The sequence below is a fragment of the Platalea leucorodia genome (genome assembly GCF_965183815.1).
Source record: "Platalea leucorodia genome assembly, chromosome: Z".
In the NCBI taxonomy this organism is placed as follows: domain Eukaryota; kingdom Metazoa; phylum Chordata; class Aves; order Pelecaniformes; family Threskiornithidae; genus Platalea; species Platalea leucorodia.
The window spans coordinates 85,606,887-85,678,975 of NC_138858.1; positions in this window are offsets into that span (position 1 = coordinate 85,606,887).

The window sequence follows — 72,089 nt, forward strand, 5'->3', positions numbered from 1 at the left end:
TGCCCACTTTTCAGTTACATCCTTCCGCTCAGGGATGACCACACTCCAGAGCAGCCCTCATGCCTAGTGGGGCAAGACCTAGACACTTGGTCCTATTTGCAGTTGTTATGGACCCTGACAGACCCATGGAGCTGAGAATAAAATCAATGTCTCTCTAGTACAGATGGTCAACAGGTTTAAGTGAGCTAATGCTTTGAGCACAGGCCAGATCTATTTTAATTACTAAAAACCCTGTCATTCCAGGGTCTCTCTGTCATAAGCTGTCGCTCTGCTCAGGTAGTTCTTTTTAGTACATAAACCATGCAGTTAAATATCTGCCAACTTAAAATGCATTATTTAAATAACCTTAAAATCTTCTCTGCTTCAGCTTTTTCAACCTTTCTCATGAAAACCTGTGCATCATTTGTATGGATTTATGGAGATGTAAAAGCCTAAAGTAATGTTTCAGCACTAACAAATATGGGTAGATGTGACTTAAAAACAAGCTGATCACGCACTGGAACAACAAAGACTGAAGGATTAAGGCAGTCAGCAAAGATGAAAGTGTAGGCAAATCTGGAGAAAAAAAAATAAACTTGCAAGGGGATCCTAAACAAGCTGAACATGCAGGAAATGTCTAAAGATTGGTCTTCATGGGTGTTTTCTTTTAAATAACCAACAGGTAGATAATGGTGTTACTAACGTATGAGTTGTCTCAGCTTTAGGTATGCCTGGCCTTACCTGATTTCCTTAAAGGAAAATAGTTTTCTGACCCCTGTTGTCTTAAGGCATCATTTAATGCTGGCATGTTTAGAAAAGTTTTTAATGAGTTCAGTTGGGAAGATTTCACAGAGCAATATACTCTAAGGGAAAAATCCATGTGGAACTACAGCTTCCTCGGCTGTTTGCAGCCAGTCTGAGCACAGCCCCTCACAAAGTGCTCCTGCGATATTTCCTCGTTAAGCGCACATGCTTTTTTCCTATTTGAACAATGCCAAAAAGTGATAACTCAGACTCTGAGAATTGTGCTGACAGTCAGCTGTCACTCATTGTCCTTTATTCTGACAACCTCAGGCATTCAGCCATGGATTCATGAGTTTTCCCCTTTCTCTTTACTTTTAAAGGAGGTGGGGGATGGGTGAGTATATCAGAGGATTCAGCCCTGAATAGACTTTTGTTTTGCTCTTTCTTTTGCCTCCTGACTGTGTCAAATGCAGTGTGTCTCTCATGCAGTTTCACTCTTTAGAGAGCCTTGACTGGGCTGGCTAGTTAGTATTCAGAAACAAGCCAAAGAGGATAAAATTCTTCTCTCTGGCTTGCTGAGACTGCAAATAAGCAATTAGACTAAAAGCTCAGTATTGGAAAAAAGAAGACTTTTGCAGCCTTTTTTGTTGACTGGAACCTGCCAATATACTTTATAACTTTGAGAACTGCATAAGAGAGAAAAAAATCTAGACACCCTTAGGGATATGTGCTGGTTAATACACTTGTACTGTATTTTCTTAAAGACAGCTCAGCATTTTACCCTAATGTGTGAACTGTAGGATCTGCCATTTAACATTGTTTACTTACTGTAATGAGAAAGAAGTGGAAAAGCTTAGCAGAGGAAACGGAAAATTCATCTTTTTCTTATAAGTAATTGAGATGTTTCAAAGACAGACATATATGGTAGAATATAGATTCCTATCCCCATTTCAGTCTGTGCTCCACACAGTTTCCTTCACCACTGAACTCCATGTCCAGCCCTCTTGTCAACACTGACATGTCTCTGCCTCTTTTTTGCCTATCTAGTGTCACCTCTGAGTGTTTCATCCTCTACTCTTCTAGTCAATGTCTTTATGCTATACCCACCCCTTCATATACAGTGCCCTCCCCGATCTGATAGGATTGCAAAACCATCCTCCTCCAAATTCCTTTTTGAGCCCCATGCTTTCTATAGTACCTCTGAAAACTGGTGATTTACGGGGAGACTGTATGAGTGCTTGAGGGGTGTAAGTGATGATTCTACACATTTAATAATATAATGTGTAAAATTATTCTGTCACTAATATACCAGAAAAGAGGGCATATCCAAATATATCACCTCAACTCCACGTATTATTAATGTGTATATATATGTATGAACAACGAGAAATAGAGCCTATTGCTAGCTTAAGTTCAGTGCTCCATTTTTCACATCCTTGGTTAAAAAAAAAAAAAAAAAAAAAACACAACAATTCTTCATTACAAAAAGCATCCAAAAAGACGTTGCAACTCCAGCCTGCATCCCAGCCGTGCAAACATAGATGGATTTCTCCTGCCTCTTCCCTCCTTCAAGCTGCACTCTTGCCTCCAGCTTCTGTCCTTGTTTGAGTCTTCTTTTGGAATTATTAAAAAGTTTTTGCTGACTTTCAAGGGTCAATATTTTTTCAGCACAGTGGGCCCTAGGGACGTGACTTTTACTTCTATCTCGCTGTGGTCTGTTAGGTCTCATTGCCCTTCGTGGCTTCTGGAGTTCAAACCAGTCCCCTTGCTTCTTATTTTTTCAGGTTCCTTTCCAGCAGTAGGCTGCATGTTTAGCTCTTGACTGCATGTTTTTACTATTTGTATGGCCTGTAGCAGGCTGCCAAGAAGGCGAAACAGTTGTCTTCATGCTCTGTCATTCTGCTTGGTCTCAGTGTTCTTCTTTCTAGGTGATGGCTCCTACAGTCAGTGTTTGGTGGCTGGTCCCACATGACACCAAGATACACCTGGGTCTGTGCTGTACCCACAGATGTGTGTTACCCAGCAGCACTTACAAAATAGGGATGCTTCTGTGGATAGCTCCTCTGGCTGAGTACACTGGGGCTCATTCCTGACACCACCAGTAGTACTATAATACTTTGAGATAAGTTGTCAGCCTAGCTTGTGTCTGTACTGCAAGCAGAATCATTCATGCAGTGAAGCTTGAAGGTCAATATGCCGCATATCTACAAGACCCTCACCAGCAGTACCATCCAGAGGTAGGCTTTCTGTCAGGAAAGCCAGTCCTGAGTGGGGGACACACTGGTGCACACAAGGGTTCAGGCACCTGTCCCATCTGCTGGACTGCTCCATCCATCTTCTCGTCTTGTCACATCCCATGACCAACACTAGGCAAAGAAGACCAAGGTCTTCTCGGAAAAGGTCTTGATGTTGATCGCTTTGAGAGAGGCTACACAGTCATCCTGAACTGCACCATGTCTGAATTATTAAATGACATAGCTGACAGTATAGTTGTTCCCATACACCTGACACTTAAACCGTACTCAGATACTTAATCTCTAGAGATCTGTAATGCCTGATGTAACTCCTGATTTAAAGCCTGATTGACATGCTAGAGCCTAATTTAAACAGGCAGATGGACCTGAAGTTGACGGGAATATGAGTTGGCCTTTAGGGATCAGCATTTGTGCTAAACCCTGGCGTGCTCCCAATGCCCACTTTTCCTAAGAGAAGACAAGGCTTGTAGGTAAGGAATATGATGTAGTAGACTAATCAGTAAAGCTGGAAAAATTAAACAAGTTTGGGGGCTCTCCAGCCCTTATTTAGATCTACAGAAGATGCAGCTCTCAAAGCTGAATACCACCTGAGAGTGATTGCTCAGACACCAGATAAATATACATCAGTTAGACTACCTTTGTACGAAAAGAGGGTTGATATTTGGGGTGTAGAGATGACGTCGGGGAAGTATGAGGAGAAAGTCCTCTCTTGGATGAAAGAAAGAAACAGAAAGCCTTGAAAACACGGAGGGAGGTTGTAACCTGTCATAAAACCAGTAACCATTGAATCCGTGTTTTCTTGGTCTCCAATAGAATTATGATTTTTTGTTCCTTGGTTTATCTTTATAAAGCACAAAGTTGTAGGCAGGGAAATATTTTTCCCTACATCAGGTGACTTCCTGTAGATTTCCTACAAAATGGCTACTGCTTTGTGTGACAAAAGGCATTGTCATCACCTATGAGTCTGTCCTATGCATGTTCTTAGACCCTCACAACCATAGCAAAGTGCTACAGCAGTCTACCTAAAGTTGTGTAAACTCCTATTTCTAGGAAAAGCCCTGATTTTCAGTTTCCTCAACCATGCTCCACACTACAGGAACAGAATGATTGTTATTAAAGATCTTGGAATCATAAATAAATAGGATTGGAAGCGTAAAGAAGTACATGCCTTAATCTCATTTGCTATTGATTCTGTATGGGAACTCGAATCAACTTAAGTTAGCAAAAAACTTACTAATCATCATAGTTGCACTGAAAATAACTTGTCTGCAGATAGTAAGCTGATAAACATCACCCAAATGCTAAAATGAAATACTCCTTTGCTGTGATAGTTACTTATGACTCTACACTATATATTACATTTTTATATATGCAGTATTACTTTTTACTATAAAGAATCATTGCAACTTTGGTGGCAGCTGAGGCACTCTGAACTGTCTCCAAGGAGCAAGAAGACATTGCAGTATAACAACTTTAAAAAAAAATTGCATTGCAAATCAGAATTTAAGATTGTCAGAAATGGTTGATCCAGGCAAGTCATCTTTCAAGACTATTTTAAGCCAGACAGGACTTTTTTAAAAAAAACTCTCTTGAAGCACAGACATATGTTACTCTATTCAGGTGAATACATTTAGTGTTTCTTTCCCTAGTACTAATAAAAATCCACATTTCTTAGGAATCCATCAATAAAATGAAAGGATAAATTTTCAAGAAGATGTAATGTTTAAATGTTATCATTATTATATTTAATTGCTTACTGTCATATGGAATTAAATACATGCATCTGTATTTATATCTTTCTTTTTGTCTCTCCTGTATACATACATGCTTTTCCCAGCATTTAGGATTATTCATCTGTTTACAAGATAGAGAAATAATCTACAAAATCTATAAAAATATATTCATATTCATATTGTTTCAATTTGTATAAGAATATCTGATTGAGAAAATTGTTCCAGTATCTTGCCTAGTTTTACAGTGTGATTGGCACAGATAAGGTTCTTCACATATGTGAAACCCAATTGACTTCAATGATATTTTGCAGAGGCCCAGCAGATTTATTTACGCAGTAAGATCTAGGCCTTAATGATCAATTAAAATAAACAATGTAGGCACATAAGCTTATGAAAATCAAAACAGAAAGCAGCAGTTGTTGCTCCAATAATTTTATATTACTTTTAAGTGCTATATCTTAAAATGTAGTTAAAAAATAGAAACAATGGGATGTTTTGGAGACACAGAAATATAAAGCTACAAGTGGAGGTCTAGCCATTGTAGTTTCTGTAATTTGTGGACTCTCATACTTAATCGTTATTTCTTAAAAAAGGAGAAATCATAATAAATCCAGTCTCATTAATCAAAAGGGGAAAAGATATGATTTACTTGTCAGAATGAAATCCAAAGCATGTATAAGCACCGAAGGTCTGTGCTAGTCATACCAGCTGTTTAAACAGGGTACGTGGATATCATTTCTACAGGTGCGAACCTCAGAAGTAATGTCAATAAGGCAAATCGATGAACCCTTATCTGTAGTTCACTTTACAACCCAACTTTATTAGTTTGTTTTTATCAGAGGATTTGCAGAATCTTCATACTGTACTAAAAGCCATATATATGGATTGGATTTCTCTTTTTATCTTATTAGATATTGTCTGTGTAACTTTTGAATTATATAAATGTTTTCTAACATATTGTTGTTATTTCTTTAAATAGAATCTACATTTTTCTTGGTCCTGAGTGGTAGTACAAAATCCATGCAATCAAACTGTGAAAGTAAATGTCTTTTTTTTTTTTGGTCTTCATGAGGACATTCTACAGTAGGCAGTGAAGTATTTCAGCCATTCCAGAGTCACGTAAACTATCCTAAAAATGCACTGGGAAGAAGAAGAAGTGGCTGTAATTCATTATTTTTTGCAATGAACTGACATGAAAGACTATATTTTAAAGGATCCAGTGACTTCATTTTCTTTGCTCACTTAATATCAGTGGTTCCATACCAAGGATGTTTTGCCTTGATAATGTAGAATGAATTCTTTGATAAATAATGGGTTGATTTTTGGTCAAAAAGAAAACTGGTTTTTGGGAAAGTTTTTTTTCTGGTCTGTCTTTTTCTGATAGTAAACTGTAGTGTGTTTCAGCTGTTCTGTTTTAAAATCTTTGGGGTTTTATGAATAGTTCTTAAAGTCTCAGTAGAGTTCACTGTTGTAATTCCTCAAGAGAGGAGCACTAAAGTAGTTAGGAAAAATATCTTACTCACAAGACACTTTAGTGCTCACAAAGTCATAACGTGTCACCTCTCCTCACATGGATTAATATGTAAAAGCCTGCTTTGGCAAGGCGTACATGCAAGTACATGATGCTAAGCCCACGCAGTAGTTCCATTGACTTTGATGGGTTTACACATGTGCTTAAAGTTATGCCTGTACTTTGGTGCCTTGTTACTTGGGGTCATAAAGTGGTACTTCAGGTAAAGCAAAGTGGCATCACCTGTTCCATTGATACACAGACATCACTCCACAATTTCAAACATTAATCTAACCTTATTTCAAAACCAGATTCTAGAGCTGCAAAGGAATCGGGAACTAACTAGAGGGATGGGTGCGAATAGTGTCAGCAATACTGCTCCTGCTGTCGACTTCCACTTGGTATAAGACCATGGCAAATATAATACCTTGCAGTTGCCAGGTAATCTATCAACATGTAATTTTTTTCTTTTCTTTTCAAAGCAGTGTTGCTTATCATAGCAGGGTACAAGATTCTTTCTTTTTTGCATGGTGTATCCGTGACGTTTTTGCCATTCAGAAGCGGTGCTGACACACGCAGGAAATGACAGATAGCATTAGTGTAATAAAAGAGTTAAATCAAAACCAAAGCACAGATGTATTTCTAGTTGTTTTGAAAGCACTGACCTAAGCACCTCTGCAGGATTTTATTAGTAAAGTCTAAAAATATTTGGAGGTGAGCAGTTCTCTCCTGTAATAGCTTAAAAGAGCTGACTTGTCATCAAGTGTGTTTGAGATGCCTTTATCTGGAGCTAGTTTCATGCCTGTTTGTGAAAGAGGAATTTTCTTACGCCTTTGTCCATGACTGCTGAGAGGTTATTGAATGTCAGGTGTCAGGGCTCAGACCAGCCCACCATAGGTGCAAAACAGTGCTGGTGGAAGGGGAGAAAAAGAAAAGAGGAAAGAAGGAAAAGAAAAATAAACAGATAGATAGAGAGTCAAAAAGCAAAAGGTGTACATGGAAAATCTTTTAAGCAGCCCTTCTACCCTAAACCTGAAGGTCAGCACAGAACCGGATTAATACAGGCTGTGTGGTCACTGACTGCAAGTCCTTCTGTATTAAATTAAAATGAAAAAGGAAAAGAGTCATTTGTAGAATTATATTCAGACATGAGCATGGGTTTTGATCCTGGGTTTGATTCTAGCATGAATTTTCTTCTGCTGATTAAACAGCTTTCATGTTCCTCATTTAGTTATACGGATCAAAACGTACCCCATGGATGCAAGATACCTCATTGAGCGAACAGCCTCTGACCCACAGATCTTGCAATGAAATCTTCATGTCTGTGATCTCTAATTCCTGAAGTTTGTCCTTGTACTCCCATCACAAGGGGCAGAGCTGAGGAAGCAGTATATATACTAGCCAAAATCACAAAAAATAAAGAGGTTTTGCACTTCTTTTCTTGCTCCTCAGAATGGAAAAGGAATTTTTCAGCTTTGTTGTTGCTGAAGAGAAGCTGGTATGTTGCTTTTTTTCTTAACATCTACTTCTACATGCTCTGCCACCTCTCACCTCAGGGTGAAGTGGATGTTTTTCACATCAAGCAACAAAAAACCCCAACCGAATATCTGTATATCATGCTACATTACCATCATTTTCAGCCCACATACAATTAGGCAGAGAACTGTTCAGTTAGGTGCTGCAGTTACTGTTAATGAGGACTGTTATGGGATAACTGAAAACATATGTTGTCCATGCACCACCACCATGACTGCAGCAGTAGAAAGGGAGATGTCCTTTTGCTGTTGATTAGGACTGATCCTCCCAGAACTGAGTAGCAGTAGGGCTCAGAGGGGTCTTGATTTCTGTCCCTCTTAATTGCTCTTGAAAGTCTGCACTGTGATCTACTTTGGACATTATTATACGTTTTTCCAATATGTTTGGCTGTACCTAATTAATAATTGTCCTACAGTACATTGCCCTCTTCCACCAGCTACAGCCTGAATTCATTGATATCATCACCTTAAAAGTTTGAAACCCCCCAGTGACAGGAATATTAATGTGCCAACACTGTCATATCTATTTCGGCTCATACATATGCAATGTCTTTGTTTTCAAAGATTTATGTCAGACTTTGCTGAAGTGAGGTATTCTACCATTTTAGATAATAGCATGCCAAAGTGATGTTATCAGGCACATTCAGCACTCACTCAAGCAAACGGGAAGGAGCATCCATTCCTTCATAGCTTAAACACAGAGAAACTGTTATTTATCCTTATTTGATGAAGAAATCTTTCAGGGGGAAATGGTGTATTTTTAGAAGAAGATTATGGTCATCTTGTGGATTATCTTTTAATTAAGAATGGATGATTTGTGCCCACTCTGCTGTAGCAAATGTCTTGCTGCTAATGAAGTTTAAACAGACTTACTTTATTTAATTACAGCTAATCACTAGGGTAAAATGTGGAATTGCCTTTGATCCGCATGTAGAGTGGTAATCCTTGTGGCAGATAGCATCTCTTATTCCCTCAGACTCTTTTCAGTTTCTCCAGGAGGTCCCAGCTTAACTAAGGGTTAATTGAGATAGCTGGACTGGTGTGATTGATGTATTTTTGCTCAGAGATGCCATCCTGCTTTTCCAAGGACTTTCTCTCTCTCGCTCTCCCTCTCCCTGTGCAGTCACCTTCAGGCCGCGTAATGTAGTAGATGCCTGCTTGTTTGACATGAGGGACCTGAGGGGGCCAAGGTCCTGCTGGATCAGTGAGTGAAAGAACAGAAACTGCTGGAGGGAGAGTAGAGGTTAGAAGAGGGCAGCAGAGACCAGTGTAAAGCAGAAGAGGGCACTAGTAAACTGACCTATTTCAACCACAACTCACACTTCGAGCTGGTTATAGAACAAAACGATTAAATATTGAAGGCAATCATACCGTTTGGCAAGGGAATACCACCAAAGGTATTTTATTTCATTTCATTTCATTGTTTTGTTTTATTATTTTGTTTTATTTTAATATCTTATTTTAATTTATTTTTTCATTATTATTATTTTATTCATTAAAGAAGTGATCCTCACATCCAGGAATGTCACTAAAGCCTTTGACTTCCAGCTGTGGAAGTGAAAAGTCGGTAAAAAAAATGGGAATTCATATTTGCTATACAGAACTTGTGGTCTCGCAATTTTGCCTTGTGCTCGCAACCCTTCTGTAACAATTTGCCTTGCTTCCCCAGACTCAGAAGTTTCTGAGGCTGGTGAAAACTGTAGAAAGAGCCATTCAGAGAAATTATGCTCAGCAGATAAAATGCCTCACAAGGGCTAAAGTTTATACAACTGGTTTCTTACTGTGTTTTGTATTTCACAACAAATGTTGATTTAAAATTACTGGACTTAACTTTTATCTTTTAAACTCATTTTGTCACTTTGTCTTTCTATTTTGTTTTTCTTCCTGATCTACATTGTAAAAATATGCCTCCATTGTCTGAACATACTCTGGTTTCTTGCTACTTCTCTGTCAAAACAGAATAACATTGTTTGTTTCATTCTTTGAATGCAGGATGTCTGGGCTTTTCTTTTTGTTTGTTTGTTTGTTTGTTTCAAAGAGTAATTTGAAATGGAAACATTTATCTATCAGCCTGCTCAGAAATATTAACAGCTTTAATTAGCTCGGTGAAAGAGTTGTTTGCTTTTATTTACAGGAACTGTTAACTTGCACTCTGGCAATAAAGGCAGAAGACACAGAATATCTCTATTGTGTAAAATTTAAATAATTAAAATAGAATAGTTTGCAGTTAACTTCCACGATAATGCGTTAAACATCTGCAGTTTTGTCTCTCCATCGGGATGCATAGCTGTGCTGAAGTCACATCCTGATAACATCTGCACTTTAGTGATAGCTTGCGCTTTAGTCTTTATGGTCTGCTGATGAGAGATTCTTCAACAGCCCCTCAGTCATCAGAACCACTGTTGAAAATTTTGCTTGTGACATCCTGAAGGTGGCTTGATTTACATTTGCCTAATGTCATAATGCATTAAGATACTCTCAGTTAAACTGTTTAACATCCTGGCCCTTTTTCACTTTGCTGCTTTGGAGTTACTTTCTTTTTCCCCCTTTCACATGAAACTCGTTTTCACTTTTTCCAACGATTGTGAATCGAAACTAAATTTTCAGTGGTGAGATTTATTTTGTTCCAAGTTACTTCAACACGATGGATGAAGAAAAAGCCACTAAAAAAGTTTTCGAGGAGGAACAGCACCTTCATTCCTGCTTGCATGGCAACAACAGCTGCATTCACATGAAAAGGCCAGCTTGTTAAACATCATGTAACACTGAATGTACTGAATATTTTAAAGGTCAGGTATTGACAGGCACTGAGCTGCTTATGTTTCCCTAATGACCCCAATTACATCCAAGCTGAGTAAGTAGTCAATAAACAATGGCATTAACATATGTAGAAAAAGTGTTTATTTTACATTTCCAAGACAATTGGCAATCTCCTGCTTGTCATCCAAATGCAGAAGCTAGATCATGGGCTCTTTGATGAATGAGGAGAACAAGGGAGAGGTTGTGGGTCTTAAAGACCTCTGGCCTATCTGAGAAATTTCAGGTAGGCTGTCTCACACACAGGCACAAAGTGGATTTCTCTCTGTAGTTTCGCATAAGTAAAGAATCTTAAGGAGAAAAGATAAATACTTTTGCTTATAATGCCTCTCATGCAATGTAACATGCAGTCTGTCATATATGTAGCAGGAACATATTCAAAGGATCTTGAAGGATTCAATTAAGCCTTAAATAAAAGTAAAATACTGATGACTTGTATTGCTTGCATACTCTTGGTGCTGCTGTGGAAATTAATCATCCTTACTTGTGAGCACTTTTTTTCACTCTGTGAACAAAATTTCTAACCGTGTTTGGAAAAGTATAGCAACTTCACAATCCATTGTTTGAAGCATGCATAGACCTGTCAAATAATAAATGAGGCATTGGGAGCCCCCAAGCAACACAGCATAAAGGGGAAAAGAGATTTATCGAAAGAAATTGTAAAATATTAACAAATAAGACAAAAGATTGCAGATTCATTCAATTTCCTTCCCAAGCTGCAGGCCAAAGCTTTAGTGTAGGTACATTAGCCTGCCAGCTGCCTCGCACTGCAGCAATTACCACTGGCTGCTGAAGGAGCAGCTTGACTCCTCTCCCAGCTAGCAGCTAGAAACGGTGCAACAGCAGCCAGGCAGAAGGGGCATTTAAACCACAAGGATGGAAGCAAGGAGAAGCTGGTAAATGCCCCCTTCCCCCCTCCTCATGAAGGCTCCATGCAAATGATATTTTCATAGTGGTATGTTGCTTCCAGAGGATGAGAAGAAGCTAATTCATTGACTATCATTGCTTTGCAGCATAGTGATTTTTACAGGCTGCAGCTGACATCAGTCGGTCTCGGTGTTGCACAGATCAGAAGAAGATACAGTTTTTGCACCAGAAGGTTTTCTGTAAAAATAAGCTATGGCAGAATGTAAGTATTCCCATTTTACAGCTAGAGAAATGAGCTCAGACACAGTAAATCTCCCATTCAGCAACGACTTAAGTCTATGCTTAACTTTCATGGGACTACTCCAGGGTTTTAAATTAAACACCAATTTAAGTGCATTGCTGGATCACAACCAAAATCACAAAATAAGTCTATAGCAGATCCAGGGCTTGAAATGTGAGTCTCTGAGTCCCAGTCCAATGCTTTAACTCACAGGAACATCCTCCTTCAATTTAGGTCTTAATCTGATGACTTTTCAATAAGGAAGAAACTTTCAAAAGGTTTAGAAATTCACAGAGATCAATGACATATTTGAAGCTTTTCTGAACCTGTAAGAAGTGCATGGTTTTTAGAATTGAGGGGCAAAGCAAGCTAGTATTTTACATTGCATCTCTCTCTCTCTCTGCAGGGAGAAAAAGAAAAGAGAAGGACTGCAGATTAATTCTCATCCACTTTCAATGTCTGGAAAATCTTGTCATAGGTCTGAATATTTTCTCATTTTGTTCAATTTTTTTTCCAACAAGTGGATAAGCAGGATAACATGACTTAGTGATGCTTTGTCAACATCAATTTATTTGAAAACAATCATAAAGTGTTTCAATATAAGAAAGCAGTGTTTCAGCCTGGTTCGCTGAGCAGAATAAAGACCAACACCCTCCCTTGTACCACCAACACAGTGTAGTATTCACTGACGGGTGGTTTCTGATCAAGAATCTCTTCAGTCTGTTAGAAACCTGGACAGAGCAGTGAACTGCTGGGTAAGTTTGAGTTGTCTGTCCCATACTCAAGAAACAGGTTGAAATTATCATGGCTTTTTTTTTTCCATGTCTTCTGCAAATCTATAGCCATAGTTTGTGTTTGTAGTGTTGGCTAGGAGTACTATCATTCTGCTCTGTTAAATGACTTTATTTCACTTTTATGACATTTGCCTGGTCAGCGCATCCTGAGAGATTCAGATGCTTCAGTATCAAGGCAGTTATAGGCAGGCTGACTTCTTTCAGGCACAAGTGGAGATAACTGTGGGGCAGACATGAGTGGTTAGAATGGTAAAGGAGAAAGAAAACGAGTAAACACAAAAGGAATTGGTTACCTCTAGTTACTGGCCAGTTTTGAATGAATGGCAAATTGATTCAAGAAAGAAAGGAGTGGGCACAATAGAGAGCTGAATGTTGCAGCAGGGTCAAAGCAGGAAATCCAGACTCTTGGGGTGCTTCTGCATAATATGCCATTTCAAGTGCTACTTCTAACAGCAAGCATGAAGCTAGCCTGAAACAGCTAATGTCCAATGAATCAGTCACCTTTTATTTAGTTTTATTGTAAACCAAGTAATTGTCCCAGTTTGGGGATTGATGCCACTAAGAATAATGAAGCTGGTCATTTTGAAAGTTCACAATTTTCATTACCATAATTGCCTTTCAATTTTGCTGCCAGTGATACATATCCCCACATTATTGTATGAGTGTGCTCTTCCATTGTTTTTTCTAGTGTTCTGGGAACAGATGGCCTTTTACAGCAGATACATTATGAACACCAGAAGAAGAAATGACTCTCCTAAAGAACATTTAGTCTAATACTAAAATAATTACAGGACCAATATAGGGAAGAAGTTTTAGATGGATATTATTCTATATAGACTTTAGGGTATTATCCAAGAGGTAAAGCTTGGAAAGTGGTCAAAAAAACAAAGGATTGATGTATAACAGATACAGCTTGATATCTTGCATTAAGCAAAAGTGGCAGCATGACACAGCAAACAAAATGAGGAGGAATTCTCAATTTGGAAGAGATGTATTGCCAGAAGCATGGCAGGAAACAAACTCAGGAAGAAGAGAGTGGTGATATGACAGTTGAGACAAGGAAGGATAAGAAGTCTTACATTTGTGCAGAAGAACAGGGAAACGAGAGTTTAAGTAGCAAGAAGCGTAATTTGAACAACAGGAAAAAAGGAGATTGTTCCACTTATTTTCAGTGGAGTCTGCCTTCTCCTGTCCTGCTCATGGGCTTTTCTTTTGATTTCTAATCTGATGCAGTACACTTCTACTTACTTTTGTGTTCAGACAGCCTGAAGATATTCCATTAACTTTAGGCCCTGCACACAAGACAGTGCTCAAGATATTGCTGAAAATCAGCTACCTAATCTTTTTGTTGTTACCCCCTTCCATCTGCAAGTGTTTCTTGTTTTGCAGTTAGAATTGGGTGCATCTGAGTACATTAGATGTAGAAACTAGGAGGTATAAACAAACTCCTGGTGGACCCAGGAGTGGTGTTTCTGGTAAACCCTTAGCCTCATCAAACCCATTTCCACAAAAAGCCTAGTTCAAACTTGCATTGCTCTTTTAGAGTTGGGTTGGGGCTTTTTTTCTATAGCATTCTTGCTGCCTTTCTTTGCAATAACCGTTATAATTTCTAGTATCACTTCAAGTGTTTCTAACACTTTGTTTTCTCTGAAACTTTACCCAGTCAGAATCATTTTGGAAAGAGGTGTCGCACAGGCCTCAGGGTAATAGCTCTGGTTCATGTTTCTGAGCATGATGGTGCAAGGCCATGTGTGCAGCTGCAATTTGTGAAAGTATATAAGTGGTGGCAAATTTAGCCATCACACTGCCCATATGGCTGCCACAGGAGCACCAGGGTATGAAGGTCATGAGCAAAGTCACGCTCTGCTGTGCCTTTGTTTATAAAACTCCCTGGGCTTACAATACATGACCATGCAAGTGCTGAGGTGTTGCAGCCCGGGGTGTCAGGGAAATACCAGTTTCATTAAGACTCTTGAACCCTATCATGTTACACTTCAGAAGTAGTGACCAGCTTATTTAAAACAAAGAAGCTTTGACCTTTCTCCCCTTTTGAAACCAAAAACATATGAAGCTAAAGTGACTCATTTCCGGCTTTAAACAAGCTCTAAGAAACACTTTTTTCCCAAGTACAGTTTGTGCACTTTCTCTTCTTCCTCTCATTGCCTTCTCTCCCCCATCCCTGCCTTTTGCATAAATATCTCATTCCCTTCTTGTCAAGGTCAACATATTTATTACTTATATTCACTGTGTAGTTCTTTTTTACTTCTAGCTTTCTTTCTTTTTTCCTTCATTTCTTTCTTTTTATCTGTGTTGTTTATAACCATGACCCTTGATCCTCCAAGTCTTAAAACAGCTTGGCTTTCAGCAGCTAAATCTGACAAGGTCAGCATTTTTCTGTTTATTCTGAGAATACTATTTACCCTCTGGGGTTTTTAAAAGCAATTCTATAAAACATCACTTGGAAAAAGTTTGTAGCATTCAAAGACTTCCACAAACCTAGTGCCCAGCAAAGAGCAATTTTAATTCTGATTGCAGAACACAGAACAATTAAGTTTGATTTACCTCCTCCCTGCAAAAGATGCTTATGCAAATGCATTTTCCAATAATATTGTCAAGTATTTCACTCTAAACACACTAGCAACCTACTACTAGTTAGCATAATGCTTTTCAGCAGTGTCAGATATAATGAAATCAGACATACTGTATGATCAATTAGTTCCTAGAATAACCTTATTGTTACATAGTTATAATGGAGCTATATTTATTTCTTTTTCATTGGAAATAAATGTATGTTGTGTTATCTTTCTGTCAAAATAGCAAACAATCCTGTAATCTTTAGAAAGACAGAAAATGACAGAACCAATCATACAAAATCAAGGTGTCCTTGGGCTAATACCTAGACTCCTTGTAAGTGATGTTAAATTTATACCCATTTAAAACAAGCCAATTTAAACAACCTGACTGTCTCAGAAGATTTTCAAGAAGGTGATTGCTCAAACGCAAGTGTCCCCAAGGCCATGAAAAAAATGACACTGCTGTTAGTGCCTGTTGGGAATTGCAGAAAATTACAGATTTTCCCTCTGCAATTTCCTTGCCTTTTTCCTTTCCTTTCCCCTTTCCTTTCCCTTCCTTTCCTTGTTCCTCCAGCTTTCCATTCATTGAAAACCAATGGGAATGGAGCTCTGCAGTATAAGCAGAAAGTGGGGATAAAAAGAATGGCAGAAAAACATCTGCAGCAAAACTGGAGGATTTCTGTGAGTGAGTGAAAAATGTTGATGTTTGAGAGCTTGCTTTATGGGCTTCCTGCATGCTGCTTATGAGGACACAGCAGCCAGGTCTCCAGGAAGCAAAAAATGTCTTCTCAAAGTAGGCTGCTAGAAATAGAGGTGAATGGACAGACAGACAGAGAGACAGGCACACAAGTTCAGAAAGTATCTTCCCAAAAATCTCTGGGTATAGATAAAGTGCAAACTTCAAAATCTATGACCTCTGGAGGAAATAGTTGCAGAAATATTTTTACAGTGAACTTGAGAGTTTTACCCAACTCAGTACTGCTCAGTTCCTCCAGTGTGAACGTTTCTTGAGAGACTGAGATCTCCTCCACTGTGATAGCACAGTGCTCGCTTATCTTTCATTTGCCCCTCTGTGCTTTCTACAGGGAGGTGAGATCAGCAAGAGTAAACATTTGAAGAACTGCCCTGAATTTTCCATCCTTGTTCTCAGCCTGAAGGTAAATTCTTCTGGAAATTTTGGTAAGATTCCATTTAGCTGATTTTGAATTAGCCATGCACATAATAAAATATTTTCCATATTTTAAGATGTTTTTCAGGATGCTTTATTTTTTGGCTTACATAATATCAAAACTGGCTTATTTTATAAGAGATTGCTTTCTGGAAGGAATATATGCTTTGTTCAGTTTGAAAAAGAGGTGGAGGAGAGAGAAAGGAAGCTGAAACCAAGTAAAAGTTGCATAGAAAATATTAAGAACATATCATTTTCCTTGCTGAGGGACTGAATTTCAGCTTGCACAGAACTTGCATGTGACTGAGTATTTAAAACATGCTGAAAGGAAGGAGGAGATCAGGGTTATGTTTCAGAAATATCCTTCCACAAGTGACTTGCTATGAGTTCTTGATAAATCACTACCATTCTCTGGCTCATATTCCATGTCTGCAAAATGGTATTAGGGTGCTCACCTCCTTTACCACAGTGCTGTGAGAAACCATTAGGTGTCTATACAAGACACTTTCAAAGTCCATTTTGTTACCACCATCATGATTCATGGTCAAAAGAAAGTAGTTATATGTTTAGCTGCCAACTAATACGAAATCAAATTATTGCACAAGCAAAGAAATTCCCCTCAATAATAAGGATTAACCCAAAGCCAGTTTGGGTTAACCAGCACAGTTTGAGGATTTTTGAGTGAATGGCTTAGTCTGACATACTGCACACCAGCAAAGTCTAGTGTCACCATAATGAGGCCACATGAATGTGCCTGCTCAGAACCTTTACTCTGGTAGGGAAAAAGTTACAGCAATACACAAAAACATGTTGCATGCAAGGTAGAGGACTAAATTATAATTGCTGTAAAAGCCATTAATTTGACTTTAAGCGATACCAAATTTTCTGCATGAAAATTTTATATCTGGAATGTTGCAATAACAAGGTTTTAATGATTATTTCTTTATGGTCTTTCTTGAAATGAACACATTCCACTGTTTTAACATTTTATACAAAAACATGGTCTAGACATGTACATGTACCAGCGGAATGAAATCATCAATAATCACTATCTAAAATGAATTACATTCCAAAAGCACAGACTAATGATTTATCTTTTTTTCATGGGACCGATCTCTATCAGATTGATTTATGTAGCAGCCAATCATGTTTCAGTAAACTCCAGCATGCACATGCATCTTTAAGTGATGATAAGCTGTGACTGTCAATTTATTTGTTCACCAGAAGCCAAAAAAAAAAGAACCATCCTGCAATAGCAGTAGTATGCTTCCCCAACAGAAAAGCTTGCAGAAAAGCTAACTTCTGTTCTTGTTCCTTACCTTACATGTCAGATACATGGACAAATTAATGTAATGAAATACAAAAAAGACATATTGTGAGGGGGGAGGGCTGAAAAATGTATACTTTCCTATGACAGGTGATAAACAAGATCATTTTTTACTTCCATGTTTGCATTATTTGCTTTGATAGAATGTATTTTTTTTTGTACATTTACATTATTTGCTTTGATAGTAGATGCTTTTGTTGGTAGTTGGAGTGATTGGCAGCTTCAAGCTGTTCTGTTTAATTGCCTTTCTGTTATGCAAAATTCTATGTTTAGAAGACATTGTTTCACAAATAAATCAAGTGTGTAGATGTGTGTGTGTGTGTGTGCGCGCGCGCAAGAGAGAGAACTAGGGAAGGAGAGAGAATTTCTTCAACTGGATTCACTAGCCTTTCTGTTTCATATTTATCTGCTTTTCCTTTGACCATGTGTTAGTTTGTTTCTATCTGTTTCTCAGTCCCTCTCCAAAGGAACAGTATGGTGTTGGTTTGGATTAGGACTGTCTGTAGTACCTTGTTCATTTCACAGGAAGCAGGGGATATGATGGAGTCTCTAAAACAAAGAACACGCTAGAGTACATCCAAAGTTCATAATTTGTTTTTGCATAATTTGTTTTTGCATAAAAAGAAAACAAAAGATACACACAGCAGAAAAAAAAATGTTGTCTCCATCGTATTCTTTGTTTTCCTGTGCTTTATCCTTTGGACAAGTTCTTAGAAGATATTTTTCAGATTTTATTTTTAGTCCTAATTAAATTAATTGCTTTATCTCCCTCTTATTTCAGACCAGAAGATATGGAGCCTTTGGAGAGTTTATTTTTGGTTTGTGTTTTACTGGCAAAAGCAAGTTTTACTTTATTGATTTACAAGAGTTTGGAAGCAAGAGAGAATGTCTATAGCACTTGAGCGACTGCTGCCCAAGTCTGAAAAGAGTTGCTGCAAACAAGCAACATGAAAACCTAATGTCTGGTGACATCTTCACATTACAAATTAGCCAAGACAGCACTGAATTTACTATTCATTTTATTTTCTGGAATTATAATGGGATGTTGAAAAGGTGTGTATTTCAATAGTGACATTATTTTTCTTTGATGAACATGAACTGTTTTTGGGGTTTCATGAACAGTTTTAGGAGTTTCATGAATCAATAAGCATATGCTTTAAATGGAAACATTTCTAAAAATGCTGTATAAAAAAGTATTTTTCCTTATACACAGAAGTTCTGTGAAATGAGGTATAATGGTGAGATGGAAGCTATGCTATGTTATTCTGTGTTATGAAATGTAATAAAAAGCATTGAATAGTAGAGGTACAAGACCTCAAGCAATCAAGGATTTCAGAAAATGTTGTTTCCCCATCTCAAGTTAAATTGTACAGGATATTAATCATTCAGGCTAGTAGTCAGTAGCTCCTTTTCTTTTTAACATCTTAATAAAAGCTGCCACAATTTTGTCAAGTAAAGTCTTTCCCTTTATTTTTTTTGCAGAAAAAAGGAGTAAAACAAAATAAGGAAAGTCACAAGAATATCATTCAGTAAAGTGCATGAATAAGATCCAGAAAAGACTGAGTATTTTCATTTAAAGTCTTGTCTTGATTTGGGAAAATACACATGGTACAGCGCGGGTGCTGACAATGCCACCATGGATAGGATTGTGTTCTCTTTCGTTACAGAGGGCTGTGTACTGTATTCCTACTGTACTTGTTTTATCGCACAATGAAAGTACATTAATAAAGCGTAGAGAGGATAGACGAAATATGAAATAAATGTGCAAACAAAAATCAGAAATAGAAAAAATAGATCAGAATAGATACAGTATTTTTTTTCCTGAGAATGTTAGTGTCTGTCTTTAATAAATGTTGGTTAATAACATATTATTGATACTATACCTGGAAAAATAATAAAACAGAGGCTGATCAATGCAATTGTGCACATTTAAAGAATCTAACATGCCAGTTCAGAAATTTACCTTGGAAAAACAATGCACAGCAATGAATACTCATTTTTTCAAAACACTTCAATATGTCTAAGTAATTCTGACAGATTTAGGGTATTTCCCTTCTCATCACCCCTCAACCACCTTCCAGACTCAATAGACAAATGAGGTGAGGTGAAAGCCAATGACATAACAGAACATAGATAGCATGCATAATATATTGTATTAGTGTCCTCTGCATGACATTAGAAGGCTGTAGATGTCTATTGGACAGAGAAATAAACAACAAACATGTTTTTTTCACCACAGTGAAACAGCAGAATAAAAACACACTGTTCACACAAACATTATCACCACAGCCATTTCTTGCCATCCAGCTAGATAGCTGAAAATATTTTGATCTATATGACTCCTGTGGCCTTGATCCAGAGCCTATTGAAGCCAATTAAGAATCTCCATCACCTTTAGTGAAATTGGACCTAGCCCATTAAGAGATTTTGCCCTAGGGGAGTAAAAGGAGGATTTTTAAGGGCCACCCCCGCATGTCACTTCAATTTATCACAAAGGAAAAATACTTCTCTTCATTAACACTGTCTAAGTTAGCTTCCCTTTCCAGTAACTCTGCTGTGTCTGTCAAACTCTTTCCCTTATCTCTCCGCTGATCCCTTATACCAAAGATGACTGCAGATATAATGTAATATTACTTCTCATAACAGTCCTTAGGAAGTCAGTGTTTCCAGAAGTCATTCATGTAATTTTTCCCTGCCGCAATACTCATGTGGGTAATTTATGAATGACGACAGCTAAATTAAAAGCTCTCCTATCTGAATGGGCTAAAAGACTGGCAAAACTCGGGAAACTATAAGCTAAACAGAAGTGACAGTTATATTCCCCTTTCACATAAAAAAATTGTAAACTATTTCCTGTTGTGTCCCATTTCTCAGCTGGAATGTACTGCAAGGAGCAGGAGCGGATTAGGGAGCTAAAACATTTCTTCATTTGTTTCATGGATGTACAAACATAATGTTGAGCATGGAATTTTACCAATGGTTAATTTAGCCTAATAACTTCTGGCTTCTTAATTAAGTATAGTTACCTAAGCAGTAAAACTCAACATAAATATGCATTCCAAAGACAATATCTTTAGACATTATTTTAAAAAAAATCTCTATATGCAGTTCTGCAAATATATCCTTATGAGTGTGTTTCCCATGTTTTATCTGACTGCAAGCAAAAGAGCTGTTCCAGATAAGCTTGCTACTGGTGTGAGTTAGGAACAAAAGCAGGCATTGCCCTCTCACCCACAACAAACCAGTCTTTGGTTCTTGCAATGTTCTGCATTGCCACTGTAGCTGATGATGTCTGTTCTGACCTGGATGGTAATGACCAGGAGCCTACACGAATCTCTGATCCATATGATGGACCGGCTGCAGGCTCCAGAGGGTGCAGATAAGTCCCTGGGAAGATTTACAGATTTATCTCAATGCACCTATGCCCTTCCAGAAAGACACTTTTAAAAACAAGTTTTCAAGAACATTTTTGAAATCCTGGTAGGCACCCTTCTTAAAAAACAGCCCTGAAAATCTTTCCCCAAAAGGTGCATGGTGGAATAGGAAACCAAGTATTAATCCATATTAATCCCACCCTGCCCTTCAGTCCACTGGAGGTGTCGCACTCCCACCCAGAGGACCTGCAGAAAGAAGAGCTGTGCAAGGACATTCCAGCCTCACCCTGTGCCTCTCAGATGGCACAGTGGACATTGTCTCTCTGCACAGCACACAGCTATAAGTTTCAGTAGAACCATGCAGGAAGAGAGACACCCCTTTTTCAACAAAGTGTAAAACTTTTCCAAAAAATCATCTCCTAGGCAGTATATTTTTGAAGCTTTGGTTTGTTTGAAAAAAAGGCCTAGCACTGTATTTTTATAACATTTCAGGAAAACATATTTTAGTCACATGTCTTGCTTTTTGGGAAGTTACTGCAGTCGGTGGAATGCAGCAGATAAATAAATTTAGAAAACAATTAAATACAATTATGACTCTCTTTTAAGAATAAACATGTCAAGTGTCAAAAAACATTCTAGGTCTGCTGTGCTTCAGTTTGAGTCAAAATACCATTTGTTCCTCTTCAATGAATATTTGAGGAAATAAAATGACACACCTGTTAAATTAAGACATTTAATGTGCACCAAAGCTGTTCATTTGTACAGTAAATAAGTTAAAAACTTGATTCTCATATAATCCACTATTCAACCTGACTGACTGTTGAACCTCCCTAATCAAATACATCTATATGATATTGTAAGCTACATTACAGTACATTATTAGCTTGTAAAATGAAATTGCTGCAACATTATGTACTGTATACTTGAAGCAGTAACAAATTTACCAGTGATAGATGTGCTAATGGATACGTTGTATTGCAATAAATATAAATTCAGAATAGCAATTGGAAAACATTAACATTTTTATATATGAGTTTAGGCATTTATGAAGCTGATCCAGCTAGCAGTAAAAACTGAAGAGGTGTTCTTGCTAGCTGCCATTTCTTTTTTGGACTGTTGTGAGTAAAAGATAAGTGGTCTTTCTCTGCAGCCGGGCTTTTATACCCAACATAAGACTTACAACTGACAGAGTTTTGGTAAGCAGCTATCATTCCTTTCTCTAAGAAAAAGTGCTCTATAGACCTAGTGCGCAGGCCAAACCCAGACACCACTTACCAGTAATTTTCTGTGGCCCTGCTATCAGTGTTTCTTCTTCTGCCCAACACCACCCCCAGCTTTTCTCTCCTATTTTCCTCTTGAGCTGTTAATGCCACCATTAACTAGCCAACAATTGTCGTTTTGAAAGAAACAAAGCCATTTCAGGAGAAGAGTCAAACACAAAGTGAAAACAGTGGAAAACAGCAGCCAAGAGAAAATGCTGTGAGGAGGGTTGGGAATGCCATATCCCTCTCCTGGCATCCAGGCATCTTTCATAGAAATTTCTGAGAGAATAGGTCCCCTGTGATCCTGCGGCTGGTACCCCTGCACAGGATTTGGGCGTTCTGCAGGAAATCCCCCATGCCAAGGCAAACCGCCAGGACAACTGTATCCCTACTGAAATGCAGGACAACGGCTGCATCAGCAGCCAGATTTCAGGTATCGCCCATGGGAGCAGCCAGAGGAAAGATGGGGGTGAGGATGTGTGGTGCAGGAGGAAAAGAAGGGGCAAGACAGTGATTTGACTTTGGGCAAAGGTCTGTGGGATGAGGAGGAGGTTGTAAATTGTGATAGGGAGACGTGAAGTTGGTTAAGAATCATCAGCATATTCATGTGTTCAGACCTCGTCTTGCAGGCTGGTTGTTTGCATGGCATTTTGCAGATGTATCCTTTTTTATTGCGCAGTGATGCTTTACTCGGCGATATTTACTTGGTGTTTACAGCCACTATTTTCTCCATACACTATCCTTTTGTTTCCAGCTTAGCAAAATGAGGGGTGTGTTTCAGACTCAGATGCCACAATGCATTTGTGATATCAGCAGAAGCATGTCAGAATGCGGATGCAATTACAGAGTTACTGGAACTGGCAGAAATACAATAAAGTGTTTGGGTATTATAATTCAGCTTAATGTGAAGTGCTGTTAGTTTGCTTGTCACTGAATGTCCTTTTAATTAAGGAGTCTTGATACCAAAACATGGTGCATTTGGGTAGAGACCAAAGATATATGCCACCATTATTCTAACTTTGTAATGATGATTATAGTAGACAGCCACCTACATTGTTAGAAAAAGTAAAGCACAGAGGCTGGTGAATTAATCAAAATCTGTAATCTTACTCACTAAAAGAGCTGTAATATACTGTTTCCAAGCAAATAGACAGATGTTCCTTCCAATGTGGGAGTGGAAGGAGCATAGAGGGATCTGTGAGGAAAGATCTACCTTGAATTTGTCCTAGTCTACTTATCTCATCATGTGGATTACTTCACTTCAGTGGACTGGGTATGAAGTGGATATCCAATTATTTGTAGGTAATATAGCCTATTCCACAGTCAAACAAATCAGTAAAAATCACTGCCGCCTAAGACTTTTTCCAGTCTGCACTGCTAAAAATTATTCTTGTACAAGGAAGAGTAGAACAATTTAAAGAAGTCAAAAAATATTTGACACTTCCTTTGATGAGCAGCTTATAAATCTGCCTTTTGTCTATTTTTAAGACCTATTACTGCAACATATGTGAGCCTTAAAAGTGCTTGTGAATGTATCCTAGCACACTGGCAAAGTAGGAAAATATCATGACTCTGAGACTTGAGACACATGAGATAAGTCCACACGGGGGGAGCCATGAGTGCCTCCAGGTGTAGTAGCACATGGCCAGGTGTCAGCTCACAGGATGACAGGATTCAGGTGTGCACCCTCTTCCTCACAGCCCCCATATACATACACATTCAGGTTTCTGTATGAACTTGGATGCGCAAAACAGAAGGGAGGTGTGGTGTACTGATTTGGGCTGGAAAACCAGACCAAGCTGCAGAAGGCAACCACCTGGCAACTCAGGCACAGCCAGACCTTTTGAGCCATAGACCTGAAGTCATCTTCTGTGTTGCAAACTTGGGAGATCATTAGTATAAGCACACACACACACAAAAAAAAAAAAAAAAAAAAAAAAAAAAGAGTAGAAGAATTTGCTGGGTGATATTTCGTTGCATATGGAGGGGTAAGCTAAACAAATGTAGGCGTTAAAATTATTTTTTTTTAGCATCCCAATGACAACCCTTCCAAAGACAGTGGTTCAGGGCTTAATGTTGCTCTGATCTGGTTTCACATTGATTAAAATATATGTGCTGTATCCTTCTGTTCTTCCTGCATCCTTCTGCCAAGGGAAAGAAGGATAACTCTCTCTCTCTCTTAGGAGCAGAGTCTTGCTCCTCAGCTTCCAGTGACGAAAACTATTGAAGTGTCTGAGCTTTTATCTTTTGTCCTAATGTTAGGACACCTGTTTTGGCATATCATCAGGTCCCACTGGCAAACTCCCAAGAATGATACCTCTTTAGTAAGTCTCCTGATAGACGGTTTCCTGGCAAGAACTGTAAGCTGTACAGTGCCTTTTATTTTTCAGCACTTTCTTGTTAGAGTAATTTTTATTCTTCTACAATTGTCTGTTTCTTTATTCTAAGGTGCAGTGATTGGAGCCTCTTGTAGCTTCCTATGCTTCATTTTCCTCCTGTGTTCTGAAACCATCCAAAGTTGCAAGACTACTTACACAAAATATTTATTTAATTAAAAAAAAAAACAACTTCTCCTAATAATGCAGGTCTTCACAGACACAGGAAACAGCAAGTCTTTTGCAGGAAAAGAATATACTGTCACCAGGTCCAATTATGGGTGAAATAAAAATTCAGTCTGATTTTTTCATTCGTTTCTCTCCTAACATATTTTGAAGAGAGTTATTGGAAGAGTAGAGCTTAAATTTATCTTGAAATGCTGAACTGACCACACAAATATACTGTATTTGTAGCAAGTGTCCTCACAATACTCTGCCAAAATTTGGTTTGAAAAGCAAACTTCTAAAGATTATCTGACTTTTTTTTTTGTTCTTGAAATCTACCATCAAATCTTACAAGAGCAGACTATAAAGTTTTTCCTCCGTGAAAAATCCCAGTTCTGACCACATTGTAAATAAAACACATTCTTTGGCTTTTTAAAACCTAATTTTATACTCACTCATCATGTCCACATAAGCAATGAGGTGCAGAAGCACACAGAAATGTACAGATAAAATGCCTCACTTTATTTAGTTCAAATTTAATTCATCTTACATGGGATTTTAGGCAAAGGTTCAAGTTAGTTCATTTTTTTAAACTAATTTTCTTCTCACAATTAGTACATTTCACAGTCTTGACTTGGGATATATTATTTTTTCAAGACATCTCTTTGCTGGCTGTGAAGAATTAATTCTTCAAACTATTTAGAAGACAAATAGTCTGTGGCTCAGACTAGTCAACTCATTTTCATCTGTGGATTTGAATTTGCAGGCCAGATTCATCAATGCTATAACAAGACATTTTCTGTATTTCAATTTTTAACAATTTTCATATCCATATTCATTAAACTTTAAAAGATGATAAATAATGGATGGTTCTAGTGATGTCTGTTAAATAAATTCCATAGGAAGAGAAAACAAGGACTTCATAAATGTTGAATTGCACTATTGTTTACATTTATAATGGGTTTCCTTAAATGGATAAATTAGATCATTATTACCAAAACTATTAATTATTTATTAGTATTTGCATCTTAAAGAATAGAAATATTCATGTTTTGTTGAGAAATTGAAAGATTTGTAGTAGTTATGGCTTGTGATCAGCCCAGTTCTGTCTCTCTACAGACAAAATGCAAATACAATAAATTTCATCTTCTGTTCTTGATTGAAAATATCCTGCATATTTTTATGTGACCGGAAAATTCAGTGTTATGTTTCATTTATTGTTTCATGACACTGACATGGCTCTGCATGTTAGGGAAAACTACATAGTCCTACCTCTTCCTACTTCTTGGATTTTACACACAAATTACTTAAAGTTTAAGTTCTTTAGATAGTGTATTTCCCCATACTCTGTATTTGCATGCTGTCTACCCCATCTATAACCATGGGATGCTGCTATACACAGGAAATTAAATATTCAGCAGAAGTAAGTTACACGAGCAAGTAGACAAGGACAGCACTGCTCAGCAGTCATACATTTCAGTTTGCATGTCAGAAACTCATATTCAGCTTTTTTCCCTCTCTATGTTTATATAGTTGATCCAATCTTAACCAGCTAACGCCTCTGCAGCATGTTACCCTCAGTAGAAGTGTGCCTAATAAATAAGTGACACCAACGAGCACTGGAGTATGAGTTGCAACAACTTTGGATGATGGAAAGGTTTTTTCCTGCCTTTTCAGAAGCTGCTTCACTTCTATCTGCATTGCCAAGAGCATATATATAGGCAATGTAGCACACTAACCATATAAGAGTAAAGGCAATGCACACCAGCAGTTATGGCATTGCACAGGAAGCCCTGAAAGCCAAAACAGTGAGAGATCTGCAAGATCTCTGAAGAAACCTGTGTGGCCTGAGGCTCAAGTGTCTCTGTCCATCATTAGGCATCTATGTGATGAACATGCTGCTAATAGTGCCATACATCATAGCTGTCATAAGAAGGGTCAGCACCTGTATGTGTGCTGCTCAACAAGTAAGTCTCTGGTAGCTGAACTACTTGTTAACACAAACTCAGAGTGAGAAAGCACATGGACTGTAAATGCTGTGTTCTGAGAAACCTCTGCCACCTTGGATTTGACACAGGGACGAATGCCACAACTGTTTTTAGGACTATGCACAGGTCTGTCCTGGCTCATCTGAAGCTCTCCTCCTTTCCCCTCTTTCCTTGAAAAAGTCCTTGCAGACCATCAAAGGCAGAAAGAGCTGGATCCTCTGCATAGCACAAACACATTTAAATAGAAAAAGACTTTGAAGCCTGATGTTAATCTGTAAGGCAAGTGAAGAAATAAATCAGTTGCAAGCCTTGGATGAGATCAAATTAATTTAGTTCAAGTATTCCTAAGACTGTTCAACAGACTAAGAAAACAGAAGAAATCCTATTTAATTAGGCTCAAGAAAGGTGCTCAGACCTTTGTATTCACTGTGCCTTAAACTTCCTCTAATGAAAGATGCCAAAAGAAGTTTCACAGAGGAGGAGTTACTGATTCAGGTGATAAGTCTGTCACTGGAGCATCCCCAGCTGGTGAGATAAAGCCTCCTGGATCCATTTCCATTTGTATCAAACTGCTGGAGCTCCACGTGTCTGTGAAATGAGTATTTCTCCATTCCAAGGATCAAGCAGACACAGAGCAAGGTGATGAAGTAATGACTAGTTGTGTTTTGGGAGGCACCACATGTTCGGGTAGCATGTACTCAGCCATGTTCATTACTCCATTTGAGAAACACATATTCAAAAGCTTCCTCTTTGAGATATCTTAACTATTTCAGAGAAGATCACCCAGATATCGGTGGGCCTGGAACAGTTAGTCCTTCACAAGAGGGTGGTGAAATAGTCCATGACTATTAACAGTGTGCAGTCAAGACCCATGCCAATAGTCTGCTCAAAGCTTTACAAATATTTGAAGAGGTAAGATCCAGTTTGAATGTGAGAAAACATGTGTTAGAAAAGATGGCATTGTTTTTCAACCCGGTTGCTTTGACTTGTTGTTCATCTTAAAGGAAGGAGATTGTTCTGTGCTTGATGTAGGGCAGAAAACGTAACGTGCAGCATGGATCTTGATCATGGTCTCCAGCACAGAGGTACTCACAAATACAAAATCCTGGTCTGACTGGAGTATTTTGATATTTTCACTATTTCATCAGAGGACTCACTTTTGAAACTAATCATAACCTATTTTCCCACTGAAACATATCAACTCTTCTAAGCACGTGTGCAATAAATGGCTTATGTCTTGAGACACTCCTTCACCATCTTCCATATCCTGGGGAGATCTTCCTTGAAACAAGTGCCCTGTCAATGCATCCCATTTAAAGAAGACTGATGACACATGTGAGAGATTATTGGCATACAGCACTGCAGCGCCTGCAAAGAATTTCAGCCTGGTTCAGCTACTCAAGAGCAGCCATCCCTGCTCCAGTGTCTGTGAGTCTGCTCTGTCGTAAGCCACACACCTCTGCCCTCTTCAAGAAAAATAAGTTAAAAATATGGAAAAGGGGAAAAAAAAGTCAGTGACCCCAAGGAGCATAAGGTATCCTGGCCAGGGGAAGGTCAGTCGGTCTGGATACCTAGAGCCAAGCTACACCAAGGCAGCATATCTCTCTCCAACATTATACACTGTTAATTCACTGCATAGGCTGCTCCAGAGAAGCCATATGTTCTCATGCTCTCCCACGAGCAGTGAGAAGACAGTACAGAACATCGCACACGATTTCAGTGGTAAGCTGACATCAGCTGCCTATCACACTCTTGACCTAGCTGCTCCCCAGCCTTTGCAGAAACAATACCAGCTCCTGCATATTTTATTGTGAGATGAACCGTGAGCAATCATTTTGGTAAGAGCTCACCCGAGCCTGGATCCTAATGCCACATTCCATTTTCTTTGCAAGGGATTTAATTTGGCTTTTCAAAAAGATGAGATGAGCATCAAGTGCATGTTTGCTCCCTCCAGAAAGCAGCAGAACATCGCTTTTGGATCACTTGCCACTGAGAGAGCCTTAACATCATGCGTTTCACTTCACTGGTCTGGCTCGCTAACTGCAAAGTAAACACAGGCGATGCAGAAAGCAGAATGATGCAGGAAATTACCATCTAAATAAATCATTAAAATAAACCATTAGAAATGAATGCTCTGAGTCAGGTATATTATTTTTTGTAATCCTGTTTATTTACAAAATGTCCAAATGTCTTCTTTCCACACTTGTAATCAGCACCAAAAGGCGTTTTCCCAGCCCAGAGCTCCCACATATGACACCACAGTCAGCTCTCTGCCCAAGAAGATGCATCTTTTAGCTTTCTCTCAGGGTCCTGCTCTTAACTATCTTTCCAGATTGCCTGACAGCCTTTTTGCTCTAACATCTTTTAGGTTCAAAAACAGTGTCCTAGGCTTAGGTTTTCAGTTACTTTTCTTAATTCTGTTCTACTCAGCACCTTCACCTTCCATTTGCTTTTGGTTTTGGCATATGCAGGGTCCTAATTTCTCTAGAGACTGAAAAAGTCTTAGGAGGATCCACTGGCTTAACTAAAAAAACATTATTTGGGGATTCAAAACTCTCTTGTGGACAGCCATTAATAGTACCACTGAAACAGTGCTGTTGCACATCATGGTTTTCAACACATTTCTGGCCCATCATGGAATACAAAATTTTTATTAAGTTTGCTGCAGGTGAAGAACTGCTTTAAAGACATATACCATGTTAAGATTTCAGTCTAAGACAGAGGTGTGTAAAGTTTGTCTTCCTAGATAACCAAAGACCAGGAACATTTTCCATTCATATGTCCTTTCATAATAAAGTGCAGGGGGTAAGTAAGGTCAACACACTTGTTTGAGACTCTACAATACCTATTTAGAAACAGAACTGCTTTCATCACAAAGTTCATGCATTGCTTTGCCTCCCTTTTAATTCATAAAGCCAGTCATACCACCAACAGTCTTCACTTTTGCAAATGTCTGGGCCTGGAAAACAAAAGGCTGGCTTTGTTCTGCTACCGAAGCACTTCCATCGCCAAAACCTTCAGTGCAGGAGCAGCCGTTTGGCAAAGCCTCCTCACTCTTTCAAACCACATTTCAGTTCAGTTCCTTTCATGCTGGCCCAGGAGCTCATTGCACTAGGTTGGGTTATTGCCAATGATTCCTGTGAGCTCGAAAAGATGCTCTTGGTGAATGGAGCTAGAGACGGTCAAAATGGACTGTGGGATGATAAACATAGATATGACCACTGATGTCATTTCTGCATAATTAACTCCTCTGTATACTGTTCCCTTTTGTATGAGAAAGCTAGTGAATATGTGAGCATTGATTACGGAGTCAGAATGAATCAATGGAATTTTCCATAATATTCAAGTATATTAAAAATGCATCGACAAATCCTGGATTCTTTAACCAGATTTATGCAGCTCATTTTAGGCTGAACTCTTACTGAACTCTATTCCAGTTTTGCCGGAGTAAGAATGGAGCAAGAATGTGAGAACATCTCTAGGTACACATTTATGAGTTTTAAATGTCAACTATTTTGACCCTAGAATTTAATGGAAAAAAGAGACAGACTGATCTATTTTCTGTTAGTAAAATCTACAAGACACTGAATGTTTGACCTGATAATTTTAGTTTTATGTTAGGAACTCAAGAAATAAATGGGGACTATAGGTAAAACAGAGATTTACATATGAAGTTCCCATTACTGCTAGTGGAAATCACAATCCCAAAAACTCTTCGTGCATTCACAGGAAAGCAAAAGCTCTGCCTTGTTTTGCTAGCAAATGTAGCATATACTGTCACTATTTAACATAGAGATATATGGGTTTTCATAAGTTAAAGAGGAGTTAAAACAATATGTGAACCTTGAGAGTAAAAAAAAAAAAGTGAAAAAGCAACAGAGAAAAGGAGGAATCTGACAGTTTAACTGAGTCAACTGCATAGATTAGATAGGGAGAGGAAACTAGAACTAGCACAAAATGCTAACAAGCACAGAACAAATAAATGGATAACAGGAAGGGAACTGAACCAATATAAACAGCTGTAAAGGGTATTGTTGGCAGGATTTCAGGCCTAACAGTTTGAAGAGGACAGAAACATTTCATTGTTGAGCAGTATTTTTTAAAAGATGTTTTACCTCAACATAATTATATTTGAAAAATATTTTCAAAATCGCAAGCTTCCTGTAACCATGGGGCTGCTGAATTAGCCTGGGCTTTCTTTAGGTCTTCCTCTTCTTTTCCCTCCACTGGGGAAGGAAAGAGGAGCTGTGTTTGTCTTGTCCTCAAACATCAGACTGCAAGGAGACCTTAATGGTACCTGTGTGAGATGCCATGCTTTCCCCTGACTCTTGGACACCTCTCTCCCTAGTTTATGGTGTCTCCACGCTTTGTGGCTTTCTCAGTCTGCCCAGTCCTGAAGACCTTTGAGTCTATCATAGAGGGCAGGTCCATCAATTAGATACCACAGCTGGAAGATTTATTAGCATTTTTTTTTTTTAAAGTCTTCTCTGTACTGGGTGAGAATGATTTGTTTCCCACTCACTACAATGTTGGATGAGACTTTTGGTTCCCTTTGCAGGTCACTAGCTATTGATGGTTTTTCACAACATGGATCTGCAGAACAGCAACCTTTACAGAGAAGGCAGACAGCACAAAGGGCAGTTTCCAAACAACAGAAACAGAAGTCCTGATAAGCTGCCTCCTCTGGTCTCAGCCTGATGTGAGGCTACAGTCCTCCAGCCAAGCAAAGGGCACTGGCTCCTCTTGGATGAAGACTAAGAGATTGCTGAAGTAATCCAGTACAACTGATTCTAGTTAATGACTGTCACCAACAAGTCATTGTTGATGTCTATTCTGCTGTACCAGAATATTCTGTTAACATTTTGTTAACATGCTGTACAAGATTTCTGCTGAAGCAAGGAAAGCATGCTTAAAGCTAATACTATCACAGACTTTGGGGTAGACCTGATGCACACTTGCAATACACTAGTGGAGCAGCAGTCTTCTAGACCTTAAATTCACAAATTACTTTTTTTAAGATATCTAATTAGTAGCTAGACATGTAAACAAGCCATATGCTTAACACATTTATTCAAAGCTTTTACATTTGTTCCTTTCTCAATTACTTTTTATCCCCTCCCCACAACTTTTTTTCACAGCGTGAGTGATTTCTGGGAAGGCAGCCGTTTCCAGATGCTTCAGTCTGGTTATTGGAACTGGTAATCATTTCTGGACTATAATCTTACTTTAATACATATATTAGCTTTATTAATCAATAATCTTATTAAAATGCTTTTGATTTCTACTACTGAGTCTTTTTCTTCACTGTGCGTCCTCCTATTAATACCACTCCCTCAAATAAATTTTAGAGGTGAACTTCTCCCAGTTTTGATTTTAGAGGTTTGATCTTCTCCCAGAAGAGATAGTGTTTTAACTTCTTACTGAATGTATTCAGATTTTGTCATATATTTCTTTCTGTATTTTATTTTTTTTCAATCCAGGTAAGACTGTAAATGATATCCGTAAAGGTTCTAAGAGTATAGAAGCCCTCAGTGGACTATTTCTTAAAAAAATCAGGCAACAATTTGCTTTTAAAGGGCCTCTGGCTGCTGTCCTCTTCTTCAGGTGATTAACATAGCTTAAAAAACCTGGACACACTCCCTTCTGCACAAAGTCTAACAACAGTGAAATGTAAAGGAGAATGGTAAGCATGCAGTGTTAGAAGAGCTTCACAAAGACTACATGTATGATGCTCAAAATTTCAAAATTATTCTGCTTTGATTTGTCTTGTAGGTCAGAGGATACATAAGGAAACTTCCTCCATAGCTCTTAAATTATTATCTTCTTTTTTTTTTTTTTTTTCATATTCACCAGGGAATTCTCCTTCAGGTTTTCTTTCTTTAAGTGTATATGCTGGAAAACTCCATGATTTAAGGTAGGGCTCTTGGGTTCTACCACAAAACAAACAAGCAAACAAAAACTTTAGAATTTGAGGAAACATAGTAGAACTGACTTTCTTTTTTCTGTTGAATCTATAGGAATGATCTCTCATGGTGTTGTAAAACACTAAGCAGTCACCTCAACTTACAAGAATAATGAAAATCAAGCAACGTGGCATGCATATTAGGAAGTCTGAGATGCTTTGAAATCTGAACATGACAAGACTCCCTCTGCAATTCCATATTGTAATGAAATGAGCATAGGAATGAGAATCCAGAATAACTGAATTCTAGTTCAATTTCTACTCCCCATATGTTTGAAATGTACCTCATGCTTATGCAGCACAACATTTACATGCTTAATTTTTAAAAACCACAGCATTCTAGCAAAGCTTTATTCCTGTGTGTTGCTCGTATGTAAATGTAAAACTTGTTTCTCCTTTAACAGAGATCGTTACAATCACAGCACTTGACACAACAGTGAAAGATGTTCTGTGTACACAGATCCACATGGTGCTGTTAGAAAATACTCTTACTACAGGGCAATGCTGGTGTTTTATTTTCATCTAATTGTTATGCTACAAGGGTGATACTGGAAAAACAACTGAATAAACACCTGTGGAAAAGAACGTCGCTTACTCCTGCAGGTTTGTGTGTTCACTGGTATATTTTTAGCCATATTTTGTCTTCATTGTAGCCAAAACTAGTTCATGACAGTTCAACCACTTCTTTAGGAAAAGATTACTTTAACAGAGAGTTATCATTCTCTGCCTGTCTGCAGTGCAAAATAGACATTACTGCAGCATTTGAAAACTCCTTTTTAAAGAAATGATTGAGCCCTACCTAAATAGTTAATGCTAAATACACAGGCCAAAGCTTGGGATTGAAAACTCATTGGTTTTTATGAAGGACGATGAAGGTCTAGTGGAGAGGCATTGACTTCCTGATTCACCCACAGACCTTCTGCACAGCTCTTTCTTGCATTTAGCTGGGGCTGTTTCTAGCTGAAAAGGGAACCTAAAGGGCATTAGCATGTCTGAAAAATTGCAATCAGTTCAGAGTTACCATGATGGTACAACACCGACCTCCACAAATGCAGTTAGAAAGAGTTCGAACTGTGGCAGCATTTTCACGGAGACACTGTCCTCCAGCTGGTTCATTTGACGGGCTCAGTAACAGAATCTGGTACAAAAGGAATATTTAGGAAAAAAAACTCTTTGGTAACTCTGGGCTTTGTTTCAGCCTGTAACTAACTCCAGTTACAGGAAGTATACAGCGAAAGATCAAAGTAAGAGACACTAAGTGAGCCTGTTGAAATGAAGTGTTACAGGCATATGTTCCTCATCTCACAGCTCCGTCGACTGGGTGCTGTAACAGCTGGGATATAAGAAAAATGTTTCAGGCAGATTCAGCAGAAGAGCCTGTACTTCATTTGGCCAACTCAGAGCTTGCATCTCACCGAAGGACTGCAGCAGCTCGATGGAGGGATGCTTTTTTGCAGCACGTGGGCTATAAGGAGTTTATTACTGCTAATTGCTTTTAAATACACCAGCACAAACCTCACTGGGTGGCAAGTAGCCAGTGTGACAAAGAAGTCACTGGCCTCAGGATGCGTGTACTGCTCCCTGCTCCCAGCATCAAAAGTGGCACAACCAGAGGGCTGCAGGATACAGGTCCTACATTGCCAGTCTCCCAAAGCAGGAATGAGGTCTGTCCTTGGCTCCTGCACAGAGGCCACCTCGTCTTTGCAATACTAACCCCTGCTCCTCCACTTTTGCTCAAGAGCCAGTGACAGTCTGAGCATATGATAATGCACATGATGCGCCCCAGAGCATGCAGTCAGCACCGCTGCTGGTGAAGTCACAGCAAATTAGGGTCATCTGTGCACAGGCTGAATTTGCCAATTAATTCCCTTTGCCATCAAGAGCAGCACGGTTAAGTGGATAAACCTGGGACTTGGGAGAAGGGGGTCTCCTGCTAGTTCAGCTGCTGACATGCCGTGTGCCCTAAGGTGAAGGGAGCTTCTCCCTCTGCCTTTCCCACTTCGGGTCTTCCCCATGTGCAGAGGGCAAGCATCTTGCACAGGGACCATCACCAGCCAAGGCTTGCCTATGCACAGCATTTGTGCTGGTTTCACCCATTTTTAGGAGCTGAATTAAATTGCTACATGTTTCTCCAGAGGGAACTTTGTAGCTGCATAAACATCTGTTTTGTAAGGATACTCTATACTGGATATTAAAGATATTCGTACCACACCTGGTGTAAATATGTCTGAAAAACCATCGGTCATCACACTACTCCAATATAGCTAATTGTTATTAACATTGCTGTTGTTGTTATTCCTCTTATTAATAGACTCTAGTATGTAGTAATATTTGGATTTAAAACATCAGGAATGCACATGTATATGTCTATATCTCCATGCTCTAATATCTACATGTTTGCATTGGAGTTTCTGTCTGGACTTTCCTACCTTGGAAATGCATTGCAGAGGCAGAAAGGATTTTAAAGTGCAAATGCGTGTACTTGAGGTGGTTAATTTCTGTACAGTATGAAATCCTCAGTGTTAGAAGCCATACTACTGACTGAGGCTTTAATATAAACTTACAGGTGAACATAAAGAAGGTTAGATAAGACAGAAATTGTAGAAGCAAATACAGTCCAGGTATTTAGAAGATCAGAGAGTAGCTCATGCTGTGTTGTAATATCTTTCCGACTTTTTGCAGATCCTCCAGACTATTATATGACAGCTTAGCTTCTCACCAAGTAATATTAATCACTTCTTAATCAAGGTATATTGGTTTTCAGCTTAAGACTGAAGAGAACTATTTAACAATATAGCTTTTTAAAAAACGGTTGAATAATTCTCTGGCAGGGGTGGGAAGGGTGAATCTTTATTTACGTAAAGAATTAATGTATTTTCTACAAGCAAGAAGTATTTTTTGCCCCCAAATCCAACCCTGCCTGGCTGCCTGAAATTAAAATCTAATCACAGAGACTCAGCACACTAAGTACTTTCATTCCAGGCAGAGTGCTTTGTAACATGTAAATTTGAGGCGAGTTTTATTTAAATGAGGTCCAAATCCCGGTTTAAAAACAATTCTGTTACCATAGCTAATTGCTGCATGTGACTAGCACTGTTAGTTCTTCTTTATGCCTCTTGGTTAAGCCTCATGCTGTACAGTAAGTGATTTGGCAGTACTGTACCTGCAGCGCTGCCAAGAAATCAGCAACATTTACTTCTTGATTTCTGAAGTGAATCTGTATTTAGTGAATTTTTTGGAAGAAATATGATCATTTTTCATGTGCTTAAAAACGATATTGGCAACAGGGGTTGTATGAAAACCTTTTGTACCTACAAAACTACACAAGCTCCCAAATTAGAGAAGGGCTGATGGTTTCATTTGTACATGGTTATAAAGTAGATTTTATATGTTTGCTTATAGGCATTTGCAATATTAGCATACAAGGTGTTAGCCTTGGCCCTCAACTATTGTAGTCACCACACAAAACAGAGGGTTTTTTGGCTTGCATGCAGATGCAAAAATGGAGGTCGCAGTTACCGGGCTGTCAAGAGACTGTCTAAGTTTCCCAATATAAACGTACCAATTATTTCAACCTTTGAGGGAGCTCTGCTTCTTAAAATCAATGGTATTTTACATTCCTTGATGTGACTTATTTTTAAATCTCTTAAGCAGGGGCTCACAGCTTTTGCCAAAGTGTAATTAATTGCTTACCAGTGATTTCCTGTTTTCTCAACTGATATGAAAAACATAGGGTAAGTTTAATACAATGCAAAAATAGTATTTTTGCAGCCTGCTTTTTAAAAGTCAACTTACAAAGAGTACATTTTCTATGTAAATACTATTTTAAAGTTTCTAGGTTTCATTAACTGTAAATTCTTTTTACATTTTATTATTATTATCCTAAGAAGTGTCAAGCAGTTTCCAAAGCATAATACCTGCAAATGAATTTAGTTTTATACCAATACAACATGTTGATTTTATCTCAAAAACAAAGTGTTAATCAAAACAACATATATCAATAATACAGACATAAGAAGGAGTGAGTTTTCCCTCATGGTAAGGACAAGGTATATTTCAAGTCACCTGTGTCCTGAGAGGATGTTTATAGGTGTAGACAACACACACTGTTAACTTAATCTCTGTTTACAAACTGCTAGGTGAAAGGGCAGAAACTGTTTATTCTGTTTCATGTCTCATGACAACTTGAAGCTTTCTGTTCATGGTATCTATCAGTGATGAGTACAGGAGGGAAAGTCATGAAAAGCTCTTGGCAAAGTAGGGCAAAAAACTCCAGTTGAAAGCCTGAAAAGTTTTCATCCAGGTGCATGACTTTTAGACTTTGGAGCAGCTGAGAAGATTGCCCTTGACAAAAAAATAGTTATAAATTTTAAAATGAGCCCAAAGCATGCTGGCGCAGCAGTTTGGGAGCTTATTCAAGACCACATAGATACATATGCAGTGGAGGCATCCAATAAAGCTATTAGCTATGTACCTTGATATCAATTCTCAACACTTTGATTCAAGGAGAAGCCAGTAATGAGGGACAGAGAACAACTTTCCAGGTTGATTAGTTTGGTTTCTTTGACTTTATGGGAAAGACCTATTGAGCTTTCTGTTCCAGGACACTGCTTCTTGACAAAGGTAACGGTAAAACATCAATAAACATCCTAAATGATAGTGGCAGGCATAATCATGAAGGCAATTTATAGACAAAATGCACTGAAGTAATGCACCAACAAGCTCGAAACAAATGCTTTACCCCCATTCTTGCAGATACTGACCTTTATTTTTTGTGTAACTTCTAAAATCCCCCTAAAAGTGTCTCCTTTCATTCAGTCAGATCTGGGCGTTTTAACACGATACTTAGAAGCTCAAACTGCAGTAAATAAGGTGTTTGATACAACACTTTCAGAAAATGGTCTGCTTTAAATGCACATAGATATTCTGATTAGTTTGCTATCCCTCCTTTTCCTCAAAATATCACTAATGAATCAGGATACTATTTCTCAAGGTACATAATCTGTGACCACATTACAGCTGAAACAACATTGGTTTTAGGCCTCCTTAAGCCTGACTTCAGGAAGCGGTTAATTAGATATTTTAAGCTTAAAAAAAACCAAAACAAACAAACAAAAAAAAAAAAACTGAATTAATCAAATTTTTTTAATTGCTGTTTTTCATTAAAAAACAATCCCACCCACAATCCTATGGGCACTGACAGTTCTGGATGCAGCCAACCCTTGCAGAACAGAATGCAGCTGCTGGGAAGCTGTTATGGAGAGCCCATCTCCAGTGTGGGGGCGCAGCCCAGGGTGGGTTTGGGCATGAGCCACAGGAAGCTGGGGACCAGAAGAGAGATCCAGGACCATTGAGGGATGCCAGCTTGCCCCCTGATTGCCATGTGGAAATTGTTCTGTTTAGCTCGAGCTGATGTGCACTCTGAATACTAGTGATGGTTATTTAAGTAGAAACAACATTACCTGTTTCACTGGGATCATTTTAGCAGCAATTCAGGTTGTGAAGTGGGGAGCTAGCTGCTGTCTCAGTTTTCTGGAGCAGAGACAGAGATAGTCAAACTCCCTCCCATTAACTACGTTCAAAGTTACCCTCGGTTCTTGTCTGTGGGTGGGAAAAGGCATGTACAGCTCTTTCCCATCAACTCCTTGTGCTTTGTGGACACTGAGAAACAGAACAGGTTTAACATGCTTTCCTTGGTCACAAAACCAGCAAGTCCACTCTGCCCAATCAATTACATGAGCACAGCCCTAATACCTTGGGTTTAATTCTAGGATTTAAAAACAAAGAATAAACCAGCCATTTTTCATTATTATTATTATTATATTAATTACTAATTATTGTAAGAATAATTTCAGAATAAAAAATTACCTTCTGTAGATTGCAGCTGCTGAACAGAATAAAGGGGAGAGCAGAGTTGTGGGAAAGCTTCTGTGGCATAAACAAATTTTGTATGCCACATAGGATGTGAGATCTTACCTATATTTGAAGATATTATATGTTGAAGGCTATATGACACACAGTTGATATGTCATCTAACTCATACAAGAAACTAAAAGAAACCCATCCTGTGAGTTTTTGTGTGTTTCTAAAAGAAAGCCATCCTGTGAGTAGCCATTAGATTTCTCTCTCTAGTGTGTGAGGCTCTGGTGCCATTGCATGCTTTAAAATTACCAGCGACTGTTGCAGTTGAACATATGTAGATCTGTATGCCACCTAGGGAATTAGAGATCGCTGTCACAGGATTATTTAAAGCAGGCCAATTCCAAACTTTAAAACAACTCTTTATTGGATTGATATTCATTAACATTACACATCGCTGCATTGACCTTGGGGGTCTTCAGTGGCTAAGGGTAAGGCAGCCAGTCATGATATCACTTTAGTGGAGGAAGCCAGAACAAAAATGGGCTGCTTGCTTTCTTCCCCATCCTTCCCCTTTCATTGTTGATGGGGGTTTTTGTGCTTATCTTCCCCCTGCCCCCCAAAATGAAAGGAAAGTTCATCTCATTTGCCCTTGACACCCTATTTTCAGGGTGAGGACTTTTTCCAGCTTCACTTATTCTGCCAAACTATTCTGCAGAATTACCTTTCCTGCCTCTTTTGCGGGATTATTTTGGTTTTACCAGACACCTTATCTGCCTGCTCATCCCCCTCTTGCAGATTTTCATTTTGCACATTTTCTATTTCCCATTTGGGCAACTATACCACAAGTTTCACTCTGCTCCTTTGAAATTGTTGTTATTGCTTGTATACACAAGGCAAGCTGTGTTACAAAATGTTGTTAGTGGTGTTAACAATGTTACAAAATGCCTGTACAGGCAGCAGTTATGTTATTTTACTGTGCTTATTTCTGGTTTCCAAGGCAAGAAATATTATTATTATTATTATTATTATTATTATTATTATTATTATTATTATTATTATTATTATTATTATTATTATTATTATTATTATTATTATTATTATTAGGCTGCTTCTACTTTATGGGTGCAACAGTGTTCTGCTTGGTCTATAGTGATAGACACAGCCCTGATCGAAACAAGATAAGGAGGTATTACCCCAACTGCAACATGTAACACAGAAGGAGCTACCAAACCAGTCAGTGCTAACGGAGTCCGTTATGCCATTTCAGATGCCATTTCATATCCTTGGTGTACCAACTCCTAGCTGCATCCTTGTTTTCATTAGCTCGCAATACCATTCAGCTACTTGAACCAAGATCAGAGCCCTGTTCTGCTGAGTCCCAATAGGCACATAAGAAACCGCCTCTGCCTCAAGAAATCAAAATCTAACTAGAAGAGATGATCCCATAGCCCAGCAACATCACAAAGGTGACATTTGATTTTCCCAGCATCAGCCAAGAATGTTCCTGTAGTGCCGGAAATGAACCTGGTCCTTCCAGGTCTGATGAACTGTAACTTTCTCTGTACAGATATATATAAAGATTTTGTATTATTTTATATTATATATTCTACCTTTTGAGAGCAAGTCTGAGCATATATTTTGATTTAAAAAAGGAGTCTTGCATCCACATTGTACAGGTGGCACTGCCTTCAGGTTTTGTTAGGGAACACTGGGATAAACCTCCAATTTTCTCCACTCCTTAGTATGGACCTCTGCACAGCTACCTGCGCTGTGAGCGGACACATACTCTTGTGTAGCTGCTGCCATGAATCCCTCTGCACATAGAGTGATGCTACCCAGCACCATGGAATTAGGAGCAGATGTGATCTATAGGCAGCCAGAGGCTGCACCTGACCACAGAGCAAGCAGAGGTCCTCAGTTCAACTACAGGCACCTCCGCAGGCACCACAAATGCCCAAACCTGCCCTCTAAAGTCAGACTTTCAGGACTGTGTAACTGTAGGCCAGAGGACCAAATTATTCTGGAATGTGATTGAGTTTTAGTTTAATTGTTATTTATATATTTACATCTTGTCCTCAGAGATATATCAACTACAAAGTACAGTTCATATCCTTTTCTGTTGGGATACCATAATTACATTATGCAATGTTAGGTGAAATAAATTCACACTGCCAAGTGATATAATTAAGACTGTGTTGGCCAGCCCATTTTTAAAAACCTCTCTTCAGTCATGAGTTTCTGAAAAATTTATCTTGTCTAGCAAACTGTATGACATATATCCATGTCAGCGGTTGGGAATAATTACTCCGAGTATAATTAATGTAATCTGAAGGGCTTCAATAGTCATGGAGTTATTATGTAACTGCACAATAATTAAATGATCAAGTAACTACTCAGTAATTTCATGGTGATTTGTGCTATATATGATATTTGCCTTGCACAAACAAACAATGCTGTCATACAATTCAGAAAGGATGTGAATATCTGTGTGTCGATACTAAAATACGTGCCAGATTTTTATGATGGCTTGCTCCCAAAACAGTCACTGCTTCTGAGCATATTTTCTGTAAGCATGAAGATCAAGACACCTGTTTATTTTTAATGAAAGTGTATATCCGTATAAACATAAGCACTTCCATAGGCAAAGATGGAACTAAGTCATATTTAACACTTGAAAATATTTAAGACATAAAACATAATGATATGCACCTGGGCCCTAAAGTCAGGACCCTGGCCCCGGAGGAGGTTCTTCATAAGGCTGATATGTACGTGGGGTGGAGTACACAGACTGACTTGCATTTTAGTGTTCATGGTTGCAAATCCCATACTGAGAGCTCACTATGAGCCACAAAGTGCACAAATGTTTGGGAGCAAATCCTGGAAGTTCAGTCGTGCACACTGTTGAAAGTCAGACAGTGATATTAAAAGATCTAACAGATTAAAAGATCTAACAGACGAGGTTTTTAAGGTGCCATATTTTTAAAGTGCCAGTGATATTAAAAGATCTAACAGATTAAAAGATCTAACAGACGAGGTTTTTAAAGTGCCATAACTGGATTTTATCTTTGGAAGACCAAATTGGGGCACTCTATTCTGAATTTGTGGTGTGTTTTTTGGTGTAGGGGAGCAGTTCTCGCTTGGTTTTTCTTTTACATGCATATTAGTTCTTATTATCAAGGGAAACAACAATACAGTACTAGCAAATACAGTTTGTAATTGAAAAGCTTATCTTTTTTGGTTCAATGAAATCACTACTCTAGTGACACAGATATTATTGCCTCGCTTTCTGTATTAGCTTAATAAAGTGTCTGCCTCTCCCTGTACCTGAGCATGTACCTTCAGTAAACAGAAAACATCCTGGGCCATACTCAAAATACTTATACAAATCCAAACCAGAATTAATTGATTCTAGCTAAATAATTGCAAGTATTTTTAGTATTTTTTTATACCTATATACAATAACATCTGTGGAAGCCTTCTGGCTTCCTCTACATCTGATACTGGGCGCATATCCGTGCCCCACAAAACTCTTCTTGTTTGCAAGTAATCACCCAACAGCCTCAGGAGATTGGTTTTAACGTTTCTGGCTCTGGTGTTGCCTTGTCGAAACACTCCATAGAGGAGCTGAACCAACCATTTCCAGGACTCTGACAGACCATTTTCTGGTTTCATTTTTTTTTTTTTTTAATTGCCTGCCATAGAAGTACTACAAATGGGCACGGCATGGGGATGTGGATGGCATGTTTGCAGATGGATCAGGTGAGAAAAGCACATGTTGCCCAAAACTGTAATAGGCAACAAAGTTATGCCAGCAGACCATGAATAATTCACATACCATGTAAGCTGAGATAAAAATGTGTGAAAGGTATCAAAGGAAGGAGGTCCTGTCTATTCAAGTAGGCTGTAGATAAGAAATGTTTTCGGAAGCTAATCTTGGCAATGCTTTATGTCATTTCCACTCTTACTTTTGCAACTATTTTTTATGAGGTTGTACTTAGTCCATGCTGGCTGCAGGGATCAGCACAGAACTTGGTGATCTGAGACTGCTACCAAACTTCATTCTTAGGCTTTGTGCCATGGGCTGTTAGGAGGAAAAGGAAAAGGAAAAGGAAAAGGAAAAGGAAAAGGAAAAGGAAAAGGAAAAGGAAAAGGAAAAGGAAAAGGAAAAGGAAAAGGAAAAGGAAAAGGAAAAGGAAAAGGAAAAGGAAAAGGAAAAGGAAAAGGAAAAGGAAAAGGAAAAGGAAAAGGAAAAGGAAAAGGAAAAGGAAAAGGAAAAGGAAGAGAAGAGAAGAGAAGAGAAGAGAAGAGAAGAGAAGAGAAGAGAAGAGAAGAGAAGAGAAAAGAAAAGAAAAGAAAAGAAAAGAAAAGAAAAGAAAAGAAAAGAAAAGAAAAGAAAAGAAAAGAAAAGAAAAGAAAAGAAAAGAAAAGAAAAGAAAAGAAAAGAAAAGAGAAGAGAAGAGAAGAGAAGAGAAGAGAAGAAAAGAAAAGAAAAGAAAAGAAAAGAAAAGAAAAGAAAAGAAAAGAAAAGAAAAGAGAAGAAAAGAAAAGAGAAAAAAGAGAAAAGAGAAAAAAGAGAAAAGAAAAGAAAAGAAAAGAAAAGAAAAGAAAAGAAAAGAAAAGAAAAGAAAAGAAAAGAAAAGAAAAGAAAAGAAAAGAAAAGAAAAGAAAAGAAAAGAAAAGAAAAGAAAAGAAAAGAAAAGAAAAGAAAAGAAAAGAGAAGAGAAGAGAAGAGAAGAGAAGAGAAGAAAAGAAAAGAAAAGAAAAGAAAAGAAAAGAAAAGAAAAGAAAAGAAAAGAAAAGAAAAGAAAAGAAAAGAAAAGAAAAGAAAAGAAAAGAAAAGAAAAGAAAAGAAGAGAAAAGAAAAGAAGAGAAAAGAAGAGAAAAGAAGAGAAAAGAAGAGAAAAGAAGAGAAAAGAAAAGAAAAGAAAAGAAAAGAAAAGAAAAGAAAAGAAAAGAAAAGAAAAGAAAAGAAAAGAAAAGAAAAGAAAAGAAAAGAAAAGAAAAGAAAAGAAAAGAAAAGAAAAGAAAAGAAAAGAAAAGAAAAGAAAAGAAAAGAAAAGAAAAGAAGAGAAAAGAAGAGAAAAGAAAAGAAGAGAAAAGAAGAGAAAAGAAGAGAAAAGAAGAGAAAAGAAAAGAAAAGAAAAGAAAAGAAAAGAAAAGAAAAGAAAAGAAAAGAAAAGAAAAGAAAAGAAAAGAAAAGAAAAGAAAAGAAAAGAAAAGAAAAGAAAAGAAAAGAAAAGAAAAGAAAAGAGAAAAGAAAAGAAAAGAAAAGAAAAGAAAAGAAAAGAAAAGAAAAGAAAAGAAAAGAAAAGAAAAGAAAAGAAAAGAAAAGAAAAGAAAAGAAAAGAAAAGAAAAGAGAAAAGAGAAAAAAGAGAAAAGAAAAGAAAGAGAAAAGAGAAAAGAAAAGAAAGAGAAAAGTAAAGTAAAGTAAAGAAAAAAGAGAAGAGGAGAGAGAAGGAGGAAGAAAAAGAGTAAGAGAAAAAAATAGATCACAAGAGGGAGAAGAGACAAGATCATGGGACAAAGAAGCTGGCCCAAAGCAAGCAAACAACCCAGAAGCACACCAACTACTGCTTCTTCCCAACCTGTCTCTAAGGGAAGGAATGATGAATCAAAGGTAAAAAACAACAAATGGAAGAAATGGGAGTGTTGAAAGGGGGGAAGGAAGAAACGATGTGGTGTGAAAGTTTCATCAAATTAATATTTCATTGATTTTTGTTGATAGTTATTATTTACCCTTTCTAAATGAAGACAGTGTATGTAGCATCTATTTTTTCCTTCAATGTAGGGGCAAAGGTCACCTGTTATTTAGCTGTTCCTTTTTTACACCAGTGGTGGTTTAATTTCATTTTCATATTACATTCTTAAATATATTTCACAAAATCCTTTATATACAGAACATGTGGAAAAAAAAGCTAAAAATGTGAATAACCTGTAGTTATTGTTCAGGGAATAAAACAGTAGGTAGGGGGTTTGGTGGTTTTTTGGTGAATTCAGTTTATTCCAGTGTAACATATCCCAATGCATTGGAGATATGTTCGTCCCCCTATGGACCAGTGGACTTGAGTACTGTTAATGACATCATTAGTGACATTTATCAAATATTTTCTGTCATAAGAAATACTCTTGGATTGCATTTTCTTCCATACTAACATAAAGTACTGGCAATGAAATGTAGTGCTATTTCAAAGAGGCATTGCTATCTTACTAAATATCTTAATCTTAATTACATGTTAGCTTCCACATTTCACTCCCCCACCTTGCAAATATCTTAACTTTTGCTCAAAGTGGTGATGCAGATGATAAGCCTGACTAATTCTGACAATGTCAGTGGAAGGTGCCCCATGGTAATATGCATTGAAAACCTCCCAATAACCCCAGCTGTCTGGTGGGATCTCTCATGGGGCTTCCAGGCCTGAATTCATGACCAAAATCCTAAGCCCTACTCCTTCTGGGCAAGCAAGGTAAACTTATGGAACATACACACTACAATTAACAAGAGGAAAGGGTAACACATAGCTAAACAGACCCAACTACCTGGACTAAACTGTGTCTACATATAGCATTAATCTTTGCATCCACAGTCCAACAGCACAACAAAACTGCAGCTGGTGTACTCTAAGTGGCACAAAGCAGAAGACAGAGTGTGAGGCCTATGCTGTGCTGGTCTCAGCAAGGTCATGGCATGCAATTTATTCCTGGAGGGTTTTAATTTGGGGACAAAGCTTTTAACTTGGGGGAGAAACTGTCACTGAGCCAATTCCTTCTCTTGATTTTTAGAAGAAGGATTTCTAGAGACTGCTTATGCAAATGGCAGGAAAGGGGAATTAATATCTCCATGCCTATTTCCAGCCGCAACCAGAAGCATGTGTTTGCAATGTTCCCAAAACTGCCCACCAGCAGCAACCGGGACTACTCCTGAAACTGGCAGCCCTGACCAAAAAGGAATGTACATTCAGTTCTGAACATCTCCAAAAAAAAAAAAAACCTACAAACTTGAGTTTAATGCCATACAGAGGTCCCAGGGGTGTTGGGATGGTAATGAGAGTGTCATTGTACTATTTCATGAGCCAAAACCTCTGAACTAGTGTCCTTTGCTTGTAGGAGGAGATAGCTGTTCACTACCATCATCTACTCAACACCATGAGTGGCATGGTTGCAGTGGGAAAATGCAGAGGGACGCTTGGCTGTTTGTGTTACACCAGTGAGGAGCAAATTTCAATGATACCATCTGCTCCATCTTTAAGTTTCTGCTTTTTCCCATAAATTAAAATATGTGGGAAAAGTGATCAGAGAGAAAAAGAAAAAAAAGGGAAAAAAAAAAAGGAAAAAAAAAAAAAAAGGGAAGAACAGCTGCTTTCCATGGAAGCCACAAATGGAGGCTGACTGTATGAAAACATCCTCAGGAGCAATAAACTACTAAGTGAGAACGCATTGGATTTGAATTCAAGAGAACATCATATCTAATTCAGGACAGAGGTCCTGTTTTGGATGAATGTTTCTGAGAAAGCCAGATATGCTGTCTGTCCAGGTGAAGGAATTAGCACATGTAAATAACTCTTTACATCCTGCAGAAGAAGTACTGCCATACTTTATCCCTGCTCTGAATCTGATCCTTTGCTTCTTTCTCTGATCTTGCACCCCTGTACTCTATTCCTAGCCAACGATGACACAACACCAGGCATTTATCTCAATGTACACAGGTAGATTAATGATGCAAAGCCTCACAATTTCCTTTCTGGGGGCCAAATACTGAATTATATATGTCCTGTGTGAAGGCAATGTACCCCCTTTGTCAACTCTGCCATCTTACTGATCTATCTCCTCCTTGAAATGCTTAAGTCTGACCATTCCCTGCATGCAAAGTAAGGCGAAGTAAAAAAGAAAATCCCTCTTGAATGTCTTGGTATTGCATCAGCTTGGGTTTGTTCATTTATCTAGGAGTTATTCCTGATGAAGACAGAAGCAGATGTCTATGTATCTTAAGCACCGTGATGACAATATGCTGTATCAGTGCTTCACCAGTTTTTGCAAGTAAGTATTGGGGAAGTATTTTTGCAAGCTCTTGTATTGGGAGCACATGTCCTCAGAAGAAAGACAGCTGATTCACTTCACATACCTGGATTCAAAATTAAATCACTATTAAGTTCTTAAACACTTAAAATTCTTAAAGCTTCAACATACATCTTGCTGGTGTAGCTGGTGAAACAGGGTACTGATCTTTCTGCAAGTGAGGTTTATGGAAGCTGCTGCTGCAGGTAGACAAAACTGAAAAAGTACTGTGTTATCTTTCCTTTTCATTTGATTCTACAGGAGAAGAGAATTAAATAATAAAGGTTATCAGATAAGGTAAAAGGACACAGGAATGAAGGAGTGTGACAAGCAAGGTGAAATCCTAGCATGAGATTATCAACATGTGACATGGGTACAGTCCACTTGGAAGTGGTATGTGATCTACCAAACAGCCAGGTGTTTCCTTTTGCTTAGTGGCAAAGTATTTGTGGGTTTCTGAAGTAAATTAGTAGAACTGGGATGGAATTTAATAGTGCAAGTCTAGGCACATAAATAACAGGAATTTGTGGGTATACAGAGCAGGCTGAGAGTAGGAAGCAGATAAGGAAGAAGAAGACACCACTGACATAGCTCTGAAAAATGCAAGTGTGCCATAATATCTGCTAGGAAAGAGGAGTATTAATATTTCCATCCAGGACATTGGTGACAGTATCTAGAGCACTCTGGAATATATTGGTTATGTATCTCTGAAAAAGAGAAAACCAAACTGCAGGAAAGGGGGATTAAGTTAGTCAAGGAAATAGATAGGATGGGAAGGAGGACTGAGGGAACAGGCCAGCTTACTGGCCCATATGCATTTGCAAAGTGGGCACCAAGCAGGGCTAGAGTCATTCCCTATAAATAATCACATGTGTAAATAGCAGGGGGAGAGAAAAACTGCTTAAGCCAAAATGCCAAGAGAGAAACACTTTTACTTCCGCTGTGCATAAGCACTTTTACAGCAGAAATTAGAAGTTTCTGACTATCAAAGCAGCAAACTTCCAGAACAGAAACACAAGTTGGGGAAAAAGACTTGAAACAGCAAAATTATTTTAAGCAGGACTTGTTTACTTTTAAGAGGCATGGTACGATGCAAGTGGTGGCAATATTTGGAGGCTAGACTCACCAGTCTTTGGGTCAGAAATCCTTATGTCACCTGCTGCACCCATTTCAAAGGTGGTTGGTTTGGCATATTTTTTTCCCCAGGATGCCTTTTGGGTTCCTGCCCATTGAGCTGCCATTCTTTTTTGCCTGCACTTTGCCCTCACCTCTCTGCCACAAGTCTCCTTTGTGCTGTAGTCACTTTTTGCTTTTCTTCTTTAAGTTTTAGGCCGTGGGGGTACAAATTCATGTCAGCATAACTAAATAAGTCAGATGCCAACTTTTACACCTTTTTCCTCTATTCAAATTTTCATGCATGACACACATATCAGACTGTGGTTTCAATGGTCACGTTATTAAAATATGCACTGTGGTGCTGCAGTAAAATTAATCGTACAATACTGTGAAAACCAGTCATCTCTGTGAACTGTGTCACAGCTTTCTTATATAAGTTGTAAGTGTGTCTTGGGTTTACTCTGGACATGCTTTTTTGAGCTGCACAGGACAATGTCTGAATCCACTCAACCCTGCAGATTAGGGACAGGAACATTTACTGTACAACTACTTACATTTATACATTAAGCATTTTCTATCTTTGAGTGCATGCTGAGGGACAGATAAGGAAGAGTAGCAAAATGAAACCTCACTAATTTGCAGGGAAGTTTCTTTTCTTCAGGTGATGTCTCTTCAAAAAAAGTGATTGACTGCAAAATGATGTTCTCTCTTCTGACTGTGTTAGTGATGCAGGTCTAAGAAAAACTATGTCATGTCAGCAAGCAAACCTCAGAAACATTTTATTTGGTAGCAATACTAATCATACAGTCTGGAGAGCATCAGATTCAGCATCGGATCAGATCATCAGCATTTTGTGGCTTGAGTGTAATTAATAACCTTTTGTTGCGCACACGTAATATTTGAGGAATTCAGATCCAAACACCATATTTTATCTTAAACTGAACCAGAGAGCTGTTTACACAGGAGCTTTAGCTTCAGAGCAACACAGGAAAGCTAATACTTTGCAGAAAATTGTCTGGAGACCAAAAGAAATTTTTCAAGTGTCCGGCAAAACGCGCCCTCCAGACTGCTAGGGAGGCGATGATCGGATTCTCACTACAAGCAGCTAAGTCTTTAAAGTCCAGCAGATAAAAGCAGTGGTCAAGCCTCGGAGACTAGATATTCCCGCATGAAACATAATACAGCATGAAATGGAGAGAAAGGAGATCCTGTGCTTTTAACCAACAGCTCTTTGACAATGAGGCTGAGTGTAAGCAGATGTTGTTGCTGCATAAACAACCAAGTCCTTTGTCCATATAGGCCTTAAGAGCTTAACTTCTAATGGAGGGGTGGATGGCCTTGATTTACACAGTTTAGCAATAAGGCTGGAAATACTTTTTTATAGCCCTAAAGATAACTATCTTCTTAACACCGGACATTTTGTGACCACTTTATAACCCTTAAAGATGGCAATTTACTGTGCAACAAAGCAAATGTTTAAAGGATTTTGCTAACAAGGTTTTCCACCCTTGTCAGAGGCCAGGTCTGGAGAGCCAACTTCGGAGTTTAAAGTGAAATCTCCAGACCTCGAAGCAATTTGTTTGAGGCACTGTGAACTTAAGAGGCCAGTAGGTGAAATTCTGAGTACTTTGGAGTCCCTTTTTTTACCGTTATCCCTCTCTTTGCACCTTGGTTCTGTTTTCTCTGACATGGTACACAGGCCAGCTGGCCCCATCACGGGCTACCATGGCTTCCATGTATTTGTTAACATATGTCTGAGGTCCATGCTTGTCCAGGCAAAGCTTCTGAGGTCCAAATTCTGGCTGAGTGCCAGACGGAAGCGAGGCACAAGGGCACGATCCGACCTCTGGCCATCCGTCAAGGTGACCTATTCACCAACCTCCCTTCAGCTTTGCTTCCTGATCCATCTCTACTCAGGGATGCAGAGATGCATCGTCCTGCACCAGGAATTATCTCCTTTACCCTCAAACCTGATGTACAATCATACAATGTGCATGGGAGTGCTGGTTTCTGGCTGAAAAACCCTCTACGCAAGTGAAGGAAGGAGTTTTGCCCATTTTTTATATCTTGTATATTTTATACATTGAGCACAGCAGGGCAGGCAAAGCAATTGCACATTCTCCTGTTGCTCCAGAGCACACGTTAGCTGTTATTTGTTTGTCACGGTATTGCATGTTTAGACTCCAAAACCATAAGTTTGAATAAGAGAGCTGCTTCCTTTTCCTAACAAATGCAGCTTGTTTATAAAAACAAACCACCAAGGCAATAGAAACAGAATGGAGGGAAGTTTTCTGAGCAAAACATCAATATTGTCATGATTAATCTTTCCGAATGTTGTGACTGATTCCAAGACTTCTTTCCCTGTAAGTCTGTGATTTGCTGATGACAATCACATATTTCTGACCGGAACACAGAGTGCAAATCATTGTGAAAAAGCACTGATAAAATATTATGCAAAAAACAAGTAACTGGTAACTGTAGGTAAAATCACAGATTCTGTGATATTTATTACTGCAGATACTAGAAATATACTTTATCAGCTTAAGTGTTGTACATTTTCTTTTTCGAATGTGAAAGAAATGCACATTTCTGTTCAGAAAACAGAGTGCAAATTATTGTGAAAAAACATCAATGAAATATTAGGCAAATAACTAATACCTCATAACTACAGGTAAAATCAGTACCTGCAATATCTATTACTGCATATATTAGAAATATACTTAATCATTTTAAGTGTTGCATGTTTTCTTTTTCTTATCTGACAGAATGTCAAAATATTTACCCGGTAATAATATTGAAATGGAATTTTTTTAAAGGGAAGAAATTGTAAGAAGTTGCTTAATATGTAGGCTCTTGCATGTGTCATTGCCACTTTAATATGAGATAACAAGGTTTAAATAAAAGTTGTGATGTTACACTAAGCAAAATGGGCTTTAAATGACATTTCAATTTGGATTTCAGTTTTCTTTTCCCACTCTTTACCCTATATTTCTTTTTTAATTATAGAAACTTTTCAGTACTGGATTAAATAATGCCCTTAACTTAATATATTTGACAATTTAAAGAAGTCATGCATAAATCATGTAAATTCTGAGTCATCTGAGTCATATTTCACCGCCATTTTTCATAAAGAAATACATTCATTGTTTATTTTAAATCCTTTTACAAAGTTTTCAGACAAAACAAGGTCAAATCACATATAACACCAGATCAACAAAGAGCAAAGGTCAATGGTTTGTAATGCTGGTTTTTAGAGGTGGTAGGTCAATGTGCAAAGCCGTAGGATTTTTGAAAATAAAAAGAAACACATCTTGTGCTGAGGATAGTGAAAAAGAGAGGTCTTGTTTTAAAGCATTTATTTTAAAAGACGAATACCTCCCTAACAACAAGCCCTTGATGTCTCTGACGAAGAGACATGCAAAAGTCATTAAGGCTGTCCCAGCGGAGCTCCTACAGTTGCTTCACTTTAGGGTGGGTGTGAGTATGCTTAAAATTAAATTACTTTAAAATAAAGTTAGAGCACTAAGCAATATCCTGCTTTTTACTCAGCAGGGTTTCCCGTGAGAAAAGAAAGTGGGCAAAGAGAGCTTAGAAAGACAGACAAACATATTTACCCCTAGGTGGAAGGTACAAATTAAATTAGCTTGCCACAAAAGGGAGATGTTTTCTCCTTCTGTTCAGATGTCATGGTAGTGAGGAAACATCGTCTGGGGCCAAGAAAAATGGCACAAATGCATTCATCTAAGCTACCATTCATCCTGTTCCAAGGTCTAAACAGAGCACATAAAAGAACAGCACTGCTGAAGCACTTCCTCTCCTTAGTTACCAAATGGGGACTTGCAGAGGAACATGGGAGCAGAGGGCGGGGATATTTCCAGCATGGATTTCTCTATTGTGGTGGGAATGACAGAGGATGTCATAGACCTGATGAGGCTGGATGTGAAATGCCATTGGCACAACCGGATTCCCTCTTTGCCCTGGGGGGAAGCTTCATCTTGGGCTTGGTGCAGTATATTGAAAGGTGCACTGCAAACTTTTCCTCTTTCCCTCTCTAAAGCTGTAAAACAATAGAGGCACTTCCTGAGAGTCAAGTATATCTTTTATTGTGCCTCATTAATATGCATGTTTTTGGCACTCACTAGGGTTCAGCTGGTACGCTTTCCAGTATCTCATTCTTTATTTATATGAGACTGGGAGGTGTGACCTATAGAGCCAGTTGGCTGTCATGAATTGGAATATTCATTAAGCCTTGTGAATTATGCATTGGACTGCTTATAACACCAAGATCCACAGTTGATCCAGCCAGGACTCTTAACTGCTTCCCATTAGGTAGAATGATCCACAGATTGGTAAAAAAATACACGTGTGCTGTACCCTGCAGAAATCACTGTGCCAGTAATCCAGGAAAGTGCTTGGGGATTTTGTGACTCATGCTCAACAAAGTCGGTCTAATCTTTGTTTTTGTATTTATTTGAAGAGTTTTAGAGTTGAATTTCTGCTCTTGCAAGTCACAGTCACAATGTGTTCCTCTAGATTTTGAGCTTTCCTTCCAATCATTCAGCAGCCTGTAGAACAAATTGTTTTCTTGTCAGGCTTAGAGGTCTGCATCTGGCAAGAAACCCACTTTATATAGATATAAAGTGCTTTTTGTGGGGAATTTAGTCTTAAGAAAGAACTCTCAAGAATACAGATCTTCACAAAAAGAAAATGCTTGCTTGCCTGCAAGGTCATTTCTTATTTTATTTGATTAGGTTAAACATCACATAGAGGTCAGATTTGATTTTCAACCATTGCTTCTGAGTTTTGTATGTGTATTTAAGGTTATATTTGTCTTAGTGCTTATGAACTGAAGTCGCATACAAAGATTTTAACCTTTAAAGCCGGTCGTCAGCATCTTATTTGCATTTTCAAAAACACCAACTACATATTCTTCTTAAACTCTATTGTTTACCTACAGAAGACTTAACATGGAGGCAAGTGGTTAAAGTAAATTAAAAAAAAATCTGGGAAACTTGACATGTCAAGATTAATGAAGGATTTTAAAAGCCTTGGTCACTTTAGTAGTATCTACCAGTCTCAGTGCAGAAAAGTTGTGCTGTCACCTTATGACCTTTTAGCTTGAGATTTGTAGTTGCAGTATGACCCATGCAAGCCAAAACTGTAAAAAAAAAAAAAAAAAAAAAAACCAAAAAAAACTTTCACTGGAAAGTCTCCATGTGGATTTCTCATTTGCCATGAGGACTTATACACTAGATTTAAGTGACAGCCTTTCTGCTCAAGCATACCTGCCAAAGCAAGTAGCAACTCTACGTGAACCAGTTGGGAGAAGTAAAGGTCTTTTTGCACAATCTGAATTTGCTGCATTGTTTGTGATAAGTTCTGTGGTCTGGCCTGAAAGTGGATAGCCTGATCTATGAAAAGGTCACGGGTGAGCCCTGTGTAAAATGGCATTGTTTACAGTTTTTTTAGTGAAGAGATTAGCTGTCATTTATTTCCACGTACCTTAACTGAAGAGCTTTAAAGGGTCCCAGCTAGAGCATGTTCTTTTCTCTTTCTCAGCCTGTCACATACTTGTCAGATTCAATAAAATTCCTTACCTGAATTATGCAGATGAGGTTTTGTTGTGTCCAGCACCCATCATTGTTCATCTCCACTACAGCTGAAACTTCTAGCGGCCTTCTTGCTTATACTGCCTGATTTCAGCACTCCTTAGGTCAAGACCTTTCAACCTCAGGGCTTGACTTATGCCACAACCATTTGACAAATCGCCCAGGCCTTCACAAAAGCTGGTTGAGCTCCAAAGTGACTGCTCTCTATACACCACTGTTTCACTGTTTTGACATTTCCTTCTCACTTTTCCCCTCAGTAATTAGACAAAGGAAGAAAAAGACATTTGTGTCCAAGGAATGCTTTCATTTAGGGCTGTGATAAATGGTTACCCTTTCCAAGAAGCTAAGGTCCCACTGTAGGAGAAAGTTTCTTCACAAGGAAGCTGAGCAAGGAGAACTACCCACTTTCTGCCTTGGGGGGTGAGGGGTGTGTGTGGGACACACAACATCTTCCACTGTAAAACCTGCACAACACATCTATTGATCTTATACAGCTTTTTCATCCAGGCAATGTAACGGAGTTGGACAAGCTGTCCAGATTCTATGTTCATTCATTGTTCATAAATTGACATAGGACAATGTAGCATGTTTAGCGTAATGGATAGAATAGCAGACCAAGCTGGACTAAAATGTAAATGATGGAAACAAATGACAGCACACCTCTTCAATTTTTTTAAGAATTCTGGTTTTTATAGGATGGACAGAAGGGATGATAGGAACGTTTTATCCCAACTCTGACACTGATTCTTTTTGTTTCTTTGGTTGATTTGCGTCTCAGCTTTAGTTTCTCCATATGTGACCTGCAAAATATGAGTATGAGATTTATAGTCTTTGTAAAGTGTTTGGGAACCTCTAAGTGAAGAGCTCTGTGTGAAGCACAAGGCATTACTAGAAGCAGCAGCAGTTGTAGCATTGTTCTTCTACTGAGTGTCTCCAATTTAAAGCACTGCTTAATTCAGAAGAACTCATTCTCATCAGAGCACGTTAACCCCTGCTGCCTACAGTTTTTCATTAATTTCTCTTGAAATAACACTAATTTATTGGACTATCAATGATTTGAAATATTAGTGGAGCATGACAAATTTAAAAGCATTTTCAAGGCATTCAGATCAAGATCTTTCAATTGTAGAAGTTAGTATGGTTAAAACAAAACTGGCATTGTAACATTGAATATTTCTTAATAGAGAGAACTTATGTCAACCATGTTTTTATAAGCTTCTTTCAGATTATTGTGTTAATGCCGATTGTTCCATTGGGAAAAATGGCTGCCAAACACGTAAAATTATTGAAACTGCATGTGACTCAGTTGTTAGAGCTGCAGTGAGGAATTAGCATGTTTCAATTCATGGTATGGTTAATCTGTCTCTTCTGTTCATGGCAATGCATTAAGCAGAACATTACCAAATCACATTACCAAATCACTCAAATTATTTTTATGATCTGATACTACATTAGGATTAATAAACCAACAGAACTGCCCTTGGAGTTCTGTGGATGATATATGACCCTTTTCTCCAAGGCTTGTAATTAAGAGCAGGACAAACACCAGAATATTCTTAGTACTTAATTTTGTGTGGCACAGGATTAGCATACTTTTCTCTGTTTGTAGCAGTGTCATCTCATGAGACTGCTTGTTCCTCAAGAATCAAAGGAGCTAGAGTTCATTACTTATAATAGAGTGGGTTAGATGCATTTGCAACATAATTTCTGTAAAATATGAACATAATGGGGGAAAAGAGTCACATTTAGAAATGTTGGCTTTTAGGAAACTGAAGTCTCACATGCTATCCTTTTTCACTTCCAACGTGCATCATATAAACAAATCCATAATTTAATTATTCTGGAAACAATCCTACTATTAAGTCCAAAAAATGCATGAATCTGGCTTGATTTTTTGGCTCTGAAAAAGTAAAGGGTCACTAGAAGTTTCCCATATTAACGTGCTGGACCAGGGATACCCTTATATACCTGAAATAACACAGCCCCAGGGCTGGTAGCAGGACATATTCCAGCTCACACTTCCTTCCCAGGGCATGTGAATGCATTCGGTAAGGGGGTGGGATGTGGTGGAAAACCATGGGAACCTGATTGGGAAACCTTTAACAAGTGTAGCATTATTGAAACAGTTAACCGTGCTGAACCAACTGTTGCAAATCTAATGATGCTGGAAAGCTGAACAGCCACGTCTGCACTCCTTTCTTAGGGAAACTGCCGCACTGTCATTAGGATCTCGACCTGCCTTCACTCACTGAGCTCAGTCAGATGCAGACTGATACCTTCTTAGCAGACTCTATGAACTTCCACAGATCAAATTTTCAGGGGATGTTCATCGTGTTGTCTTCTTCCAGCTTTCTTGAATCTGCAGGATCATGTTATGTGGGACTTAGTGATACTTAAGTTTAACTTTTTGTTAGTTTCCTACTCGTGTCTTGAATGTGTTCATCACTGGTTTTAAAGTCTTAAACCTTCATTTACAAATACATTTTGTGGCTTCCAATAAGAACAAATCATTCAGTAGTCCTAAGGAAGCGCAGTAAGCAATAAAGTAAGATACCCATCAGAGTCTGTCCTGCTGAAAAGGGACTGAGGATTTTGACAACATTAGAGAATTTACATTGGTAACTGTTGTCAACACTTATGTAATAAGCATTGTATCTATTAGCTCTTTTCACAGCCATAAAAGAATAAATAGCTGATAATTTTCCACTGAACCTCTTTCAACTGTCATTCAAAAATGCAAAGAAAGTTAATACCTTATATTTGGATATGTTGACATCAGTAACTCAGCATAAATAAGAATACCAGAGTAACTATTGTGAAACATACCCTCAAAAATACCCTTGGAGAGAAAAGCATCAACCTTCTTAAAGGTAAATATCGCTCAATTTTTCTTCAGTCATCTTAGCTGGAAATAAACAAGTTTCATCCCATGTATTATTAGATGAAAGCAAGAGATCTAGAGTAGCTTCAGTGTTGGCATCGTCCTATTAGAGATTTTTATGACCTCAAGCAAGGGACAGTAACTCACATCATGTGTGCGCGTCTGCCCTTCTAGTCTTCTACAGAACAAAATTGACTAGAAGATTAAAAAAGAAACCGGGATTTTGAAGAATTCATTAGTTCATCAGCCTGTTCATCATGATTACCTCTTTCTACTTCTTCCTACGATTAAATGAACCACCTTGCATCTAGACCTATGGTAACTAAACCCAGTTTATACACAGTTAATGTAGCTGGTTTGAGCTGGGCAGACGTAATCAGGTCTCATTCATCTGGGCAGTTTCCAGGTAGGCTACAATTAGTGACAGGCATAAACCTGGCAAAAACAGCACTATGGCAGACACATACAGCTGAAGAGGCAAGAGAAATGAGCTGGCTGTGCAAAGAAAAGTGGTCATTTATGTGTATAACTCTGAAGTTTGGGATAGAGGACTTTTTTTTTTTTTTTTAATCTTCTGGCACTGGGATGGGGCCATGGATTTTTTAGAAAGTTTTGTGTGGATCCACTATTTTATTAACATTGGAACACTTTGATAAATGATAGGGCATAGATGTGTAAATAGTACTACAGATAAAACTTTGTAAAGACAAATCCATGAGTCCACACAGTAGTGAGCCTCAAACACTCATGAGAGGCATTGCAGAGGTCAAACAACATTTTTTTTGTCTGAGTCACAGACACATTTTCAGCTTGGCTTGCATTTGTTGAAACAGTTGTGTGCAAGAGAGGTAGATGGATGGGATGTGTAAGGTGACATAGTCTTTGAGCACTTTTTGCTCTAGATCTCATGGTTAAATGTATGGAGACCTGTTGAAAAAAAAACTGTGTAGATTTTGTAAGGAAGAAAAGTGTGCAAGGAAGTTGGAGACCCTCTTCAAGAGAGTCTCTAGTTGTGTGCCACCTGTTGGCATTCAATTTGAGAACTAAAAATTCTGATTGTTTTTTGATTAGATAACTTGACATTAAGGAACCACTTAGCTCTGTGGCGCTCTTTCTTCTGTATATAAGCTGTTACACGAGACACTAAATTCACCTGTCCATTGGCAGAGGAGCAATTACAATTCTTAAAAAATATTTTAACACTGTACATATAAACATGTACACCTTGGGTTTGTTATTGGAGGACCAGACAAAATACTACTGGATAAAGAATCTTTAAATATACTTTCTTTGCAAATTTCTTGTATATGCATTTTTAATTTTTGTTTTTCAGAGACAGGAGATTGAATATAACTGCCACAGCTTCTCTTTGCATGAGGATTTCAGTAAATCATGGAAAAGACGTTTATAGTCCCAAAGTGGGGTTGGCCCAGGCGGTGGTTACCATGATTCTGAAAATCTCTCTGCACAGCTAAACACAAAACTCAGCTCTAGAAGTACCTGTTTCTACCCATGCCTCAGTTACCAGCAGCAATAGTTCCTTGGTACCAAAAACACACTCTTCTTTTAACCATGCATAGAAAAGCTCCAGCCTTGAAAAGCTGGGCACATTACACATTTTGCCTTTCTTTTTCTTTCAGGATAAGTTTCCTGAACCCTATGAAGGTATTTTTCTGCTGATCATGCTGAAAGGTCCTGACGTGGGCCTCTTCTGGCAACATGTCCAATGATCAGGGATCAGCAGAAAACATGGTGAGATCTGTTTTTCTTTGTGCTGATGTGAAAGGAGGTGTTACTGTTGTTGGTATGCTAACTATTGAGAGGTTAATATTCAAAATGTATCACACACACAGGTAAAAGGAGAAGGAGAAGCATCAGTGTACATCTGGCTGCCTAATATAGGGCCTTGTGTCCATCTCTGGATCTTTGTGTCAGCATCCCATAGGTGAAACAACCATTGCCATGTCATCTCTGATCCTGCTTCCTGAGGTGCCTGGACAGAACTCATATTTAGGCGAGCTCCTGAAGACACCTTACAGAGATCCATTTAAGACATCATGAGATTAATTTCTAAGCAGCATACCACAAGACATCACACATGACTAAATCTAGTTCAAGATTCAGCTGTAAGAGAAGAAAGTGGTTGTGAAAGAGAAGAGATGCTTTCAGTCTGAGTTATTCAAAATCACAAATAAAAATCCCAGTTCTGTGGCTGTTATTTGCCCTGATCCATTGTAACTGCTCTATTGAAGGATATGTTTAAACATCCTTGCCATTGTTTGGAATTGCAGATTGCAATATTCAATAGAACTAATGAGTGAAAGCTTGACATTGTCATTGTAAAGATCTTCATTACATGGTAAAGGCCTGAAGTAACATAGAGAGATCTTCATTTTTTTAGTTGAAGCTTCAGCTGTATAAATTAGTTCAGAATAAACCACTTGTTCCTGCAGGACCTGTATCAAAAGTCTGATGTTTCTAAGAGCCACAAAACCTGAATCTTCTGTATCAGATGGCCTCTGGAGAGGGGAACATGCAAGGGTGCTCACAGTGGTGAGGTACATCCCAGGGATATCACAGCTCCATCACAGGACAAGACCCGTGTCTGTCTGTTCCCAGTGAAACACCAGGCTGCTGCCAAATGTGCAGTGCAGTTGTGGCATAGGTTGCCCATATTCTGGTTCAAAACCATGTATGGATCAAAACCTATAGTTTGGCCAGCTCTGGTGTATGAAATCAAAGTGCTTTCTTCCCCATTAACCTTGCAACACTTGTAGACTCAGTTTCTATTATCCTCCTGTATTTCTGTGAATGGCACATACGACACGTTGTCAAAGAGCTAATGTTCGTAAGCTGTGCTGGCCTAACAGAGAAAAATAATTAAATATAGATGGGAGAACATTTCAGGAGTTAATTTCATCATGTTAGTTTTCTATTACATTCTTTGAACATGGACAATGCTACTTGCCATGAGCAATTAATTTTTTTTTCTCAATTTCAAACCTTATTTTTGCACTAATGAATGCTTTCAGGACCTCATGACTGGTCCTTCTGTACAGGACTAAATTGAGTCCTACACAGAGATAAATGCAGAGGAAGTAGCACTATATTCAGTGTAGTTATTCTTACCTTACTCTGCTGTTCTCAGAAACATTGTTTTTTAACTCAGCTATGCTTTATACTGACATTCTTTATCTTGAAAGATTTGATGCATCTAAAGGAGTTACCATTCCTTGCAATCATATATATATCCTAATCCTCAGCTGGTGTAAATCAGAGTAACTACATTGACAGCTTAAGATATGGCCTATGGTGAATTTTGTTCATAACAGCTTCTAACAAGGTTGCTGTTATACGAGTTATTCTTCTGTAATACACACGCTACAGATAACAGGTTTGCTGTAGCCCATTAAGAAACTGGAAAAATGCCACATCCTGAACATAGTAAAAGAAATACTTAAAGTGACCAGCACAATCTACAGATAATTAACTTCAATGGACAGTCGGTTACAAGCATTTAATTGCCAAACACTAAATACTAGTCGATTAAAAGATTATAAAATGTGATTATTGAATACAATTAAGGTATGTTAGAATAATATTTCCATACAGGCATAGTGTTATGCATCTCATACATTTATAAACTATGCTTTTAATGCATACTGAAGTGTGAACAAGCACAGTATTGCAGTTCTACAGACAGCAGCAACATCTGGGTGATTGCATCCTTTAAAACAAGCTGTGCGGAATACTACTAATTCTCTAATCAGTAAATGTCATTCTCACTTCTACCTTTTAGCGACAGAAAATGAAATGAGATTATATTCACTGGGGGTGTATGGAGGGGAGAGAATACAAATTTAGGTAACCTGTGTCTCGAGCCATATTTTATAACAAACATGTTTTAATCTTTTACTTCATACTAAAGAAGAAAAAAAATACCCACAAAAGATGTGCTGCTTTGGACAAGCTTGTATGAGGAAATGCAGTTTTTACTGTGCTACCTGCTATGCCTACTTATGTTTTCTAACCTCTTGTTCACCTAGTAAAAACTACAGATCGACAGCTATTAAACACTGTTACTAACTGTGGCTAATGCAAAAGCATTTTTATTTAGTTACACTTGGCTGCCATCAAATCTCTAATTTGTGTTGCTGGGTTTTCCCTTTCGATCTTTAGCTGAAGTTCTGGCATGAAGAATGTAGTGAAAAAGCGAAGAAAATAAAAGAGACATGAAGGAAGAGAGTGCAATAGAGGAGAGGTAGGGAAGGTAGAGAAGAGCAAAGTGTAAAGGTGTCTTTGTACTAATGCAGGACTAGAACAAAATAGTGGGAAATTTATAGAAATGAGGGAGAGAAAGCCGTTTTGTCAGGACAAAGAAAAAGAAACATAGAAAGGGGGAAGAAGCAGTTGAGAAAAGAAAGACACAAAAAGAAGGAACAGGGAACAGAGAAAGGAAAGGGAGATACTGTAATAAAAGAAAGATGAATCCAAGAGGTATGGAGAAAAGGCGGGCATTTGCTTCTGACTTACACACTATTCTACTCTTTCTCTGTCTTTGTGGATCTCCAATTTTCAGTTGAATTATAGGAGGTAGAAGTGCTAAAATGACTGTTCCCAATCAACACTGAGATTTTCAGACCTTCCGTGGGAAAGCAAACTTCAGTGTGATATTTTACAACAAATCCTGAAATTAAACAAGCTCTAGGGAGCTGACAACGTTCTCTTCATTTTGAGGCTCTGCTGGGGCCTGAGTCACCATTTTAGAGCGTCCCACACCAGGATGCTGAACATTTCACATCCATGATTCATCTGCCTCCTTACTGCCTTCTTAACACACTTTCATCCATGAGCAGACTTCCTTTATAACTTCCACAATCTTGTGTTACTCTATTTAAAGGGTTACCTTTTTTCACTCTTTCTGGATGTAACCATCCTTCATATCTGTCCAAGAGACTGTCCCCTCCAGACTTCAGGTGATGGCTAATTTCACAAAGTGTGTGAGAAGATGAACATCAGCAGAGATGAGATGTCTTTGTGCTCTTCCAAATATTTTATGAGCCTTTGCCATGTTCTGTCCTATTCTTACATTTTTTGAGATATGAGTCAAAGATCTGCAGTGCTTTTCCAGGAAAGACATGTGCAGTGCTGTGGAGAAACTCTCATTCCTCAAAGACCTTCAGAAAATTGACTCGGAGCTACCTCAGATTTTCACAGTATCACATGGGCAGAGGTCTCTGCAGCCACCCAAGTGTTTTCTGTATTTGTTGTGTGTTTCTAAATGACCATCAAAGTTTCCATTTCAAGCCTCTTGGTTGCAATTTTTAGGTTGAAATCGTCCTCTTTGTATTTCTCTTTCTTACTCTCTATCAGCTGTTCAGGTTTCAGCTTTTTACTTCCTTCCAATACCAAGTTTGACTTGGTGCTGTCAGTATATCATCTCTTTCCTCTCCCATCGTGTATCTCATAGAAAGACAATTTCTTCTCCTTACCCTGTCTGAGAAATTTCAATGCAATATGAAACTGCTGAAATGCCTTACCAGTTTTAGGCTACCATTTTATTTAATGAAGGTGTCTTACTCTGAATTTAATTTTTCTTGCCAATTCTAGATAGTTTGAATGCTCTTTTTCTCAGCTTTTTTCTCAATGGAGCATAGACTTATTCCTATATCTGATTTTATAGAATCGGGTTTTACAGGACCTCACTTCTATACAGCTGTTCTTTTGGCCTACAACCTAATTTCCCTTATTACTAAACTTATTTTGCTCTGTCCTACCTGTTGACTTCTTCTTCTTCCTTATCGTATTCCTTCCTTTTCCTGTTCCTCTTCCTCCCTTTTCTCTCACCTCCCCATCTCTTCAAATCAGGTTTGGTTTGAAACCACGGGGATCACTGCGGGGGAAAAATATCAAAAAATCTCCAGTGTTTTCTTTTTGTCTCCTTGGGTCATGATTTCAGGTTATTTTTGAGTATCATGATCATGATCATTTTTAATCATCATGATTATGATTTATTTTTTAACAGAGGATGTGTTGCTCTAATTTTATGCCAGCATGCAGGGTTTCAAGAAAGGTATCAAGTATGATAAAGTTTCTTAGAATGGCTTCCTCCCAGACAAACCCACATAATGATGAGAAGTGAGATAAAACCCACTTTTTCTTCAAAATATGAGAACTTTACTCACCTCACTCCTGCCCCAGCTTCATGTTTTTTGTTTTTCTCCTGTCACCAGGAGTGGGTTTTAACCAGTTTTGAAACTTTACTGTAATTGGGGCACAAGAAAACACTTACCTTTGTGTTATTAGAAAGTATAAGAGAAGTCAGCTTTACTTTCTGGTGTAAGTAACCCTTAGAGCTTTGTCTTCACTGAGTCAAAGGTAGGAGTGGAAGGAGGGCTCAGTAATCACAACTTTTAAACCACAGCAGATGAAACATGTCATCTCCCACACATAATTCCTACTTCAGGTAAAATGAGAGTGCATCTTTTGTTACCATACACAGTGATAGACAGCATCTGTTATCCCAAAGGGTGAAAATAGGTCCCACACCCTTGCAGCAGTGAAGATAAAGCCTTCAAGTTTTAATTCCTGGTGAAGCTTTCCTGCAAATGGGAAGCTCATTGGAACAAACTCTCTTTCAGGACACTCTGCAGGTCTTGTGATGGAGGGGAGTCACTCACTTTGTCAAAGACTGACAGTTTCCCTGATAGCTTGCTGGCCCAGGAGTCAGGGGCTTCTGCATTGTGAAATGTGCCTTGCTGAAGACACCCAGGACACTCTGATTGTCCCAAAAAGTTTTCTTTGTGATCAGAGAAGCACCTCTGCTCAAACACCTTTAAGTCATAAAAAGTCAACAAAAAGAACCCAAAGAGGTTTTACTTGCTGAATAAAACTCTCTGCTGGTGGACAGTAGAGACAGTAAATTTTTCTTTAAATCTTTCATACAACTTCTTCATATATGTATGTTTGCAAATATATGTATTTTCCTTACTGTCCTTCAGACTCTTTTTACATTGGATTGCTATATTCCTTCATTGAACGTATCAGTTGCCTTCTCATTTAATATATTTTTTAAAAAGCTGTAATGCCACCAGTTCTCCTGTAGCTTCAATAAGAAATGGGCACTGAAAGCGGTGATCCTGGTGTTAATGGAGTCAATGGGAAAGTGCCCCATAGGCTTCTGTCCAGTAGGATCAGGCTTTAAATAGCTACTTGACCAAAACACTAGAATAAAAAGGTTTCATCAATTTATAGAAGAGACTTCTCTGAGCAAATCCTCATAATTTTGTGGTCCTATTACAGTACAGACCTGGATCTGGGAAACTATGAGTAGAGCACCAAGACAGTTTGTGAAAATGTTAGGCTTGGCTTTTTCAAATTATTTCTCCTGTGTAGCCTAGTATTTGTGTATTGTTGATCTGAGCTCAAGGAGACTTCATCCTGAAATAATGTTGACCAAGTTGTTTTATTATACAAAATGGGCAAATGTACAGGTGGCATTTGAGTTTCTAGACTTTGTACATAAGAACTTTGTACCTTTGGGCAGATTAAGAAATGCAAAGATGTTTTTAAAGAGTGAATATGTTGTTCTTGTAACATTTGTGGAAAATCTTTGCAGAATTAACCCCTTTTGTCTTGGGAAAACAGATTTATTTCCTCTGCTTGTTCTGATAGCCTCCCTTTAATTTCTTTCTCTTGCCTCCTAATTTGTGCTTTTTTCAAATTTTTTTTTCATTTATTTTTTCTCTTAATGGAGACATTTCTTTATCCTCACATCTGCTGTCTAGCCAGGGCATGGTACCTTTTTTTACCCTCTGCACATGCAGTCCTGTAAAAATGTGGCAGATTGCAGAGTTCAAGTGCTCCGAAATGTGAAGCGAAACAGCTGTGCCTAATCACTTGCACAAGGAAGGTTTTTGGAGCTTCAGTTTCAGCTCTCATCTGCCTGGAATCCCGTATTTCCTGTGTCCAGATCAAGTGGCAGGCAATGTCAGAGGTCTTTGATATATGGGCATCATATTCAGAGCCAGTGCAGGAGGCCCTTCGTTAAGAGCCACAGCACGTTTTTTAATTTGATATAACTTCCAGACAATTTGTTCACATTTAGGTAAGTGTAGTTCCCATAGAGAGAAGCAAACAATGTTTAGCAGTCATTTATCAAGCCAGAGGTAATTCATATTATTGAATTGAATGGTTTTTTATGCATCACTCACCTATACAATTCACGGAGAATGTCAGGCGTACAGCTGCTTGCAGAGAACGAGTCCATTCCCTTCATTTCTTTAATGTACCTTGGACGTCGCCCCATGAGGACAGCCTTCCCTCAAGATGTTCTGTACCCTTCACTTAAATGGTCATCTTGAGCTGAACTGTCAGTCGTTTCACCTTGATGCATCTTGGTCGCATCACGTTTGCAAAGAGCTCATATTGCGTTTACTTAGAGTAACTGAGTAAAATGATGCAGGGGACTATATGATCGTAGGATAAGGTCCCCCTTATCTGATCGACCAGTTGCATGATAAATTGTCTTGCCTAATGAAGTAGAAAACTGGGTGTGAGCAAACTATTTCCTCCTGGGTGATGTATATCACACAGAGTAATTCACAAACTTTCTGATTCAGAAACAAAGGTTAAAAAGTAAAAGTAATGGAAAACATACAAGAAAGGAAAAGCCAGCTCTCCTCCAGTGCATAGCTTGCTTTGAAAATCTTGCTGTTCAAGCTAAATACAATTCAAAAAGTATATGCAGACAAAAGGTGACACTTAAAATTGGAATCATGTGAAATTGTGACTGATGAGCCTTCAAAAAAGAAAATATAATTACCAAAGGACAATTAGATGTATTTTATTATGTATTGCCATTGCATTTATTTATCTAGATGTGATAAATTACTGCTGAAATGGTTTGATTTAACCTTTGCTACAACATTTTATCAAACTGATCTTTGTGATCAGTGGTGCTTTGGAATGTGAACTGTGCAGAAGGCAACACTGGATGTTCAGCACTTTCAAACTCAGCTCTGTTTACCAAGCGTAAATGCAAATTCCAGTTAAACTACTTTCAGTTCTATCCTTCTGCTGTTCAAGTGCAGGAACAATTATCTCCATCAACATTTAATGGCCTAATCCTAAACAGAGAGTTCCACAAGTACAAGCAATAGTCCTGTTAACGTGCTGTTAATTTTCAAGCATAGAAGCTGAAATAGACTACAGAGTTACTGAAAATTAGTAGAAGTACATTTCCCTAAGGTAAAATACACTCAGCAGCCTCTGAATAATGGAATTAGGGGGGTTTTATGGTTCTGTTTAGTGGCTTAAATCTGTGAAGTCCTCTCCGTTCATCTCTGGAATGTGCATTTTCCAACTTTTTCCTGGTGTTCGTTGCAAAAAAATCTTGATTGCCTTGTTCTCCAGTTGGTCACTGTGGAGTCAGAGAGGGATATAGCACTGAGGAGGGGTTATGTATTTGATTTCTTCTTGATTCAGCTCCTTACAAACTATGCTTGTTTCCTTAGATCCTCTATCCTAATATAAGTAAGTCAGAACTTGGTCTGTTGTTGATTCCTCCTGTGTAGCACAACTTAATGACATCCCACTATATGATGGGAGTCACTGATTTATGCCACAAAAAAAATAGTTTTGCCACTGTAAGAGCATGTGCCTTCATAAATACTTTTTTCAAAAGAAATTCAGCCTATTAAACTTATGAGTGCTTTATTTCTGAAATCAGATTTTAAAGTAAATAGGTGGCTGCCACATATATACATGTTAAAGTTAACTGTTAGTGGTTAGCGGAGGGAAGAAATTACTTGGAAAGATGCAGGGAGTAACAGTAGTGGAAACAAAAGCTCCTTTTTTATTCACAGGCTAAATACAGCATACAGCAGCTGCACTGCATGCTAAACCCGTATTATCCTCTTCATGACCTCTGTTTTGACCTTAGACGGGGTTTCATGCTCCGCTTAAAAGCAGATAGTATTTTTGTTTCTAACCTGACTTCTCATGAGGCTCTTTTGAACACAAGTTACAATTAGCCTCGTGAAAATAAGCTAAATACCTGAGTTTGGGGCTATAGATTCCTTTATTTATGGGAAGGTAAAACCACCCTATATGAGGTCCATGAGATTACTTTCTTTGCAAACCACAAAGCCAAAAGTCAATGTTTGTCTGTTCCACAGTGTATTCCCAGAAGATAAAACTAAGAAGCCACCTGCTTTCACATTGAGATGTAAAGCCTAGCTACAAATCTAGTTATTTAGAGCATCCTCCTATGGAAGCCACTCAAGAACATGTTTCACATTGCCAGAGTTTTAGGATTCCTCTGTGCTCATCAATCTGAGCAGGTCTCTAATCCTGGCATGGTAATGAAACATTTAAGGTACTAAAACAGGGAATCAAATATAATAGAGTCTTCATTTTGTAGGATAACGAAGAATAAGTCAGTTCCCAAGTTTCTTGGTAAAGGACAGGAAAGCTGGCTCTATTTGAATGCTAGACTGAGTAATCACAGAATCACAGAATGGTTGGCATTGGAAGGCACCTCTGGAGATCATCTAGTCTGACCCTCCTGCTAAAGCAGGTTCACCTAGAGCAGGTTGCACAGGGTCGCGTCCAGGTGGGTTTTGAATATCTCCAGAGAAGGAGACTCTACAAACTCTCTGGATAACCTGTTCCAGTGTTCTGTCACCCTCAAAGTAAAGAAGTTTTTCCTCATATTCAGATGCAACTTCCTGTTTTTCAGTTTGTGCCCATCACCCCTTATGATGTTGCTGGGCACTGCTGAAAAGAGTCTGGGCCTGTCCTCCTGACACCCACCCTTAAGATATTTATAAGTGTTGATAAGATCCCCTCTCAGACTCCTCCAGGCTAAACAGACCCAGCTCTCTCAGCCTGGGATGATCATGTGATCATAAATTTGACTGAAAATGCTAAGATTTTATTTCAATGTGTACAAAGTGCTGAACACCCAGCAGTCCAAACCACTTAGGAATTTGCAGGCTGAGAAATTGCCTTTCAAAGAAAGTAAAAGGAAGTATAAGGAAAATACTCAACAGTCTGCCTTTATGTTCTATTGTCAAAGTTGAGAAAACGTGTCAGTAAGTCAAGTTTGGGGTTTCTTTATAAAGTATGCAGATAAATCTGAAAAGGGAACTTCATGTACAGTTTCAGTTTTTAGGGTTAGGCACCAGGTACTTGGTGTCTAAATGTTGCACTAAGGTGACCATTAAGCACCAAAATCCTTTTGATCTTGCCCTTTCCTCACACAAAGATGAAAGATGTGCTATGTTCCTATGACACAGCATTAATGCTATGTTATTAATAACCAGATTAACCTTCACTTTGGACCTACTTCATCCATATGCAGGCTTAGTCTTGATCTGTTCTTCGGATGAAACTTACCATTTGGACCAAATCCTATCAGTTGATAACCATTTTTATTTTATTTTACATACAAATGTATAAGTATCATAACACATCCATCCAAATTTTTGTTCACTTTTCACCAGTTCAGATCTCAGATGCCCCACAACTCAACTCAGTACATTAAAGACAGACTCTTCCCTTGAACCTTAGGGCTGTCTGAGGTTTTCCTGATCTGTGCTACAAATGGTAAGAGTCAAAAGGCTTTTGCATTGGCAGTGATAAGGAGAATGAAAATTCATGAACAGTCCCTGGAAAGGCTTTTGCAATACAAGTACAGAAAGTTATGTATATCTAACCTGTGACCCTGTTCATCTTTCCAATTGTTTAGAAATAGCTTCCCTGTACTGAAGCTGTGTTTATATTTAGGATTGTCACTTTAAAAATCATACAATTTTTGTTAATTTGAAAAATATATTGATCCAAAAGTGACCAACTGGCATCAAAAGTACTTCTTTCTTCATCAGAACCATGTTAGTTTTAGATAGAGAATTCTTCTTAAAATGGTGCTGTTTAAATTTGGTATATTTTCCAGACCAAGTTTGCCTCTTACAGATGTAAGATTCTGTCTTCTCACAGTTCTCAATGTTGATCTAGAATATTTTTTATACTTATAAAATAAAAATGTTGAAAAAAACTTGTGTGTTGTACCCATCACAAACAAAATACTTTGGAGTGTTTAGGGAAGGTTTTGTTTTTCCTTTTGGGATTGCTCTGCTTCGCATAACTATCAATGCTCAAAGAATTATCCAGCATTATTGCAGTATTTGCAATTCTATCTGGAGTCAAACTTCAGAAATACATTGAAAGAGCGTGTTCCTGTGAGAAATCTAGCTCAAGTTTTAGATTAAACTTGGATAGGATTCAAATTAGCTTTGAAGCTTTCCCTGAACTGAACCTCCAAAAATCTTTTGCTCTTATACTAGTGGGTTTCAACCCTTCTTAGTTTGCAGAAATGCCTAAATAAATTTAGACCCGCTTGGAAATGAGATTCTCTTTTCTTAGGTTTCTGTCACAGATTCTTTAGGAATGTGGGACAGACTTCTCACCTGAAAGCCACAATGATAAAACAACTGCTATAGCTTTGGACCATGAGATATAGACAATGGGGTCTTCTACCGTATGAGTCTCTCATTTACTACCTCCTTATTTCCAGTACCTATTTTGTGGTAGTTTTGTAACCATTCAGGAGCCCAGTCAATGATCACTCACTGTTAAACAGTGGAGAGCAAAGCATGAAACCACCAGTTGACTCATGATGATGCCCTTAAAAATGCCAATTGATCAACAATGATACATGTGGCCAACTTTTGTTCTTCAGTCTGAGACCAGTTTAGGGTGATCCATGGAAACTTACGGTAAAAATAACACTCTTCTGTGCTTTGGGAAGACTGTCTGTCTTGCTTTTAAGTAAGCACACACAGCAGGCTAAAACAAGACCACAGCTGTCAGTGCTAGCTCTGCAGATTGGTGAGAGATCATATTCTAGTCCTGTTACTTGTTTGCAGACCCTTTTACATGTAAATCAGTGGTCGGCACTGTGTACCTTAATCTCTGAGTTAAAAGAAATAAGTAAGGAAGCTTAATTTCATTAAGCTTCTCTTATATTTCATTGCAAGAGAAAGATATTTCTATAAGAGGTTGTGATGTGTGTTATTGACTTGAGAAGTGTCATTTGGATCTGTTCCAGGCTTTCAGACAAATACATATTTTGGCAGCCTTAAAAATATGCATTATGCTTATGACAGACTAGTCTATCACTTTAAATAATATGTATAAGTTCTTTTAAAAACAAATTATTATTTAACCACCAGGGCTGCTCTGTTCTATAGCTAGTTATAAATATATTTATTAATAACGGTGCACTTACCTGACAGATTCAAACAGTTCACGCTCAGCCATTCTTGTGCTTCATGTAAATATAATTTAGGGCATAGAATATGCTTATTAAAACTGCATCTTTAAAATATTTATGAAAATGAGTAGCTACACATTTACTAAAGCCGTTTTTTCAGTAGAGCTTGGCAAATTTTACATTTTCCTCCTCTTCATTATGTCAAATACAATTATACCCTATTATGGACTAATATCTTGTTAAATTAGACTTATTAAATCAGGGTAATATAAGCTTTACAGCAACACACACCAAAGAATTATGAACTACTACAACAAAGAAAAAGTAGCACTAAAAGACTTTAAAAATGCCCTACCCATTCACCTTCAACAACCAGGGTTCAATTTCTTGCTTTGATCACAAGTGAAAACAAGTCTGGTGGTCAGAGATGAGTCTGTCAGGAAATCCACATCACCACTGGCAGTTTCTACTCAAGAAAGACCTAGAGCTTGAGCACGAGGTAGCACAGACATTGAAACTGTTTTGGGTGGGGAACATAAGGTTAATTTAATCCATATTAAGCTTCACCAGAAGAAAAAAGGTCTTTTGATTACAAAGTGATAAGAGCTCTTTTTTTTTTTTTTAGTTCTTTTTTATAGTTTATCTCATAGTTTCCCATCAACACTAGAATTTCTGGTACATAAAAGAAGGTATGTAAAAACTGAGAAGGAAACACCAAATTTTCATACCTGTGGATTGGTTAAAAATTAGTCTTCGCTGTGTTCAAGTTGCCACTGGAACTGATTTAAGAGTTTAACTTTTCTAGTAGTTCAGCTGTTCCCCCTCGCCAAAATAATTCATTACTGATTGTTATTCTGCCTTTGCAATTAATCAGCTTCGTAAAGTGCTTCGTTTGGTGCGTTCATACTGTTTAAATAAATCTGGAAACACTAACCTTGTCACGTTCAGGGGTCGAGTGTGGGAATGAATCTTTAGAGTACAGAGGGTAAAATACTTCAAGGCGTATCCACAAGAGATTTCATATGGACAATCGGAATTTATTTTCCAAGTGGATGGTGTACCCAGTGTAAGTGAGCACTGTGGCATGTTTTAAGGTCTCCTTAACCTGTCTGTGCAAATTGCATAAATCACAGCAATAAAGTCTCTATTCAACGTGCTGGAGCTGAAGAGCACTGACCAGTTTTTGACCTCCTATTCTGGGCCCCAACTGACCCTAACTTAGAAGTTCAGGCGGTCAATAGCAGGTCACCAGGGGCATCTGCAGTCTTGCTTAATTCCAGTTTGATTGCAAGGTTAAATATAAGCTGCACAGGTGCCCTTTGCTGCTTTCTTTAAGTCTTCCTGACCACCACAACACATGTGGCTCTTATGAAGCCACCAAAGAGGTGCAGAGCTTGCAGGAAAGCAGAGGAGGAAAAAAATAAAAACCGAGGTTGCTTTCTTGCTGGCCATCTCCAGTTTGGTGTAGACCAAGTTGGTCGTTTATCAGTGTAATGGATCTACAGACAGCCCTAAACAATTGTCAAACATTCTTTTAAAAGCCATTAGTTTTTCAACTAATATATATCTGGTTTGTGCATTTGTTGAACCCTTCACTTGTCACTGAAAAGGGCCTGTTAAACTAAACAGAGGCCTGATCAGTTTTCAGTGAGCTCTGAGCCTCAGAGTTCACCTGGGTCACCTACAAGATTTATGAGACCCCAGTACCGGCATCCGACTGGAACCGCAAGTCCGGTGGTGAGCAAAGCCTCCCCCCGCATGCCAAGTCCTGCAAGGCTGCCCCGACGTTCCCAGCGGCTGACGGAGAGGCAGCAAAATTGATGACCTGTGCAGATACCAAAGTGGACATCAATAAAAGGAGATGGATGTGAACCATCAGAGTGACATGCCTCGTTGCTGGGGTGGCTGGGGAGAGGGGGGAACAGGTTAACAAAACACAGGAAAGTTATTTATATAAGCTTCAAGGACAAGGAGTTTGTCACTACTTGCTTGAGAATTTAATCTTAACGTGTTCTTTCTTCTGGTTTCCATCATTCTCCCGCTGACAAAATGACTGTCAAGGTATTGCAACCACGAGATAGCTCTGTCGTGGTCTCAAGTGCTGGAAATTGTGTTTGTAATGCAAGTAATACAGTCACAATCATAGAAAATCATCAAAAATGCAAAGTGGCCTTCTCCAACAAACATCAAATAATGTTCTCGGCTTAATAGAGCAATGATTGAGGTCCTCTTGTTTAATACAGGACTTGGAAACTTCAGGCAAATTATTTTGTTGTGTTTGTAGCTATATGACTGTTTTTATGCAGATAACCAAGCATGTGTCACTTGGAACGGCATTCCTGAAATTCACCTGTGTGCGGGATGTTCCTACAGCAGGATGAGCAATAGTGGGGCCAGACACTACTTCACCCAAAGCAACCTTTACCTGCAGATAGAGAGCAACGTTGTTTTCTGCAATAAGCATCTCTTTGGTTTTAAAACATGCTAAAGAAACCAACAAGGAAACGGTTCTCAAAATTTGTTTCCATTTTATGCTCAAAGTGTTTACTTGCCCTCTGGGACATTTTCTGCATTCTTATGTATT